We start from the raw sequence: 72,089 nt of genomic DNA, 5'->3' as shown, positions 1-72,089 counted from the left end.
TGCATGTGTGCGTATGTGTTTTTGGGTATGCACTCACGTGTGCATGTTTGAGTCAACGGTTTCTTAGACATACCTGAAAAATGTGCATATACAGTTGTGGCCAAAAGTTTTGAGAATGACACAAGTATTAATTTCCACAAAGTTTGCTGCTTCAGTGTCCTTAGATATTTTTGACAGATGTTACTATGGAATGCTGAAGTATAATACCAACATTTCATAACTGTCAAAGGCTTTTAATTGATAATTACATGAAGATGATGCAAACAGTCAATATTGTTAGTGTTGACCCTTCTTTTTCAAGACCTCTGCAATCCGCCCTGGCATGCTGTCAGTTAACTTCTGGGCCACATCCTCACTGATGGCAGCCCATTCTTGCATAATCAATGCTTGGAGTTTGTCAGAATATGTGGAATTTTGTTTGTTCACCCGCCTCTTGAGGATTGACCACAAGTTCTCAATGGGATTAAGGTCTGGGGAGTTTCCTGGCCATGGACCCAAAATATTGATGTTTTGTTCCCTGAGCCACTTAGTTATCACTTTTGCTTTATGGCAAGGTGTTCCATCATGCTGAAAAAGGCATTATTTGTCACCAAACTGTTCCTGGATGGTTGGGAGAAGTTGGTTGGTACCATTCTTTATTCATGGCTGTGTTCTTAGGCAAAATTATGAGTGAGCCCACTTCCTTGGCTGAGAAGCAACCCCACACATGAATGGACTCAGGAGGCTTTACTTTTAGCATGACACAGGACTGATGGTAGCACTCACCTTGTCTTCTCCGGACAAGCTTTTTTCCTGATGCCCCAAACAATCGGACAGGGGATTCATCAGATAAAATGACTCAGTCCTCAGCAGTCCAATCCTTGTACCTTTTGCAGAATATCAGTCTGTCCCTGATGTTTTTCATGGAGAGAAGTGGCTACTTTGCTGCCCTTCTTGACACCAGGCCATCCTCCAAAAGTCTTCGCCTCACTGTGCGTGCAGATGCACTCACACCTGCCTGCTGCCATTCCTGAGCAAGCTCTGTATTAACTGCTCTCCTTGAAGTTCTTGATGATCCGATAAATGGTTGATTTAGGTGCAATCTTACTGGCAGCAATATCCTTGCCTGTGAAGCCCTTTTTGTTCAAAGCAATGACGACAGCACGTGTTTCCTTGCAGGTAACCATGATTGACAGAGGAAGAACAATGATTCCAAGCACCACCCTCCTTCACACCTGTGTTAACAAGAGAATCACTGACATGATGTCAGCTGGTCCTTTTGTGGCAGGGCTGAAATGCAGTGGAAATGTGTTTTTTAGGGGATTTAGTTCATTTGCATGGCAAAGAGGGACTTTGCAATTAATTGCAATTCGTCTGATCACTCTTCATAACATTTTTTTTTTTTTTTTTATTTTACCTTTATTTAACCAGGCAAGTCAGTTAAGAACAAATTCTTATTTTCAATGACGGCCTGGGAACAGTGGGTTAACTGCCTGTTCAGGGGCAGAACGACAGATTTGTACCTTGTCAGCTCGGGGGTTTGAACTCACAACCTTCCGGTTACTAGTCCAACGCTCTAACCACTAGGCTACCCTGCCGCCCCATTCTGGAGTATATGCAAATTGCCATCATACAAACTGAGGCAGCAGACTTTGTGAAAATTTATATTTGTGTCATTCTCAAAAACTTTTGGCCACGACTATACTATATCTCAGTCGGGGAACAGCACACTTATTTTACTGTAGTGTACTTTAGCCTGTTCCCACTGTATGGCATGACAACTACTAAGGAGTTAGCTACAGCATTTACAGTAGTTATGTCTCTCATAACCTTGCTGATTAAAGGAAAAATTCACCGAAAACCGCTAATTCCTATAATGTGAGAACAATATTTTTTGAGAACAAATGTTTCATTTTGTCATTATATAAAGGTTGGTAGCAATGTGAAAATCTTAGTAGAAATCTGCCGCAGCTCAAGTCGACTACCAACCCCATAGTGCAATGCTCTCTCTATGGGCTGGCTGGCTAGCTAGCTAGGACACTTACCTACACACTATTAGCAAAGTCATTATCAGCATGTGAAATAGCTAGTTAGCTGTAAAATCGCCTAAACAAACTACACTATCAATTTATGAGTCTTTAATCTCACCACGTTCAACCTGCAGATCGATCTCCCTCGCAGAGTGAAGTCAGACATTCTCAATGGTACCATGTAATGAACCCTGGACTGAAGAGGCAGACAAATAGGAGAAGTGCGGTGGACCCTCTGTTATTAAATTACACATTTCTCGAGATAGGTATGTCATACTGGCCGAATTTATGTCTGCTTGAACAGCAATAGCCCAGATACACATGAAAACATAACATGACCTCGGGAATCAATAGAAGATCACTCAGAGATTCACAAAAACAATATAACATTCAAAATGGGTGAATCTTTCCTTTAACTACATAGTTACTGGTGGCACAATAATTTGTGAAGCCACAGCAGACTATAATATAAGGGCACAGCAGACTAGAGCAGCTACCTGGTTAGCCAGATGCCCACTGAGTTGAGAGATGAGAATAGCAGCTGCAGTCCCCTCTCTCCCTCCACAGTGGGCCTCTGCTGCAGTCAGCCAAGCCTCTGATTTAGGCCCTAAATAAGGGGATTTCCACACCGCTCAGTCTCCTGTCACACCCTCTGGTGTCTGTGTCTGTGAGTGTGTGCCTGTGTGTGAGCTTCCTTATAGGGTTACTAACAGCCTGGTTAAAAAATGTCCGCCTCCTCTTTTTTCAATCTCAAAGCAACATAAAATAAGAACATTCCAAGCTTGGAATGCACGGCATGGAAGTTTCGGAGCTGAGGAGAGAATAAATGGAGGAAATTAACAGCATGCATGTTACTGGGTATTGAGCAGTTTCTTACAAAGTGTTATTGTATCAACTTTTCACTTTTGCATGTGACATTGTGGTCATAATCTGAAGTTTACTGCTTTAGCTTTGCATTGAGTACTTTGCATACTGCTAGAAAAAGACACCTCTTTCAGTAACACTGATAGACTTGTGACTTCAAATGTTCTTTCATGTAATCAAAGGCAATTTAAAATGGGGATTTTAAAGATCCTTTATGGGAAGCGCATTGGGTGTTTTATGTTGGCGTGCGAGCAGGCTCTTTTGTAATAGGTCCATATTGCATGTCTGGTCAGACTTGTTTAAGTGCGGCCTTCAGTAGCGTAATCGCCACAGTCTGTACTAGGAGTGCACTTCATACCCACTGGAACCGGGTCTGGAAAGTCCCTGACACTGCACTGCACTGCACTGCTCTACACTGCATACTATCTGCATAGCCTACGTACTGCAGTAGGGCTGCTAACATACAAGTAGGTGCTGTTATAGGCTTTGGGGTTTTACTCAATTTTGTTTTCGATATGGAGGTTGGTTCTGTTTGGGTGTGGCTTGCCCTGATTGGAAGCATCCTTGTTGGTCAGGATGTGTTGCACCTGTCGCCTCATTAGTCAGTCGTTAGTTTCACCTGTGCTGGAACAGGTGATATTTAAGAGTGGCTAGCCCAGTGCCCCCGTTGGTATGAGAGATGTTGGAAGAATGATGCCATTGTTTAGCGCTTCCTCTAAGTTGTGAAAGAAAGCCTTTTAGCTGGTCTCACCTGTTTGTTTAAGCCATGTTTATTTGCACTCCCTTACTTAAGTTGGTGTGAGTTTTCTTTTCCTTTAGTTTGTCTGATATCAAGCAAATCTAGTGGGCATCCATGGTGGGTGTTAAGATCCTACTCAAGTTTTATTGGCCAGCACACAGTCAGTAGGCACCCCCATGTATGCTTTTCAGAAACCATTTTAAAACACCCACCTGTTTTGTTCTAGTTGTTGGTGGGTCATTTGTTAGTTTCCTATTTCTGTTGAATGAAACTTTTTGGTGTCTCATTGGGGAAAGTAACAGTGCCATAGCTGCCCATGCTGACATAATATGCAAGCATACATTCACAAACTATATTGACCTGCAGCTGCTGACATATTCATGGGGCGAATGTCCAATTAAACCTATTATAGAGACCTAACTGACACGGCAGAGAGATGGAATGTGTCCCAAATGGCACCCTATTTCCTATATAAGTGCACTACTTTTAACCAGGATCCATAGGATATCATGAATAGAGTACCATTTGCGATGTACACTGTCTCTGTACAGTGTGTGATGAGAAACCCTACTAAACTATTTCACAGAGCTAGGCCCGAGATGACCGTTAACCTCTAGCACTTTTACTTCCTGATTCGGCCGCTGCAGATCCTCTCTCTGAAATCCCCCAAACTTTCCCTCCACCTTTCATCTTTTATCCGAGCTGGCAGCAGATAATGCGCTTCACAGACTGAAACTGACTCCCATGCACCCGCCCATTGTTCTGAATCTGCAGCCGGGGGCCTGGCTTGAGCTGGTGCTGACTCTGTGTCCAGCTGAAATGATTTTCCAGAACAGTAGCCCTATGGTGTCCAACTCATTCCACAGAGGGCCGAGTGTCTGCAAGTCTTCACTCTTCCCTTGTACTTTATTGATTAGTAAAGAACTCTAAAATTCAGACACTAGACACTAGTCCCTCCATGGAATGAGTTTGATACCCCTGCCTTATAGCATGGAGAAAGAAGAAAGCGAGAGGAGTTGATGGGACTTTTGGGCCAGCTGTGTGTAGTAGGCTAGAAGTAGGGCTGGTACTGGCTCTGTCTATGTCCAGCTAAAGTGACTTTCCAGATTCAGAGCCATTGAGGTATAAATAAGTGGCCCTTTGTTCAGAGTAGAGCAATGGCCAATAGTACTATAGCATGGAGAAGCAAGGGGGGTTATGGGTAGTTCTGGGCCAGCTGTGCGTAGCACAAGGAGACCAGAAGCACATCTGTGATAACTTTGAATAAGGGAAATTCCTCTCTGTGCAGCAACTCAACGCGCGTTGTTTAGTGTAATGACTCCCTGACGAAGTCCAAACAAAGGAAGGCACTCACCTTCCTCAGCTACACATTAACCCCTCTATTTATCCCCCATCCTTCCCCCAATTATATGCATCCCTCCTCGCTTCCCCACAAACAGAAAGAGAGACGGACAGACAGAGGGGCGGACTCTTTCTGGTGGGACGAAGACTCCAGGGAGGGACCAAGGCCTTTGTGAAAGGGCCAGATATAAAAGCACCAGTCAATGTAAATATACTGCATCTGTTTGAGGGAGAGACATAACAAGCTCTCTGCAGCTTCAGAGGTATACAGTGAAGTACCCTAAGGCCTTAACTACACACCTCACCACATGTGTCCAGTCCTTGCTCTAGGGAGGTATTAAAATAATCTTGACGCAGCGCTTGGCCTCATGCAGCTACAAATACAGCAATAAAAATCCTGTAAAATATATATTTTTTATAACAGTTTAGACTTCAATGAGTGTGGTAAGTGGGTTAAATATATCTACCTGGCTAAAAATATATATTGTTTCAGCGCCTCATGTTGTGTGGGTCTGATGAACAAAAACACAACAAAAGCAGGGAATTTCTTCCCATCCCACTCAGGATATTTATAGACCTTTTCATCAGCAGTTTTACACTGGACAAGATGTTCTGATTGCTTTGTAATAAATACAATCCTCAAATTTTAATGACACTGTCTATCTGTACAAAGAAAAGTGTTCATCTCCTCACATTCTTCCATATCCTTAGGGACTCTTATATTCTGTTGGTCTCTGAAATCTCCCTAATCTCTAGAGAAAAAACCCATTGCCACCAGACATACGGAACTATGAAAATTAAGAGATTGAAGGAAAACAGGGCTAATGTAGCCTTCCTTGCCAGGCTCATAGTGATACCATATTAGTGTAGGCCTACTGTCGTGGTGAAGACACAGGAAATGGTGGAAAGATTGGACGGGCGAGGAGACTTGGGTGTTGTGAAAATGTTTGGTGTTCAGGAAGAAGTGGAGGGGGGCTTAGGAAGTTATGGGCAGGGCCAGGAGTTTTTTGTACTCTAAGCCCTAGTTGTGGGTGGGAGGTGGGGAGAAGTGTCACTCTGCATGGCCTTATGGGTGAGGTCAGGCACGGCGTAGAGGAACCAACACTGTGTTCTCTTTGTGTCTCCAGGTAACAGGACTAGACAGACAGCCACCCACTGGTGACCACACTCACACACATTAGCATGCATGTATGCACACACAGACACACACAAAGACCTAGACACACATTCACACGTACACACTAAGGCCTCTAGTATCGCAACCACACCCATTAACACTCAATAGGATGTTTTGCTACCATTTTACTCTAGCCAGCAATTACACAAGTTATCCTCACAACAGGCTCCCTCCCTTAAAAAGTAAATACAAAATCACACAGTCCATTCAGGCTTTCAAAGTAACTTAAAGGCAAAGGCCAAAGTAGTTATTAACACCTTTGATTTGTCCCAAGTGGAAACTTACATAATGTAGCACAGTAGAAATGAACAGGGGTCAGAATCATATGCCTGATGTTATACCTACAGTATATGTATATATAATCTATGTGTAATGCAGTGTGTATAACACAGTAGGCAGGCACATTGTGAACTATTCATGTAGGCCTTCTTTACTCTGCATTCCTCTGCAATCTCTCTTAAGCAGAAAGTGTTCTCTTTAGATAGGTTCTGGGAGCCCGAGATTAGCAGAAAGGTGACTGTCAGTGTTTTTTTTATTAGATAGGCCTAGGATCCAGTCCAAACATTCATAGTGGTGAAGTAGCCTACAGTGGGGTATTACATGTAGATAGGAATTAAAGCTGCTGTATCATTTGGAACTGATTCATCCACATCTAGTAGTGAATGTGACATCTATCATTCAGGGCTTAGATAACAGACATGATGTCTCCTATATATATATCAGTCATTTGAAATCTGCAAAGCTGACTCATACATTCCGTTCCTCTTGTGGATATTTATTCAGCAACTACATCTGATATATGTTGTTCAGTTACATTAAATATCAAGCATATGAGGCATCGATATGAGTTAACATTTATTCTAGTGTCAAAATTGACTACAAAGTGTAAATAGGATCATTTTGGTGCCCACTTTTGCCAAGATCTACGTGTAAATCGCCCCTCAGCCCAATTCACTTCCCTTCATTCAACGGGGCTCCGTTGTTTCATCGCTCGCAACCAACCGTTCAATTACAGATCACAGCGTTTTGAGACAGAAAAGCCCTATACCGATTGACCATGCAATGCATGCTTTCAGCAGCATGCACAGCCAACCACTATGGTTTGCATGCCCTGCCAAAATTCGCAATCATGCGAAATAGGTGCTTGGAGTTTGTTGGTCCCCAGTGGTGGTGCGTATACTAGTAGCTAGACCATAGGCTGCTAGTTATGTATCTGGTTATGTATATTTTGATAATCAATATCACTATCATCGCTAGCATAGCTGACTAGCTGGTTAATGTTAGCCTACCTCAAAACAACTTGGATTTGGCTTGGAAACATGATAACAGTTCAAAGAAGGCAAATTATTAGTAGGAAAACCTTTTATCGTGATGTCACCAGATTGACTTTAGATGCAGTATACCTTTAGCCAGCTAACTAAGATTGAGGGGACCACCATATTTTAGCTAACTATGTATTTTTGACTAACTTTACTGGTAACAGTAATGTCAACATTTCCATCTCTCTAAAGTAAATTTGACGACATCATAATATGGCACAGTTGTTTTCTACCAACTAACCCATGGCCATAACAAAACATGTCACAGTTGCATAGTGTAATGACGTCACCAGCCTGAATCTGATACAATCTGGAGCCAGTCAGTCTACATCTGTAAAGCATGGAATTGGCTTCAAAGCCAGATTTGAATTATTTCTCGAACTATGTTTATAATTGAGAGAGGGTGACAATCGTTGACACTGTTTTTCTTTTAAATAGTGCACAGTTGGGTGCCATACCCTGGTCATAAACGGATGTCGGGATCTACCAGAAGGAGCAAAGGTGGGTGGGTATCTTAGCGTGTCCAGCAATGTGATTGCAATGGTTTAAGGACCTCCAAAAATAATTTAATTCACTGTTCACTTGCTATTTTCACAGCTTGTCAGGCAAGACCTCAGTATAAAATTGTGTAAAGCAACACAAGTACCCTTGTGACACCCCCGTTGTTGTCAGAGTCTCCATTGACTCCTATGAAAAGGACACTGCATCATAAGGCTTCGGATAGTGACTTGAGTTCTGCCCTGATGACACAGATAGCTTCATCAACAACAACAGGTAATGTGTGTTGTGTGAAAAGTTTTTAAAAAAAATATGCAGCTTGATAAAATAGTAGGCTAATTCCCCAGGCAAACAGATACAACTAGAGTAATTTTAGTTGTGAAGTGCATCAGAAAAAATCTTTGTCCTTTCTTTAGGACAAAATGTAATTTACCACTTGGCTGTCTATTATATCAACAGTAAAAAAAATAACTGACACCCTTAACATAGAGCTCTAGTCAGTTTTAGAATGGGTAACTAGCAATAGGCTGGTGCTAAATATCTCAAAAACTAAAAGCAACATTTTTGGGACAAATCACTCGCTCAACCCTAAACCTCATCTGGATCTATCATTGAATAATGTGGATATTGAGCAAGCTGAAGATACTAATCTTCTGGGTGTCACCATAGATAGCAAGCTATCATGGTCAAAACATATAGACTTATGGTTACTAAAATGTGAAAAAAATCATTGCTCTGCTTTCATGATATTTCAGTCAACCAGACAAGTCCTACAGGCCCTTGTTTTGTCGCACGTGGACTACTGCCCAGTTGTGTGGTCAGGTGCAGTAAATGAATGAAATGGGCAAATTACAGTTGATCCAAAACAGACAGCTTGTATTGCACTTAAATGTACACAGAGGGTGAATGGCAATGACATGCAATGTCAATCTCTCCTGGCTCAACGTTGAGAGATTGACTGCATCACTATTGGTCTTTGTGCCACACTAGTCATAGACTGTTCTCTCTGCTACCACACGGCAAGCGGTACCGGAGTGCTGCTGCTCTCTGTTTATTATCTATTTATGCATAGTCACTTTACCTCTACCTACATGTACATATTACCTCAATTACCTCGACTAACCTGTGCCCCCACACATTGACTCTGTACCAGTACCCCCTGTATTTAGCCTTGTTGCTGTTTATTTTATTGTTGCTCTTTAATCATTTGTTCTTTTTCTATTTTTCATATTTTTATTTGCATTTATTTTTTTAATTCAGTTTATTTTAGTAAATATTTTCTTAACACTTATTTTTATTAATACTGCATTGTTGGTTATGGGCTTGTAAGTAAGCATTTCACTTTTAAGGTCTACACCTGTTGTATTCATCGTAGGTGATAAATAAAATAACATTTGATTTGACATGCTAACAGAGGTCTCTTCACAGTCCCCAGGTCCAGAACAGAGGCTGGGAAACACACAGTATTCAATACAGCCATGACCAAACTGACATTAATGAACTTAAAAAAGGTAACAAGTTGCTAATAGAATCCCTACGTGATATGCAGACTAGATCAATGCACAAAAATCTGGTGCTTATCGTAATTAAAGAGGATGAAGGTGAAGATCCAGAGAGTGTGGTGAAAGTATTCATGGTTAAGGTGCTGCAGATCCGAGGTGATACTGTCCACCAAATTAAACTCAAACGCGTACATTATTTCGAACATAGAGGACACCGATACGAACGCCCAATCGCATCTTTTAAAGATACCGTAATGGTTAAAATCCTGGGCTAAAGACTCACCAGCTTTAAAGTAGGCATGAATGATCAGTTCCCAAACGAAATCGCAGAATGACGCAAAGTACTATACCCACTCTTCAAAGGGAATATACTAAAATGAACACGTTTAGCTCTCAAGGTCAACAACCTATACATTGATAACAAACTGTTCCGAGACACAAAGACCACACATCCAACACTAACAATACTAGGGATTGTAATAAAAAAAGTTCATATTAAATACAACAATTAATAAAGAGAATCATTAGATCATTTATTTTGGTACTGTCCATATATAGCTTATTTTTGATCACAGGTTTAGAAATGGCTGAAGAATTGCAACATTTACCAGGAGCCAACTCTGCAAATAGCACAGCTGGGTGATTTAAAAAGACATAGTCAATCAATAAATAATATAATAATACTCTTAGCAAAAATGTTTCTTTAATTTACAATCTGTAGAAACTATGAGAATAGAAAGGTTCAGAACTTTTGTGAAACATCACAGTTGAAAATATATGGTAAATAGAAGTCAAAACTGAACGGTGTTCAGAGGTAGATGGGAGGAGTTGAGTGGAGCTGAAGGGTGGGACAAAAAAGAACAAGATAACTCATGTAAAATATACTGTGTCTGTATATCGTATGTAGAAGCTGGAAGTAGAAACCTAAGTATTGTTGTCCATTAGTTTACTCCAATTAGGGGAGGGGTGGTAGGGTTAGGGGAAAGTAATACAATTATATACAGTACCAGTCAAAAGTTTGGACACACCTATTAGTAGAGTAATAGTGAAGACATCAAAACTATGAAATAACACATATAGTAAAAAAAAGTGTTAAACAAATCTAAATATATTTTGTATTTTATTTTCTTCGAAAAGTAGCCACCCTTTACCTTGATGACAACTTTGCACACTCTTGGCATTCTCTCAACCAACTTCAAATGGAATGTTTTTCCAACAGTCTTGAAGGAGTTCCCACATATGCTGAGCACTTGTTGGCTGCCTTTCCTTCACTCTGCGGTCCAAGTCATTCCAAACCATCTCAACTGGGTTGAGGTCGGGTGATTGTGGAGGCCAGGTCATCTGATGCATCACCATCACTCTCCTCCTTGGTCAAATAGTCCTTACACAGCCTGGAGGTGTGTTGGGTCATTGTCCTGTTGAAAAAGAAATGATAGTCCCACTAAGCACATAGCAGATGGGATGGCTTATCGCTGCAGAATTCTGTGGTGTGCCTTGAATTCTAAATAAATCACAGAGTGCCACCAGCAAAGGACCCCACACCATCACACCACCTCCTCAATGCTTCATGGTGGGAACCACACATGCGGAGATCATCCGTTCACATACTCTGCATCTCACAAAGACACGACGGTTGGAACCAAAAAAAATAAATTTGGAATGATCACTGTGTTCACCATTCTATTTCACTTCACATTTTATGATATCTGAAGTGAAATAGAAAGGTAAATGCAGCGATCAGGTTGGTTCCACCAGATTAATCATAACCACCATTGATAATTTGTGTGTGTGTGTGTGTGTGTCCAGTATCTTTGAGGGGCCAGGAGCTGATCTATTCTGCTATGCCCGGAGAAAAGACCTCACTTCTTGCCTGCTCACCAACAGTCGTCGATGGGGAGAACAGAATTAGGTTGGCTTATTCTGTTCAAACTTCAACATAGTACCTGTTTGTGTGTCATATATTACCTATCCTAACTGGCATTAGTAATAGAATAGTGACTGTGTGTATGTGTTCAATGAAACATGTATAGAGCCAGCGCATAGAGACTTGCAAGATGATATGATGAAGTTCAGACTTACAGACGGGCTTCATACTGATGTATCTGAATGGAGAGAGACCTGGCACACGGCATTCAGATTTTGCTAGACACAACTTTTACGTGTATTTTCTTTTTTATTATTGAATTGGATGGTTCCTTTTGTATTTTACACCAGGATCAGGGTACTTCTGTTGTATACAGGACCACTCTGACATGTTTGCCAAGGTAGCCCCATTACCACCTGACAAAATGCCGATATTATCTGTATCGGCTGAAAATGACAATGAAGCATGATATGTGTACATCGTTATATTAGCAGAACACTTTCTATGGTATTATGTAAAGGGTTGTTTATTTAACATGGATCTGATACTACATTTGAAAGTTGTCAAAACACTTATAGTAGTTTAGAATATCTACATAAATTCAGCTAATGCATTCTTCTCATATTACTTTGTAGGCTACTGAGCTATTCAAAGCTTCCTCTAGCATCTCACCATACATCGGCCTGTTATTGAACTCAACCTGCAGGAGGTTTGTTTGTTGTGATTACGTGGCGGTAAACAGCTGCGGGCAAGTTTCTGACAGATGTCTTGGTGGTGGCAAGGACACACCCAATAAACATCCACATCAAACCATAGGCCCAAGCCAACTCACGTTTGGCTTCTACCAAAGTTCTATCAACTTATTGACTGTAGTACTCGCACTGCTAATACACTCAACCGCTGTTACTCCAACTTCCGGGATGCCTACAAGGCCGTCCCCTGCATCCTTTCTGCAAATCTGACCACAACTCCGTTTTGCTTCTCCCTTCCTATAGGCAGAAACTCAAACAGGAAGTACCCATGCTTAGGACTATTGGTTTGACCAATCAGAATCCACACTTCAGGATTGTTTTGATCACGTGGACTGGGATATATATTCCGGGTAGCTTCCGAGAATAATATTGACGAATATACTGATACAGTGACTGAGTTTATTAGGAAGCGTATCAGAGATGTTGTACCCACTGTGACTTAAAACCTACCCTAACCAGAAACTGTGGATAGATGGCAGCATTCGCACAAAACTGAAAGTGCGAACCACCGCATTTAACTATGGCAAGGTGGCTGGGAATATGGCCGAATACAAACAGTGTAGTTATTCCCTCTGCAAGGCAATCAAACAGGCAGAACGTCAGTATAGAGACAAAGTGGAGTAGCAATTCAACGGCTCAGATACGAGATGTATGTGGCAGGGTCTACAGACAATCACGGACAACAAAAGGAAAATCAGCCACGTTGCGAACACCGACTTCTTGCTTCCGGACAAGCTAAATGGTCCACCCACACAGACAGTGTGGTGAAGAATGCACATCAGCGCCTCTTCAACCTCCGTAGACTGAAGAAATTTGGCTTGGCACCAAAAACCCTCACAAACTTTTACAGATGCACAATTGAGAGCATCCTGTCGGGCTGTATCACCGCTTGGTACTGCAACTGAACCGCCTGCAACGCATCACCGGGGGCAAACTATCTGCCCTCCAGGACACCTAGAGCACCCAATGTCATAGGAATGCCAAAAATATCATCAAGGACAACAACCACCCGAGCCACTGCCTGTTCACCCCGCTACCATCCAGAAGGCAAGGTCAGTACAGGTGCATCAAAGCTGTGATCGAGTGACTGAAAAACAGCTTAGATCTCAAGGCCATCAGACTGTTAAACAGCCATCACTTGCACAGAGAGGCTGCTGCCTACATACAGACTTGAAATCATTGGCCACTTTAATAAATGGAACGCTAGTCACTTTAATAATGCCACTTTAATACTGTTTACATATCTTGCATTACTCATCTCATATGTGTATATACTGTATTCTTTACTACCTATGGCATCTTAGCCTATGCCATTCTGTCATTGCTCATCCATATATTTATATATTCTTATTCCATTCTTATTCCTTTACTTAGATTTGTGTGTATTAGGTATTTGTTGTGGAATTGTTAGATATTACTTGTTGGATATTGCTGTCGGAACTAGAAGCACAAGCATTTCATTACACTCGCAATAACATCTGCTAACCATGTGTATGTGACCAATAAAATTTGATTTGACCTAAACAGACTAAAATAGCCTGTTGCCCACTATACATCTGACTATTTATTCCTTGATGATTATCTCAGTGTATATCCAAATGTGGTGTGAGGGAATGTTTTTCTTTCATTTTGTTGCTGATATAATAATTGAATTAATGAATACATTCGTCTGTGCTAGGGGGGGATTTTTGGGGCGTACAGTACAGTATGTGACTCAGTAACTCCTGTGTACCAATGTGTCCTTTTCCCCATCTCTCATCCACTGTACATCCACATCCCAGCCAACTGCACCCACCACCTGCCAAACAATGGCATTACACCAAATGTTCCTCAAATATTGGTATTACGTATCCACTAGACTAAAGACTAAACTAGATCGTCCTTGGGCGGCCTGTGATGTGATACTTGTCTGTGGGTAGAGAGACGTTGTTTAGCCATAATGGTAAATTTAGCCTCAGGCTTCAGGTGGCTCAAAAACACTGTTCGGTCATAAGACAAATGTAGCTTTAAGTGGGTCACGAGCAAGGCAGACAGATACAGTTTGGTCACTACTGGATTGTAGTACCACAGAGATGGCATTGATGCAGTAGGGAAGTAAGGAAGTTCCCCCTAAATTAATCCCACAGGAGCCTCCGGGCTCCTCTTTCTCCTGCCATTATATTACTGCAGCCACCAGGCACGTGCTCATATTAGATTCAACCTAAAATGGCTACCAAGACATTGAGTATGGCTAAGTCCCAAATGGCACCCTGTTCCCTATATTGTGCACTTCTTTTGACCACGGCCCATAGCCACTGGCGGAACGCCATCTCTCTGGAAAAAAAAGTTTATTGGAAGGTCATCATTTTCTTATGTTAAGCCTAACATTTCACGAGGCTATACACAGTTTCACAATGCTGCCATTTAGACTGCTGGATGGCAGCAATAATGCCATTACTTGTTCAGTAATTAAAGTTGGAGATTCAGACATTGCAGGTTGTAAAATAAATGTTCAATGCAACTGCATAGTAATCGCCTACCAATAGATTTTGTTTAATATTGGTTGTCTTGTATAGCCTACCTGAACATACATGACATGAACCATCCTCGCGCTCTCTCCCAGCTTGGATAGAAAGATGTTTTGCGTAAAACCTATAGTAGCTACAGGTCGCCTTGCATTTTTGTGCGCAAATGTTTTCACCATGGCCTGTAGGTCCAGGTTGCGGCCCAGACTGATTGATGTCATGATGTTGAAACAATGATGTTGATTCAAACATACCATTTTACTATCAACATTAAAACAAGGTCATATTAAATATGTATAATCAAATATGAAATTCAACATCATTTCAACCACTCAATTCGGAAAGTATTCAGACCCCTTTACATTTTCCATATTTTGTTACATTACCGCATTGTTCTAAAATTGATTTAAAAAATAAATAAAAATACTCCTCAATCTACACAGAATATCTCATAATGACAAAGCAAAAACAGTAAAAAAAAATTAAAAAATCAAATCAAATTATTACAAATTAAAAACAAATATTACATTTACACAAGTATTCAAACCCTTAACTCAGTACTTTGTGGAAGCACCTTTGGCAGCGATTACAGCCTAGAGTCTTGGGTATGAAGCTACAAGCTTGGCACACCTGCATTTGGGGAGTGTCTCCTATTCTTCTCTGCAGATCCTCTCAAGATCTGTCTGGTTGGATGGGGAGCATCGCAGCACAGCTATTTTCAAGTCTCTCCAGAGACGTTCGATTTATTTCAAGTCCGGGCTCTGGCTGGGCTACTCAAGGACATTCAGAGACATGTCCTGAAGATACTCCTGTATTGTCTTGGCTGTGTGCTTAGGGTCGTTGTCTTGTTAGAAGGTGAACCCTTGTCGTAGTCTGAGGTCCTGAGCATTCTGGAGCAGATTTTCATCAAGGATCTCTCTATACTTTGCTCTGTTCATCTTTCCCTCAATCCTGACTAGTCTCCAAGTCCCTGCCGCTGAAAAACCTCCCCACAGTATGATGCTGTCACCATGTTTCATCGTATAGATGGTGCCAGGTTTCCTCAGATCATTGTCCTGTTGGAAGGTGAATCTATGCCCCAATCTGAGGTCCTGAGCGCTCTGGGGCAGGTTTTCATCAAGGATCTCTCTGTACTTTGCTCCGTTCATCTCTCCCTCGATCCAAATATGGACAGGTGTGTGCCTTTCCAGATCATGTCCAATCAATTGAATTTACCACAAGTGGACTCCAAGTTGTAGAAACGTCTCAAGGATGATCAATGGAAACAGCATGTAATTATTTGTAATACATTTGCAACCATTTCTAAAAATATTTTCGCGTTGTCATTTTGGGTGCATTGTGTGTAGATTGATGAGGATATTTATTTATGTAATACATTTTAGAATAAGGCTGTAACGTAACAAAATGTGGAAAAAGTGAAGGGGTCTGAATACTTTCTGAATGCACTGTATACATGGTTTCAGTGTACAGTACAGTTACCCAGGTTTCTATGTATGCTATAGATATATATCTTCAGATCTACCCCACTGAACAGACCTGCAATGATATAACAAATGGAAATGCGCTGTCAGAGAATATTTATCTGTCCCAAATGGCACCATATTCCATACATAATGCACTACTAATGCACTATTTGACTTTAGCCTGCATCTTTGATTTATGCTGAGAGAAGGACAGTGTACTGTCTCGCCATACTCCCAAGTACTTGTCTGAGGTGACAACCTCTAGCTTTAAACCCTCAGAGGTAGAAATCACACCTGTGGGGAGAGGGGCATTATTCTTACCAAACCACATGACCTTTGTTTTGGAGGTGTTCAGAACAAGGTTAAGGGCAGAGAAAGCTTATTGGACACTAAGGAAGCTTGGTTGCAGAGCTTTTAACACAAAATCCGGGGAGGAGCCAGCTGCCTGAGCTATATTGTTAACGTAAATTCAGAAGAGCATGGGGCCTAGCATCGAGCCTTGGGGTACTCCCTTGGTGACAGGCAGTGGCTCTGAGACAGCAGATGTTCTGGCTTTATACACTGCACTCGTTGAGAGAGGTAGTTGTCAAACCAGGCCAAAGACCCCTCAGAGACACCAATACTTCTTAGCCTGCCCACAATAATGGAATGGACTACCGTATCAAAATCTTTGGCCAAGTCAATAAAAAAAGCAGCACATTGCTTAGAATCAAGGGCAATGGTGACATCAATGAGGACCTTTAAGTTTGCAGTGACACATCCATAACCTGAGCTGAAACTAGATTGCATACCAGAGAGAATACTACAGACATCAAGAAAGCCAGTCAGTTGATTATTAACAAGTTTTTCCAACACTTTTGATAAACAGGGCAAAATAGAAATAGACCTATAACAGTTAGGATCAGCTTGATCTCCCCCTTTTTATTAAAGGATTAACCTTGGCTGTCTTCCAAGCAATGGAAACCTCCCCAGAGAGGAGAGACAGGTTCAAAAGATCAGAGATAGCCTTGGCAATGATAGGGGCAGATACCTTAAGGTCAATTATATTAATTTATACTAATACAATTGTTCAGAGAAAGATATTTTGTTTAACCTCTCTAGGGTAGGGGGCAGCATTTGAAATTTTGGATGAAAAGCATGCCCAAGTTAAACTACCTGCTACTCAGGCCCAGAAGCTGAGATATGCATATAATAATAATAGAAAGCACTCGAAAGTTTCGAAAACTGTTAAAATAATGTCTGTGAGTATAACAGAACTGATTTGGCAGGCAAAAACCTGAGAATTTTTCTTTTCCTTTAGTGTTCTATTCAATGCCATTACAGTATGCATTGACTTAGGACTCAAATTGAAGTTCCTATGCCTTTCACTAGATGTCAACAGTCTTTAGAGATTGTTTCAGGCTTGTATTCTGAAAAATGAGGGAGTAAGAGCAGTCTGAATGAGTGGACCCTGCCGTGTCACAGAGCTTTTTTCATGCGCACGACCGAGAGAGTACCTTTCTTGTTTACCTTTTATATTGGCAACGTTATTTCCCGGTTGAAATATTATTGAGTATTTAGGCTAAAAACAACCTGAGGAAATCCGGCGCCGACAGAGATGGCCGCCTCGCTTCGCGTTCCTAGGAAACTATGCAGTTTTTTGTTTTTTTACGTGTTATTTCTTACATTAGTACCCCAGGTCATCTTAGGTTTCATTACATACAGTCGAGAAGAACTACTGAATATAAGATCAGCATCAACTCACCATCAGTACGACCAAGAATATGTTTTTCGCGACGCGGATCCTGTGTTCTGCCTTACAAACAGGACAACGGAGTGGATCCTATGCAGCGACCCAAAAAAACGACTCCGAAAGAGAGGGAAACGAGGCGGTCTACTGGTCAGACTCCGGAGACGGGCACAGCGCGCACCACTCCCTAGCATTCTTCTTGCCAATGTCCAGTCTCTTGACAACAAGGTTGATGAAATCCGAGCAAGGGTAGCATTCCAGAGGGACATCAGAGACTGTAACGTTCTTTGCTTCACGGAAACGTGGCTTACTGGAGAGACGCAATCCGAAGCGGTGCAGCCAACAGGTTTCTCCACGCATCGCGCAGACAGGAAAAAACATCTTTCTGGTAAAAAGAGGGGCGGGGGCGTATGCCTTATGACTAACGTGACATGGTGCGATGAAAGAAACATACAGGAACTCAAATCCTTCTGTTCACCTGATTTAGAATTCCTCACAATCAAATGTAGACCGCATTATCTACCAAGAGAATTCTCTTCGATTATAATCACAGCCGTATATATCCCCCCCCAAGCAGACACATCGATGGCTCTGAACGAACTTTATTTAACTCTCTGAAAACTGGAAACAATTTATCCGGAGGCTGCATTCATTGTAGCTGGGGACTTTAACAAGGCTAATCTGAAAACAAGACTCCCCAAATTTTATCAGCATATCGATTGCGCAACCAGGGGAGGAAAGACCTTGGACCATTGTTACTCTAACTTCCGCGACGCATATAAGGCCCTGCCCCGCCCCCCTTTCGGAAAAGCTGACCACGACTCCATTTTGTTGATCCCTGCCTACAGACAGAAACTAAAACAAGAGGCTCCCACGCTGAGGTCTGTCCAACGCTGGTCCGACCAAGCTGACTCCACACTCCAAGACTGCTTCCATCACGTGGACTGGGAGATGTTTCGTATTGCGTCAGATAACAACATTGACGAATACGCTGATTCGGTGTGCGAGTTCATTAGAACGTGCGTTGAAGATGTCGTTCCCATAGCAACGATTAAAACATTCCCTAACCAGAAACCGTGGATTGATGGCAGCATTCGTGTGAAACTGAAAGCGCGAACCACTGCTTTTAATCAGGGCAAGGTGTCTGGTAACATGACCGAATACAAACAGTGCAGCTATTCCCTCCGCAAGGCTATCAAACAAGCTAAGCGCCAGTACAGAGACAAAGTAGAATCTCAATTCAACGGCTCAGACACAAGAGGCATGTGGCAGGGTCTACAGTCAATCACGGACTACAGGAAGAAACCCAGCCCAGTCACGGACCAGGATGTCTTGCTCCCAGGCAGACTAAATAACTTTTTTGCCCGCTTTGAGGACAATACAGTGCCACTGACACGGCCTGCAACGAAAACATGCGGTCTCTCCTTCACTGCAGCCGAGGTGAGTAAGACATTTAAACGTGTTAACCCTCGCAAGGCTGCAGGCCCAGATGGCATCCCCAGCCGCGCCCTCAGAGCATGCGCAGACCAGCTGGCCGGTGTGTTTACGGACATATTCAATCAATCCCTATACCAGTCTGCTGTTCCCACATGCTTCAAGAGGGCCACCATTGTTCCTGTTCCCAAGAAAGCTAAGGTAACTGAGCTAAATGACTACCGCCCCGTAGCACTCACATCCGTCATCATGAAGTGCTTTGAGAGACTAGTCAAGGACCATATCACCTCCACCCTACCTGACACCCTAGACCCACTCCAATTTGCTTACCGCCCAAATAGGTCCACAGACGATGCAATCTCAACCACACTGCACACTGCCCTAACCCATCTGGACAAGAGGAATACCTATGTGAGAATGCTGTTCATCGACTACAGCTCGGCATTCAACACCATAGTACCCTCCAAGCTCGTCATCAAGCTCGAGACCCTGGGTCTCGACCCCGCCCTGTGCAACTGGGTACTGGACTTCCTGACGGGCCGCCCCCAGGTGGTGAGGGTAGGCAACAACATCTCCTCCCCGCTGATCCTCAACACTGGGGCCCCACAAGGTTGCGTTCTGAGCCCTCTCCTGTACTCCCTGTTCACCCACGACTGCGTGGCCACGCACGCCTCCAACTCAATCATCAAGTTTGCGGACGACACAACAGTGGTAGGCTTGATTACCAACAACGATGAGACGGCCTACAGGGAGGAGGTGAGGGCCCTCGGAGTGTGGTGTCAGGAAAACAACCTCACACTCAACGTCAACAAAACTAAGGAGATGATTGTGGACTTCAGGAAACAGCAGAGGGAACACCCCCCTATCCACATCGATGGAACAGTAGTGGAGAGGGTAGCAAGTTTTAAGTTCCTCGGCATACACATCACAGACAAACTGAATTGGTCCACTCACACAGACAGCATCGTGAAGAAGGCGCAGCAGCGCCTCTTCAACCTCAGGAGGCTGAAGAAATTCGGCTTGTCACCAAAAGCACTCACAAACTTCTACAGATGCACAATCGAGAGCATCCTGGCGGGCTGTATCACCGCCTGGTACGGCAACTGCTCCGCCCTCAACCGTAAGGCTCTCCAGAGGGTAGTGAGGTCTGCACAACGCATCACCGGGGGCAAACTACCTGCCCTCCAGGACACCTACACCACCCGATGTCACAGGAAGGCCATAAAGATCATCAAGGACATCAACCACCCGAGCCACTGCCTGTTCACCCCGCTATCATCCAGAAGGCGAGGTCAGTACAGGTGCATCAAAGCTGGGACCGAGAGACTGAAAAACAGCTTCTACCTCAAGGCCATCAGACTGTTAAACAGCCACCACTAACACTGAGTGGCTGCTGCCAACACACTGACACTGACTCAACTCCAGCCACTTTAATAATGGGAATTGATGGGAAATGATGTAAATATATCACTAGCCACTTTAAACAATGCTACCTTATATAAATGTTACTTACCCTACATTATTCATCTCATACGCATACGTATATACTGTACTCTATATCATCGACGGTATCCTTATGTAATACATGTATCACTAGCCACTTTATACTATACTATGCCACTTTGTTTACATACTCATCTCATTTGTACATACTGTACCCGATACCATCTACTGTATCTTGCCTATGCTGCTCTGTACCATCACTCATTCATATATCCTTATGTACATATTCTTTATCCCCTTACACTGTGTACAAGACAGTAGTTTTGGAATTGTTAGTTAGATTACTTGTTGGTTATTACTGCATTGTCGGAACTAGAAGCACAAGCATTTCGCTACACTCGCATTAACATCTGCTAACCATGTGTATGTGACAAATAAAATTTGATTTGATTTGATTTGATTTGATTTGGATTGAATATAAACATCGTTTGACATGTTTCTATGAACTTCACGGATACAATTAGGATTTTTTTTTGTCTGCCTGTTGTGACTGCGTTTGAGCTTGTGGATTACTGAAGAAAACATGCAAACAAAATGGAGTTTTTCGGATATAAAGAGAGACTTTATTAAACAAAAGGAACATTTATTGAATAAATGAATGTCTTCTGAGTGCAAACATATGAAGATCATCAAAGGTAAGTGATTCATTTTATCTCTATTTTTGACTTGTGTAACTCTTCTACTTGGTTGGTTACTGTTTGTAATGATTTGTCTGCTGGGCTATGTTCTCAAATAATCGTAAGGTATGCTTTCACGGTAAAGCATTTTTGAAATCTGACACCATGGTTGGATTCACAAGAAGTTCATCTTTAAACCTATGTAAAATAATTGTATATTTTCTGAATTTTTAATCCGTATTTCTGTATTTGAATTTGGCACTCTGCAATCTCACTGGATGTTGGCCAGGTGGGGCGCTAGCGTCCCACATACCCTAGAGTGGTTTTAACAAGTAATAAAAACAATCTATAAAAGATAGTGGTCAAAATTATTGGGACCCCTGTTTTTAGTACTCCAGGCACCCTACCCTAGCGAGGATAACAAGCCTTTTTCTAAAATGTTTTATGAGATTGGAGAATACACTGGGAGGGATCTTAAACCATTCCTCCATACATCTTCCTAGATCCTTGATATCCTTTGTCTGTGCTTATGGACAGCCGTCTTATTATAATAATAATTATAATACATGTAATTTGTATAGAGCTTTTCATTACAGAGTTATCTCAAAGCCTACTGAGGAAGAAATATATATATATATATATATATATATATATATATATATATATATATATATATATATATATATATATATACAGTACCAGTCAAATTTGGACCCACCTACTCATTCAAGGGCTTTTCTTTATTTTTACTACATTGTAGAATAATAGTGAAGACATCAAAACTATGAAATAACACATATGGAATCATGAAGTAACCAAAAAAGGGTTAAACAAATAAAAAATATATTTTAGATTCTTCAAAGTAGCCACCCTTTGCCTTGATGACAGCTTTGCACACTCTTGGCATTCTCTCAACCAGCTTCACCTGGAATGCTTTTCCAATAGTCTTGAAGGAGTTCTCACTTATGCTGAGCACTTTTTGGCTGGTTTTCCTTCACTCTGTGGTCCGAGTCATCCCAAACAATCTCAACTGGGTTGAGGTCGGGTGATTGTGGAGGCCAGGTCATCTGATGCAGCACTCCATCACTCTCCTTCTTGGTCAAACAGCCTTTACACAGCCTGGAAGTGTGTTGGGTCATTGTCCTGTTGGAAAACAAATGATAGTCCCACTAAGTGCAAACCAGATGGGGATGGCGTATCGCTGCAGAATGCTGTGGTACCCATGCTGGCTGTGTGCCTTGAATTCTAAATAAATCACTGACAGTGTCACCAGCAATGCACCCCCACACCTCCATGCTTCACGGCAGGAACCACACATGCAGAGATCATCCGTTCACCTACTCTGCATCTCACAAAGACAGTGGTTGGAACCAAAAATATAAAATATAACATTTGGACGTACCAGACCAAAGGACAGATTTTAAGGACAGATTTAAAATTTGGACGTACCAGAACAAAGGACAGATGTCCATTGCTCGTGTTTATTGACCTAAGGAAGTCTCTTCTTCTTATTGGTGTCCTTTAATAGTGGTTTCTTTTGAAGCAATTCGACCATGATACCGTTGTATAATGGCGCCGGGGGAGATGGCTGATGTTTTACGTGCTCCTAACCGAATGAGTTTTTTAGCAACTTATTTTTTTACTTATTCTGTACATAATTCTGTACATGTTGTTGCTACCGTCTCTTTTGACTGAAAATAACTTCTGGACATCAGCACAGCGATTACTCACCAATGCTGGCACTAAAACCGCATTCAATGAGCTGTATTCCTACAAACAGGAAAAACTCTCATCTAGAGGTGGCGCTCCTTGTGGCCGGGGACTTTAATGTAGGGAAACTTAAATTTGTTTTACCAAATTTCTATCAGCATGTTAAATGTGCAACCAGAGGGGAAAAAACTCTAGACCACTTTTACTCCACACACATTTTGTCAATCTGACCATAATTCTATCCTCCTGACTCCTGCTTACAAGCAAAAATTAAAGCAGGAAGCACCAGTGACTTGGTCAATAAAATAAGTGCATTGATGACGTCGTCCCCACAGTGACCGTACTTACATACCCCGACCAGAAGCCATGGATTACAGGCAACATCCGCACTAAGCTAAAGGCTAGAGCTGCCGCTTTCAAGGAGCAAGACTCTAACCCGAAAGCTTATACGAAATCCCGCTATGCCGTCCGACAAACCATCAAACAGGCAAAGCGTCAATACAGGACTAAGATCGAATCGTACCACACCGGCTCCGACGCTCGTCGGATGTGGCAGGGCTTGCAAACCATTTCAGACTACAAAGGGAAGCATAGCCGAGAGACAGCCCAGTGACACAAGCCTACCAGATGAGCTAATCTTCTTCTATGCTCGCTTCGAGGCAAATAAAACTGAAACATGCATGAGAACACCAGCTGTTCCGGATGACTGTGTGATCATGCTCTCCACAGCCGATGTGAGTAAGACCTTTAAACAGGTCAACATTCACAAGGCCGCTGGGCCAGACAGATTACCAGGACATGTACTGCGAGTATGCGCTGACAAACTGGCATGTGTCTTCACTGACATTTTCAACCTCTCCCTGTCCGAGTCTGTAATACCAACATGTTTTAAGCAGACCACCATAGTCCCTGTGCTCAAGAACACTAAGGTAACCTCCCTAAATGACTACCGACCCGTAGCACACACGTTAGTAGCCATGAAGTGCTTTGAAAGGCTGGTCATGGCTCACATCAACACCCACTCCAATTTGCATACCGCCCTAAGAGATCCACAGATGATGCAATCACTATTGCACACTGCCCTTTCCCACCTGGGCAAAAGGAACACCTATGTGAGAATGCTGTTCATTGACTACAGCTCAGCATTCAACAACATAGTGCCCTCAAAGCACACCAATAACCTAAGGACCCTGAGACTAAACACCTCCCTCTGCAACTGGATCCTGGACTTCCTGATGGCTGCCTCCAGGTGGTAAGGATAGGTAACAACACATCCTCCACGCTGATCCTCAACACATGGGCCCCTCAGGGGTGCGTGCTCAGTCCCCTCCTGTACTCCCTGTTCACTCATGACTGCACAGCCAGGCACAACTCCAACAGCATCATTCAGTTTGCCAATGACACAACAGTGGTAGGCCTGATAACCAACAACGACTAGACAGCCTGTAGGGAGGATGTCAGAGACCTGGCCATGTGGTGCCAGGACAAGAAGCTCTCCCTCAACGTCCAAAATCAAAGGAGGCGATTCTGAACTACAGGAAAAGGAAGACCGAGCACACCCCAATCTCATCTACGGGGCTGTAGTGGAGCAGGTTGAGAGCTTCAAGTTCCTTGGTGTCCACATCCAACAAACTAACATGGTCCAAGCACACCAAGACAGTCGTGAAGAGGGCACGACAAAACCTATTCCCCCTCAGGAGACTGAAAAGATTTGGCATGGGTCTTCAGATCCTCAAAAAGTTACCGCCACACCATCGAGTGCATCCTGACTGGTTGCATCTCTGCCTGGTATGGCAACTGCTCGGCCTCTGACCACAAGCCACTACAGAGGGTAGTGTGTACGGCCCAGTAAATCACTGGGACCAAGCTTCCTGCCATCCAGGACCTCTATACCAGGCGGTGTCAGAGGAAGGCCCTAAAAATTGTCAAAGACTCCAGCCTCCCTAGTCATAGACTGTTCTCTCCGCTACCGCATGCAAGTAGTACCAAGTCTAGGTCCAATAGGATTCTAAAACAGCTTCTACCCCCAAGTCACAAGACTCCTGAACATCTAATCAAATGGCTACCCAGACTATTTGCATTGCCCACCCCAACCCCTCTTTATGCTGCTGCTACTCTCTGTTTTCTATGCATAGTCACTTTTTTAACTCTACCTACATGTACATATTACCTCGGCGAACCGGTGCAGCCGCACATTGACTCTGTACCAGTACCCCTTGTATATAGTCTCGCTATTGTTATTTTACTGCTGCTCTTTAATGACTTGTTCCTTTTATTTCTTATTCCAATTCATATTTTTTAAACTGCATTGTTGATTAGGGGCTTGTATGTAAGCATTTCACTCTAATGCGTACGTCTACACCTGTTGTATACGGCACTTGTCCCATGGCACTTGTATAATTCTATAACTGCCTTAATTTAGCTGGACCCCAGGAAGAGTGGGGATATTATGGGGATCCATAATACATGCAAATACATGAGCCCACTGCCTAAAAGCCATAGGACTTACCTTTTCTCTATTTGTGGTGAGGTGATAGACAGTTTAACATTGACAGTGTTTTTTTTATTCCTATTTTACCATCCCATTCTTACGCATAAATTAACTTATGTTACTATTGATACAGCATCTCACATTAGCCAAGAAGCTATTGACTGTACCAGCACAAGCACACTCCTTATTTCTGCTGAAATTCAGCCCTAACAGGAAAGGAGACCGAAGACCTGTGTATTTGCTGCAAATACCGAACTGAAACCGAACTGAAACAGCAGAGAATGGGATGGGCGTAACATAATCATCTTACACCTGGCATTAGCTCAGGTCAGGGAACATATGAAACAAAAATATAAGCGTAACATGTAAAGTGTTGATCCCATGTATCATGAGCTGAAATTTAAAGATCCCAGAAATGTTCCATACACACAAAAGGCGTATTTCTCTCAAATGTTGTGCGCTAATGTATTTACATCCCTCTAGTAAGCATTTCTCCTTTGCAAAGACAATCCATCCACCTGACAGGTGTGCCATATCTAGAAGCTGATGAAACAGAACAGTCATTACACAGGTCCACATTGTGCTGGGAACAATAAAAGGCCAGTTCTGGCACACAACACAGTGCCACAGATGTCTCAAGATTTGAGGGAGCGTGCAATAGCAACTGACTGCAGGACTGTCCGCCTGAGCTGTTGCCAGAGAATGTAATGTTCATTTCTCCACCATAAGCTGCCTCCAACTTCATTTTAGAGAATTTGGCAGTAAGTCCAACTGGCCTCTCAACCGCAGACCACGTGTAACCACACCAACCCAGGACCTCCACATCCGGCTTCATCTGCAGGATGGTCTGAGACCAACCACCCGGACAGCTGACTGTCAGGTGACTGGCTTGCACAGAGTCCTGACCTCAACCCCATCAAACACCTTTGGGATGAATTTGAAAGCTGACTGCGAGCCAGGCCTAATCGCGAAACATCAGTGTCCGACCTTACTAATGCTCATGGCTGAATGGAAACAAGTCCCTGCAGCAATGTTCCAACATCTAGTGGAAAGCCTTCCCAGAAGAGTGGAGGCTGTTATAGCAGCAAAGGGGGGACCAATTCCATATTAATGCCCATGATTTTGGAATGAGATGTTAGACGAGCAGCTGTCCACATACTTTTGGTAATGTAGTGTATGTCTGTGTGGCAGGCTTGGCACAGAGCCAAGTCAACCGCCTCAATGCTCCTAATGAAGGTACCTGACCACAGAGAAGAGCTGTGAAGAGACAGGGAGGTCACATCTCTGCTCATTGTGGGTGGTAGTTAGGGGTTTGGATCAAAGGTCACAGAAGGAAAGGTAGCTTCTCTTCAGACACCCACGGAGTAACACTGAGGCAGAGGCAGGCTAACAGGGGGTTTCAGTCAGGCATTGTTGGGCAAACATGGGGTTCTAAACATTTTGTGTTCCGTGGCCCACTGAAACACTTTCAGAAAAGGCAGCCTGGTTGAGAATCACTGAGGTAAACCATCAAAACGGCAACCTTTTTTCACACCTTTTTGATGCATAAAGGCGTGGTGGAATTTACAAAGCACCTGTTTTAGTATTTCACAACCCTTCACAACCATTCCTCCATGTCCCACTAATCAAATACCTCTCAAAGTTTTTTTTCTCTGAATAAATGCTAATATTGAGTGTCAATCTGTTGTTTCGTGATGTGACTAGACGACAACAAACCACAAGCTTTTAGAAAAGGGATTGGCGTACACATGTCCCCAGAAATCAAAAGTAAAAGTAAAAGCACATTGTAAATTCATCTTGCTTATCCACTTATTTTATTCCTTTTTCCTTCAACAAGGCATTTTCAAAAACATTCCGTTTCTAAGAAACTGTGAAATGTACAGCACCAACATTTTATTCTTATCTCAAGAAAGTACAGTACATCAGTACTTTGAGATTTATTCAATAATCTTAATTGCTACTCTCACTGTGATGAATCAAGTATTTATGAAGAACTAATCATAATTTATTATTTTTACATTATTTTCAACTGTATTTCAATCAGGGATATGAGTTTCCTAGAATTGTGTGTTCCATTTGCTTTTCTTACTAAAATCATTATGCGTGGAAAGATAAGTTCACAGACGTCTGGTATATAAATGTGTCAAATGTATGCACTTCAAATGAATGGATCCCACGATTACAAAGGAAGGCAGTGTCATTGAGCATCTCTCACCTATTAACCTTTGGTATGTTTGGAAAATATGAGCAAAACTATGGTGGTTCTGTATGAAAATATGTACTCACTGCCAGTGGAGATCCCCCAGGACCCCATGAGTAGGTCTGTAACTGTCTGTCCCACGCATCGCTATATGAGGAATGGTGGTGGGGGTCTTTCCTCTCAAAAAGGGTAGAAAGGCTATAGACTATATTTAATGACAATACTGCTTCCTTTGATATAGAAAGAACAGAAGTGAGAAATACAGAAGACAGGAAAGGGAAAGACTAATGAGAGGTATCAGGTCTGTTTAATGGGGTCGTGGGATGTCTGTGTACATTGTGAAATATTAAAACAAGGTGGCAGGTGGTGCTTTTCAACAATAATTTTCTATTTCCCCAAAAATATTTTAAAGTCCTTGTTTGATTCAAATGTCAGGTGGCTGAAAAATCAAGTCTGTTTAGACCTGTTTAGAGCTATTGTCTGACATTTGCTCTGACATTTTACAAAAGCAAATTAGTTATACAACTAAACATTGCAAATATGTGCCCTTACCACAATAGACAGTCTGGAGTTGTGAAATCCTATGTGGGCATTTTAGTCCCTGATCTGTTTCACCTGTCCTTGTGATTGTCTCTGCCCCTCCAGGTGTCGCTTGTTTTCCCTGGTGTACTTATCCCTGTGTTTCCTGTCTCTCTGTGTCAGTTCATCTTGTATGTCTTTCAAGTCAACCAGCGTGTTTTCCCCCACTCCTGCTTCTATTCTCTTTTTGCTAGTCCTCCCGGTTTTGACCCTTGCCTGGACTCTGTACCCGCCTGCCTGACCATTCTGCCTGCCCTGACCTCGAGCCTATATGCCACTCTGTACCTCCTGGACTCTAAACTGGTTTTGACCTTTTGCCCGTCCACAACCATTCTCTTGCATACCTCTTTTGGATTGATGAATAAATATCAAAGACTCTGCCTCCTGTGTCTGCATCTGGGTCTCGCCTTGTGCCCTTATAAGTCTTTCCAAACAAAGCCCTATCTCTCAACACTATTGAACCCAAGACAACATTTAGTGACAAGGAGTAACTATGACTATAGGGAAGCAATTTAATCCAGCTTTGAGTCCAAAAGGGAAATACCAGGCCTGCGAAGTACATAATGGTCCAATTCAATCCCATTATAATCCCTGTTCTCAAAGATTACCAGGAACAGAGAAAGATACCCTCTACACAAACAGTCAGGCCTCCCAAGAGCAGCGTAAAGGAAGTACTACTGTATGTTCTGCCACATGGACTGCGGTACTTTTTGTTTATTGGTGATTACACAAGAATTTCATAAGAAAAATGTTTCCCTCCAGCGATAGAGTGCTTTCCTTCCTTCAAATTAACGGTATATTTTTTCTTTGCCTGGTAAAATTCCTGTCAGGAACTCCCCTGCCTCTCTAGAGGAACGCACAGAGGCCAAATAAGGAGTACAAGGAAATGAGGGATCATGACTAGGGCTGTTACAACATTTAGTGACAAGGAGTAACTATGGCTATGACTGCAGTCAAATTTCACGTGACTATTCGTCACGGAAACTAGGCTTCTCCAAGCTCTGATGCTGCTGACGGTCATTAGCCTACCAAACTTGCTAACTGCCTGGTAATCAGCACTCTATTGTCCCTCTAATCACTCTGACGTCAACACAAATGTTTTCGAAAATAAATTTAAAAAACAAATCAATTATCCTAGTAAAAATGCCCTGTCTTAGGTCAGTTAGGATCACCACTTTTAAGAATGGGAAATGTCAGAATAATAGTATAGAGTGATTTATTTCAGCTTTTATTTCTTTCATCACATTCCCAGTGGGTCAGAAGTTTACATACACTCAATTAGTATTTGGTAGCATTGCCTTTAAATTGCTTAAATTGGGTGTAACGAGTCTCCTCGTCATCTGAGGAAGAGTAGTCAAGATCGGACCAATGCGCAGCATGGTAAGTGTCCATGTTAAATTTATTCAATAACTGAACACTGCAACACAAAGTAAACACAAGAACAACCAAAACAGTCCTGTCTGGTAGAGATACAGAAAACAACTACCCACAACTCAAGTGGGAAAAACAGGCTGCCTAAGTATGGTTCTCAATCAGAGACAACAATTGCCAGCTGCCTGATTGGGAACCATACCAGGCCGAACACATAGAAATAGAAAACATAGAACACAAAACATAGAATGCCCACTCCAACTCACGCCCTGACCAAACTAAAATAGAGACATAAAAAAGGAACTAAGGTCAGGACGTGACATTGGGTCAAATGTTTCGGGTAGCCTTCCACAAGCCTCCCACAATAAGTTGGGTGAATTTTGGCCCATTTCATTTGGCCCATTCCTCCTGACAGAGCTGGTGTAACTGGAGTCAGGTTTGCTAGCACACGCTTTTTCAGCTCTGCCCACAAATTTTATATAGGATTGAGATCAAGGCTTTGTGATGGCCACTCCAATACCTTGACTTTGTTGTCATTAAGTCATTTTGCCACAACTTTGGAAGTATGCTTGGGGTCATTGTCCATTTGGAAGACCCATTTGCGACCAAGCTTTAACTTCCTGACTGATGTCTTGAGATGTTGCTTCAATATATCCACATAATTTTCCTCCCTCATGAAGCCATCTATTTTGTGAAGTGCACCAGTCCCTCCTGCAGAAAAGTACCCCCATGATTTTCCCATGATGTCAAGCAAAGAGGCACTGAGTTTGAAGTTAGGTCTTGAAATACATCCACAGAAACACCTCCAATTGACTCAAATGATGTCAATAAGCCTATCAGAAGCTTCTAAGGCCATGACATCATTTTCTGGAATTTTCCAATCTGTTTAAAGGCACAGTCAACTTAGTGTATGAGAAACGTGTCCCCCTGCTTAAGCCAGTACATGTCCAGGCCCGTCTGAAGTTTGCTAGAGAGCATTTGGATGATCCAGAAGAAGATTGGGAGAATGTCATATGGTCAGATGAAACCAAAATATAACTTTTTGGTAAAAACTCATCTCGTCGTGTTTGGAGGACCAAGAATGCTGAGTTGCATCCAAAGAACACCATACCTACTGTGAAGCATGGGGGTGGAAACATCATGCTTTGGGGCTGTTTTTCTGCAAAGGGACCAGGACGACTGATCCGTGTAAAGGAAAAAATGAATGGGGCCTGTATTGTGAGATTTTGAGTGAAAACCTCCTTCCATCAGCAAGGGCATTGAAGATGAAACGTGGTTGGGTCTTTCAGCATGACAATGATCCCAAACACACCGCCCGGGCAACAAAGGAGTGGCTTCGTAAGAAGCATTTCAAGGTCCTGGAGTGGCCTAGCCCGTCTCCAGATCTCAACCCCATAGAAAATCTTTGGAGGGAGTTGAAAGTCCATGTTGCCCAGCAACAGCCCCAAAACATCACTGCTCTAGAGGAGATCTGCATGGAGGAATGGGCCAAAATACCAGCAACAGTGTGTGAAAACCTTGTGAAGACTTACAGAAAACGTTTGAACTCTGTCATTGCCAACAAAGGGTATATAACAAAGTACTGAGAAACTTTTGTTGTTGACCAAATACTTATTTTCCACCATAATTTGCAAATAAATTCATAAAAAATCCTACAATGTGATTTTCTGGATTTTTTTTTCTTCTCATTTTGTCTGTCATAGTTGAAGTGTACCTATGATAAATTACAGGCCTCTCATCTTTTTAAGTGGGAGAACTTGCACAATTGGTGGCTGACTAAATACTTTTTTTCCCCCACTGTAAATTATTTAGTATACAACATTAAATGAAGAACAGACTGATGAGTGACAATATTAGCCTTTCACATGTGAATGATCTATTATCACTTGTGAATGATGCCCAGCGTGGGCAGTAAGGAAAGAATCAGCGCATGCCTTTTTTTGTGACTTTTTCAAATCAATAGTCACACACCGCATGTCAAAGCCCATAGGCCTATATGTTTTGCTAAGGTTTGTATCACAACTAAAGTGGGCAAATAACTTCTTAAAATTAAGTACATTAATCCGCTTTACAACCGTTGTAGAGTTAAACTGGCATACATAGGCGGCGCGTGATGTTCAAGTTTGAGGAAGATAATTTTTAACAATGGAAATTGACCTTAATTAATAATAAAACATTACATGAATAATCGCATTTGCGGTCACTTTTGAGAACAGTGTTTTCCTGCTAATTGCATTTTGTAACATTCGTGTGCGCATTTTTGCTCTTATAATGTGAAGAAATAGCCAAATGGTCGATCAACATTTTAAGCTAAACATCATTGCCCACAACTCTCCTAGAGTATGTTTGGAATATTTATTTATTGCTCAGAAGGACAAGTTGACCAATAGAATAGGTCAACTTTTGTAGATTGACATAGGCTAGTGTTTTAGCTGTTCTTTAGACCTACTCATCTTGTGGGCTGATAAAAAGTAGGCTAAATGTGAACAGTTCTTCTACCATCTTCAATAAGCGCCTCTGAGTTTGATAAGAGGGATGCACCCAGTTTCTTCCCTTATGTGTCTGTCTTCACTTGTAGCCTATTTCTTAGCTGAGATGCCTGTGAGAAGGAACCAATCAGACATTGACAGACATTGGCTAATAAGAATTTAGATATCTGAGAGAGTGAGTCAGAGGTGCTTCGGAGCAAGGCAGCCGGGAGAAGGGAATGTATAATCACTATATTCAGCCCAAGGGCACAACTGCCAATTTGGCCACAAAAGGAATAGATTTTTTAGGGGGCATTACAGCCACAGTGGGTGGATGCCATTGGAAAATTTGAAGCCTGGTGAGAATATTGAAAAATTGTGAATGAGAGACTGATGAAGTGTGTACAGCCCGCACAAGAAACAAATCAGAGCTCATGCCTTTCATGCAACTTTTTTCAAATCATCATTAGAGTTGCATCACGCAGCTTTAGAATGTATAAACAATCTAAACATATAGCCCAACATTTGTATTTCAACTAAAGTTGTATAAATAACTCTAAATTAAGCATATAGGAGGACCTGTTTCTTTGTTAACCGCACAACACAGAATAGCCGCATGTGAGCACTTCCTTGGAAATCGTTTGGAGAAAATACATTTTCTATTTTATTCAGCTATGTATAAAATAAAATAAATGTCATGGAATTCTAAGCTAATCTTGTTTGATAAATTAACTAATGTAGTCCACAGCCATATGGCATTACCATATCAGTGCTTAACATAAGAAAAACTCAGAGTATGCTATTCTGTTCTTCTGAAATAGACTATTTTCTTCATATCATGTTTCATTAGACCTGTCTAAAATAAATAATGGATTTATTGTGATGGTGTAGTCTTTACTAAAATGACTTTTTAAAATACTTTTTAAAATGTAGATGTTCGAAAGGTCTGCATCAGTGGCTTGAAGGCTATGTGTCGAAGACCAAAAAAAGCCAATACCGATTAATCGGACAATTATTTATTTATTTGTAATAATGACAATTACAACAATACTGAATTAACACTTATTTTAATTAACTTAATATAATACATCAATTTAGCCTCAAATAAATAATTTGGTTTAAATAATGCAAAAACAAAGTGTTGGCGAAGAAAGTAAAAGTGCAATATGTGCCATGTAAGAAAGCTAACGTTTAAGTTCCTTGCTCAGAACATGAGAACATGTGAAAGCTGGTGGTTCCTTTTAACATGAGTCTTCAATATTCCCAGGTAAGAAGTTTTAGGTTGTAGTTATTATAGGAATATTTCTCTCTATACCATTTGTATTTCATATACCTTTGACTATTGGATGTTCTTATAGGAACTTTAGTATTGCCAGTGTAACAGTATAGCTTCCGTCCTCTCCTCGCCCCTACCTGGGCTCGAACCAGGAACACATCGACAACAGCCACCCTTGAAGCATCGTTACTCATCACTCCACAAATGCTGCGGCCCTTGCAGAGCAAGGGAAACAACTACTCCAAGTCTCAGCGCGAGTGACGTTTGAAACACTATTAGCGCGCACCCCGCTAACTAGCTAGCCATTTCACATCGGTTATACCAGCCTAATCTCGGGAGTTGATGGGCTTGAAGTCATAAACAGTGCAATGCTTAAAGCATTGCGAAGAGCTGCTGGCAAAACGCACAAAAGTCTATCCTACCCTGAATGAATGCTTACGAGCCTGCTGCTGCCTACCATCGCTCAGTCAGACTGCTCTATCAAATCGTAGACTTAGTTATAGCATAATAACACACAGAAATACGAGCCTTAGGTCATTAATATGGTCGAATCCGGAAACTATCGTTGTTACGGTTTTCTTGTGGTGAAGGAGAGTCGGACCAAAATGCAGCGTGGTATTCTTGATACATGTTTAATGATGATGAAAAATGAACAATACAAAAACAACAAACGTAACGTGAAAACCTATACAGCCTATCTGGTGCAAACAAACACAGAGACAGGAACAATCACCCACAAACACACAGTGAAACCCAGGCTACCTAAGTATGATTCTCAATCAGAGACAACTAATGACACCTGCCTCTGATTGAGAACCATACTAGGCCGAAACATAGAAATACCCAAATCATAGAAAAACAAACAGACTGCCCACCCAACTCACGCCCTGACCATACTAAATAAATACAAAACAAAGGAAATAAAGGTCAGAACGTGACAATCATCTTGAAAACAAGACGTTTATTCTTTTAGTGAAATACGGAACCGTTCCGAAATTTATCTAACGGGTGGCACCCATAAATCTAAATATTCCTGTTACATTGCACAACCTTCAATGTTATGTCATAATTCTGGCAAATTAGGCGGCCCAAACTGTTGCATATACCCTGACTCTGCGTGCAATGAACGCAAGAGAAGTGACACAATTTCACCTGGTTAATATTGCCTGCTAACCTGGATTTATTTTAGCTAAATATGCAGGTTTAAAAATATATACTTCTGTGTATTGATTTTAAGAAAGGCACTGATGTTTATGGTTAGGTACACATTGGAGCAGGGACAGTCCTTTTTCGCGAATACGCACCGCATCGATTGTATGCAACGCAGGACACGCTAGATAAACTAGTAATATCATCAACCATGTGTAGTTAACTAGTGATTATGATTGATTGATTAATCATTTTTTATAAGATAAGTTTAATGCTAGCTAGCAACTTACCTTGGCTTACTGCATTCGCATAACAGGCAGGCTACTCGTGGCGTGCAATGAGAGGCAGGTGGTTAGAGCGTTGGACTAGTTAACTGTAAGGTTGCAAGATTGAATCCCCAAGCTGACAATGTAAAAAATCTGTCGTTCTGCCCCTGAGCAAGGCAGTTAACCCACCATTCCTAGGCCGTCATTGAAAATAAGAATGTGTTCTTAACTGACTTGCCTAGTTAAATAAAGATGAAAAAATAAGTAAAAATACATATCGGCCAAATCGGTGTCCAAAAATACCGATTTCCGATTGTTATGAAAACTTGAAATCGGCCCGAAGTAATCGGCCATTCCAATTAATCGGTCAACCTCTAGTCCGGACATCTGGCAGTCTCTAAGGGGGTGCCACAGGGTTCAATTCTCGGCCGACTCTCTTCTCTGTATTCATCAATGATGTCACTCTTGCTGCTGGTGATTCCCTGATCTACCTCTACACAGACGACACCATTCTGTAATACTTCTGGGCCTTCTTTGGATACTTTGGATAACTAACCTCCAGACAAGCTTTAATGCCATACAACTCTCCTTCCATGGCCTCCAACTTCTCTTAAATGCAAGTAAAACTAAATGCATGCTCTTCAACCGACCGCTGGCCGCACCTGCCTGCCCGTCCAGCATCACTACTCTGGACAGTTCTGACTTAGAATATGTGGACAACTACAAATACCTAGATGTCTGGTTAGACTGTAAACTCTCCTTCCAGACTCACATTAAGCATCTCCAATCCAAAATTAAATCTAGAATCGGCGTCCTATTTCACAACAAATGCTCACTCATGCTGCCAAACATCTCCTTGTAAAACTGACCATCCTACCGATTCTTGACTTCGGCAATGTCATTTACAAAATAGCCTCTAACAATCTACTCAACAAATTGGATGCAGTCTATCACAGTGCCATCCATGTTGTCACCAAAGCCCCATGTACTACCCACCACTGCGACCTGTACGCTCCCGTTGGCTGGCCCTCGCTTCATACTCGTCGCCAAATTCACTGGCTCCAGGTCATCTACAAGTCTTTGCTAGGTAAAGCCCCGCCTTATCTCAGCTCACTGGTCACCATTAGCAGCACCCACCCAGAGCACGTGCTCCATCAGGTATATTTCACTGGTCACCCCCAAAGCCAATTTCTCGTTTGGTTGCCTTTCCTTCCAGTTCTCTGCTGCCAATGACTGGAACGAACTGCAAAAATCACTGAAGCTGGAGATTCATATCTTCCTCACTAACTTTAAGCACTAGCTGTCAGAGAAACTCACAGATCACTGCACCTGTACATAACCCATCTGTAAATAGCCCATCCATCTACCTCATCCCCATACTGTATTTATGTATTTATCTTGCTCCTTTGCACCCCAGTATCTCTACTTGCACATTCATCTTCTGCACATCTACCACTCCATTGTTTAATTGCTATATTGTAATTACTTCGCCACCTTGGCCTATTTATTGCCTTATCTTACCTCGTTTGCACACAATGTATATAGACTTTTTTTCTACTCTAATTTTGGCTGTATGTTTGTTTATTCCATGTGTAACTCTGTTGTATGTGTCGAACTGCTTTGCTTTATCTTGGCCAGGTTACAGTTGTAAATGAGAACTTGTTCTCAACTAGCCTACCTGGTTAAATAAAGGTGGAATATTTTTAAAAAATGGAGCCAGCACGTGGAGACTTGCAAGATGATGCGATGAAGTCCAGACTGACAGACAGGCTTGGTACTGATGACTCTGAATGGCACTAGTCATAACATTTTTACTAGCTACAACTTTTACTTGTATTGTCTTTTTTATTATTGAATTGAATGGTATCAGTCAATTCAGGGAGGCATTGACTGATACCATTCTGTGTGTTCTGCAGCAGTGTCAGGAACTCCTGTTTTATACAGGAAGGAAGGAAGGCATGACCAATCTGACATGTTTGCCAAAATGCACAGTATCTGTATCAGCTGTGAATGACAATGAAATAAAGATGAAAGGTGCACATTGTTATATTAGCAGAACACTGCTTCTAAGGTATTATGTAAAGCACGTGTCAAACTCGTTCCACGGAAGGCCTAGTGTCTGCAGGTTTTTTCTCCTCCCTCGTGCTTGATTGATGAATTAAAGTCACTGATTAGTAACGAACTCCCCTCATCTACTTGTCTTGGTCTTAATTGAAAGGAAAAAACTAAAACCAGCAGACACTAGGCCCTCCATGGAATAAGTTTGACACCCCTGATTGATTGTTCGGATTTTTTATTCTACATGTACCTGTTACTACATTTGAAAGTTATCAAAACACTTTAGAATATCTACATAAATTCAGCAATTGCATTCTCATATTACTCTGTTGGTTACTGACCTATTCAAAGCTCCCTCCAGCATCTCACCATACATCTGTCTGTAGTTACTAAACTGCAGGAGGTTTGTTCGTTGTGATTGAGTGGAGGGAAACAGCTGCGGGCAAGGTTCTGACAGATGGGTGTGTCTTGTTGTTGGCAAGTACCTACCCAAGAATCACTCACATCAAACCACACTCCCTAGCCAACTCACGCCTCACTTCTGTCTTGACCGCCAGCATTTGTTGAGAAGCAAGCCAAAAAACAAGGCTAAATCAGCAGGTGCAGTTCCCCTTTAAGCTGTTTGACCAGAGTAAAAGGCCAGCAACACTAACAGTATTATTTTCAGAGCCCCATGAAATGACACCATATAATGATTCTACAGACTCTACTGAAAACTCCCCACCCAACTGTAACATCTGAACTAAGAATTGTTTTTCCAGTATAGTGCGATATACCATATATATTGTCCATGGCCAGGCACCCCCATTTTAAGGTGTTTTACCACAGTAAAAGGCCTGCAACACTCTGTACTATTCAGAGCCCCATGAAACGACACCATATATAAATTCTACAGACCCTAATGAGTACCCACCCCACTTTTACATCAGCACAAATCGTTTTTTCTCTATAACCCAATATGTAATGCATACATTGTGATATGCATTGGGGGCGTTTATTTGAACAAATATGAATCAATGTTCATGTTTAGAGGATTATTTTTCATACATCATGAATAAATATTGGTTAATGACACCTTACTACCATTACATGGGGGACGTTTATTTCGAACGTTTCCGAAATTCCGTGATCCGGAAGTACTTTTAGTATTGATGAGATGCTGGTTCATTTATGCATGAAGTGAGATTTGTGTTTACAACATATTTTTCACTTCTTAGCTAACCAAATTCCAACCAAGATGTCCCGGGGCTCAAGTGCAGGTTTTGATCGTCACATCACTATCTTCTCTCCAGAGGGTAGACTCTACCAAGTTGGTTAGTACGGTATATTTCCATTTGCATGCACACAATATTGTACCCAGCTTGGTAAATGCTCTGTCATTGTTCCTAGCTAAGTAGCTAACGCTAATAAGTTTAACTAGCTATATTGCATTACGTCTAAAGTCATTTTTTAAATTTAACATATTCAAATTCTGCATGCAGTTTTAAGTTTCGAAATTTAGTTTGACTGCCCCCAAAGACTAATGTAGCTAGCTAACGTTAGATATCCGCAGAATAAGCAGAAAGCTCAGCTTGCTAGGCTAACACCTGATAAGAAACACAATTAAAATAACTAGCTAGCTAGCTACCTATTCACTCAACATGAAATTGTAATTTGTACTAGATAGCGACTGAAAACATGTTGCTTTATTGTGGTAATTGTAGACGTGAGTGCAGCTAGCTAGTTGCTAGTGAGGGAATCTAGCTAACCACAGTATGTTGTTAGCAAGCTAGGAAGTCTCGCGAGGCAATCTTAGTAAATCTCAACGTGAAGGAAGAATGGGTGTCAGATACAATTATGTGTATAATCATTGGTCAGACATAGAGATCCTATTAGATAGATCCTATTAGCATTGTGATTCCTAATTCTATGGTATCAGAGGTGTGCTGTTATCTGAAGTGCTTTTGACCTTTATTTAACTAGGCAAGTCAGTTTTCAATGATGGCCTAGGAACAGTGGGACGACAGATTTGTACCTTGTCAGCTAGTCCAACGCTCTAACCGCTAGGCTACCCTGCCGACCCATGCACTGATTCGATCGTGTTCTGAATAACCCTGTTGTGTTTTACACAGAATATGCTTTCAAGGCCATAAACCAAGGTGGTCTCACATCAGTAGCAGTCAGAGGTAAAGACTGCGCAGTAGTCGTCACACAGAAGAAAGTACCGGTAAGTTTAGCTGTAAAACCATGCCCGTTTACCTCATTGTTTTAGGCTTTTCACAAGTGGAGTACTAACTTACTCCAACAATTTGATTCCTTAAAAAGGATGTTACCTTGTTTTGTCTCTACTAGGACAAGCTGTTGGATGCCTCCACAGTCACTCACCTGTTCAGGATAACGGAGAACATTGGCTGTGTGATGTCAGGAATGACAGGTAGGAGTAGGATACACAATGCCTTAGCAAGACTACTTGGTAAACTGCTACGATGGTCAAAGCCAACTCTTATTAACAACTTCACTTTTACTTGTATCCCAACTCATATAATTAAACTCTTACTAAGAAAATTACTCTTCCCCCTTCCATATGCATAACACTAAGGCCTACATTGAAATTGCCAATTCCCAGTGCTGGCTCTAACTGCTTGACTCTTCTCTCCTCCAGCGGACAGCAAGTCCCAGGTTCAGAGAGCGCGCTACGAGGCAGCCAACTGGAAGTACAAGTATGGTTATGAGATCCCAGTGGACATGCTGTGTAAGAGGATTGCTGACATCTCTCAGGTGTACACACAGAATGCTGAGATGAGGCCGCTGGGATGCTGTAAGTGCATGTTTATTCATGTTCACCATCACTGTGTTGGAACTGAATTTTGAAGCACAAGTTCTACATACTAGGCAGTCAAAAGCATGGAATTGTAATGAGCCGTGTTGTACTCCTCATTTTAATTCAGACAATTATAGAAAGACAATGTCAATGCATCTTTCCCTGATATCGTTTACAACTCTTAGATTATCTTCTGCACAAACAAAATGTTCTCCTTGACCAGTATCCTGTCTTTCCTTTCTTCTGCTTTTCAGGCATGATAGTGATAGGTGTGGATGAGGAGTGTGGTCCCCAGGTGTACAAGTGTGACCCTGCAGGCTACTACTGTGGGTTCAAGGCCACTGCTGCAGGGGTCAAACAGACAGAGGCCACCAGCTTCCTGGAGAAGAAAGTCAAAAAGAAACTCGACTGGACCTTTAAAGAAACTGTTGAGGTAGAAAACCCCTTCCACTCCGCTAACTGTGTATATAGAGTACAAAGTTTAGTGATACAATGAAATTAACTACTAAGTGAAATGTTGTACGGTCAGCATTTGTTTCTCCCCTCTGCAAAAACAGTAGATGTGATTGCAAGTGGTTTAATTGTATCTCTCTCCTTCTGCCTCCCTCTCTTCAGACCGCCATCACCTGTCTGTCAACGGTTCTGTCAATTGATTTCAAGCCCTCTGAGCTGGAGATAGGAGTCATCACAACAGAGGATCCTAAGTTCAGGTGAGGCACCACTCTGCTCTGAACACTCTCACTTAGCATCATTAGGCCCCATATAAAATACAGTAAGACCTTTGTTGTTTAGAAAGTGTGTAAAAGAGGTACACTTTAGGTGTGGGGGTGTTATATTGGTCTGTCCCACTAATGTACTGCCAGAATTGTGTTGTTGCGAAGTTGTGAGGAATTTGAATCTGTGTTTTTTTCTAACTGCAGGATTCTGACCGAGTCTGAGGTGGACATCCACCTGGTGTCCCTAGCGGAGAGAGACTGAGCTCAGAAAGACTACAGAGTCCCAGAGAGAGATGTGTTACTGAATGATGGGATTTGTAGTCCCCCTGTTGAAGAATGGTGTTATCCTTGTATTTTACCCCCTGTTCCATTAAAAATGTTTCTAGTAAATTCTTATATTTTTATTAATTTAATTTATTTTCAGTTAGATCTGTCCTGGCATTTTCTCTCAGGTACTAGTGACAGACTGTGTAGGAGAGTATGACAATATTTTTCTTTTTAAATCAGTGCTCCATGTGTGACCCATAGATTTGACTGAATTCTGTGCACCAGGCCTTCGTTATATGACCTAGTACAAATTTGACTTTTTAACTTGTTTTAAAGGCCTGTTCCAAAGGTTTTGTATATGTTTTCGCTAGTAATTCTGAAAGTAGTACTCATGAGGGTTCAGGAAATGTTGCACAGTTGTGTACTACGTCATCCATTTCGTATGTTACATACAACATATAAATAAATTGCAATTCGTAGGATGTGTTCCGAATTCCAATTCGTACAATGTGTTTCAAATTTGTAAGTGCATTTCTACAATATGTTTAAGTGCTTAAGATCTGATTCTCTCTTTTAAATTAGGTGACCTGACTTGAGACAGATTTAGAAACTGGGAAAGTTTTGAACATTTCTGCAGAGTAGAACATTGTCTTCCTGTTGTGGTTCTGCTCATTTAATCACCTCATACTGCAGAGCTGTGGTAAAGGTTCTTTACTACAGTCAGTCAAAACTGGTTGTGTCCTGTTTAGCTCCTATCATTTCTATGCATTCTCCACTTTCAGAAAGTCAAAAATACATTTGTTTGAAAATGCACCTCAGGCGACAATCACAAGGCAAACCGTTTTGAGAAAAGAGTGCAGTATTTATATGTGATATGAGAGATGTCAGTAAAAGGTGTTTACATACCTGAATGCATAGCGGGTAAAGGTTGAATGGCTTCTCGATAAATGTATTATCAATAAGTGAACTAGATGGGATATTTGCCTATTGGAAAACGTCACATATCGAATGCCGTTTAGATTACAGAAGCAAAAGACTAATCCAAAGCCTCAGGATTAGTGTTTTGTTGACTCGTCATGTTAGTTCTAAGTCCAGGGGGTATGAACAGATCACATGCAGAGGTACTGTTGCGTCCTTGGGTGAGGCTGAGTCAGATTCCTTGGGAAATCCCCTGAGAATCCAGAGGTCTATAGGCCAACTGATGTTTATGACCCACAGCAATTATAGGGTCCATTTTACACTGCCAGTAGTCCAAAGATCATGTATTTTTCTACCACTGACGGACTATAATAGTGTTTTTCAGATGTGCAACTGGGAGCAAGGGTTGCTGAAGGAGAGCTGCGGATTTTAGAATATTCGTATGAAAATATGTCCTCAATTGGAAACCTGGGGTATGTTAAGTCAGCTGAAATTCAGCCTTGTCCTGTGTTATACTTTTAGCTCTCAGGGTTTCCCAGTAGTCATTACTGCTCTCCAGTCTGGTAAATTTCAATAGTTCCCAGATTGGTGAACAGTAGGTTTTCTACAGAATGAGTCGGCTCTTCCTATGCCTACCCAGACTGATTCAGTGGTGCTTCTGAGGTGTAATGTTTTGTATAAAACAGTACAGAGCAGGAGCTCCTCTTACACATCCAATCCGGGAGGGACTTTTAAAAATGTGACTCACAGATCTGATGACCCCACCCCAATCAAGAAACCCCAGACTGGTCCTCTGTAGCTCAGTTGGTAGAGCATGGCATTTGCAACACCAGGATAGTGGGTTCGATTCCCAGGACTAGCCATACGAAAAAAGTGTGCACGCATGACTGGTGCTTTGTATATAAATGGCATATATTATTTATTTATTACAAGTCCTGTGTGTGTTATGTGGGGGAAGGGGAATTCACTTGTCTTGCAAGTGGTGAGAAAAAGTACCATGTTTTCATACTTGAGTAAAAGTAAAGATATCTTAATTGAAAATGACTCAAGTGAAAGTCAACCAGTAAAATACTACTTGAGTAAAAGTTAAAACGTATTTGGTGTTACATATACTTAAGTATCAAAAGTAAATGTAATTGCTAAAACATACTTAAGTATCAAAAGTAAAAGTATAAATCATTTTAAATTCCTTATATTGAGCAAACTAGACGACACCGTGTTCTTGTTTTTTTTAAATGTGTGGATAGCCAGGGTCACATTCCAACACTCACACATAATTTACAAACGAAGCATTTGTGTTTAGTGAGTCCGCCAGATCAGAGGCAGTTGTATTTTGGAATGTTCCTTTGACCCGTTTTCCTGTCCTAAGCATTCAAAATGTAACTAGCACTTTTGGGTGTCAGGGAAAATGTATGTTGTAAAAAGTACATTATTTTCTTTAGTGAAAGTTGTCAAAAATATAAATAAATAGTAAAGTACTGATACACCAAAAAAAAATAACTTTCAAGTATTTCTACATAAGTACTTTACACCACTGGCCTTGTGTGGGATTTTCTTTGTGAGTAATGTTGGCTAAGTGAGGCAGTTTATTGAGATGGTTTGATACTATATATTACTGTGTAAAAATGGCCATGGAGAATTACTAGAGTGTGACAGGAAATTCAGGACTGTACTGTGAGACAGTTGGCTGAAATAATAATCGTGTCACAGGAAATGAACCAAAACCACAGTGTGTACGAGTAGGAAATAAAGCAGTGAAAATCCATTTATAGATGCACATTTTATTCATTATTTTCAATAGTGTTTCACTCACATTTAATAAAAACATTCACAAGTATAAAAATATCTCTGTGTATTTACAATATATTACTGATATATACATGAAAATAGGAGAATTCTCTGAGGTCAGGGGTCATATGTGTTCCGGTGCTTTTGATCTTCACAGAACACCAGACTTCCATCCCGACCGAACGGCATCTTCAGTCTTGTCTCTCTGTCGTCTTTTCTGTCTGCCGGCTCTAGGCGGCTCTCCCGAAGGGTTCTGGGACCTGGAGTTCCCACTGTGCTTTGACTGGACTGGCCCGTAGCAGTTTCATCGACTTGACTTCACATCACCATGTGATGCGACCACTTCAATTCTGCCCGAATGTAATGTCATCGTACATCTGTGTAGAAAAAAGAAACAACGAATCTGTAAACTCAACTCATTTAAATAGAAAAAAAATATGTATTTGTTAGTCAATAGTCAATCCACTTGAGCAGAGAGAGCCTTTCCCCCCTCTCTCTAGTACTGCAGTTTTTAATTAATTTAACCTTCGTTTATATAGAGATCAAATCTCTTTTACAAGTGAGACCAGTGTAGCTGTTGTTAGCTTCTCACCTGTTCATCATCAGACATGCACTCCTCCTCGCTCTCTTCTGATTCGCTCTCAGGCAGCTCTCTGAGCTCCTGGTCTGTCTTCTCATACAGCTGGTGGCAGATCTCAGTGTTCTGACGCCCGTAGGTCAGGTGGTACGGCGTGTAGCCCCCGTATGTCACACTGTTGACGTCTGCCCCCAGGGAGAGGAGCCGGTGGACCAGGGATAGGTTCTGGAGGTCTACAGCCAGGTGGAGTGCCGTACGACCGCTACATTGTTCCTGAGGGGAAACAAAAATACACCAAACGTTAGTTTTTGTTGGTTTGAGAATACATTTAGGTGTTCAATCATCAATGGGGATACTTGATTATTGGCAACAGAATACCTGTGTGATGAACATACCTGTGCATTGATGTCGGCACCAAGCTGAACCAGACTCTCCACCATGGAGAGGTATCCATTAATTGAGGCAAGGTGGAGGCAGTTGTGTCCGCTGTAGTTGGGGAAGGTGAGGATGTAACTGAGGTGGCGGAGGCAGTTTTGGGTGATCACACTGAAGGAGGTGAGAGAGCCCTTCTTACAGGCGATGTGGAGGGCGGTGTTCCCACTGTCGTCTACTAACCGCGGATCACACCCGGCCTTCAGTAGCCTCTCTACAAGATGGGGCTGTTCTGTGATTACTGCCAGGTGGAGCGCAGTCTGAGAGAAGAATTAGGTGGTTAGATATCGTTTTCAGGTGTAAGTACCACCATTTAGATGGCTTGTTTATAACAGTTAATAACTATATGTGTCGTGATGACCACTTGTTCAATAAGACAGTTGTTTATCAACCAATTAATTGTTTTAATTAACAAAGGAAGTATGTTTTTTAATTGATCAATGATCTATTTCCCCATTGGTCATCAATAATTACCTGTCTCTGATTGTTTTGTGCGTCCAGTAACATATTATCATTGTGTGACAGTTTGATCATATGCTCGGCTTGTTCTGTGGCTTCATGAATAATGGCCAGGTGGAGAAACCTGTGTGGAGGAGGGGAAAATAAAAGTTTAAAAAAGGCTGTGATTCAGATATGCATGGCGCATAGGAAGTGGTTGAACAAAGAGCGAACACCAGAGCCTTGCGCAATAAAGGATTTTTTTAGGGTTATTTCCACCAGTTGCGGCTTGACACATCTGATGCATTATCATTCCTGGCATCTCGTCAGGGACTTTCCTAATTGCGCAGAGCTGACTTTAGCACCGCCTAGGCGCAGCTCTGAGGCAAAGTACATACTCATCATACAACTGAGTCCAATAGTCATTTTGTTAACTTGCAAATTATGACTATCAGCTGCTTAATTTTACAGCATCTTGATAATATGAGCATATCTGTAAGTTTTGTATACTTTATGAAAGCATACGATTTTGCATAAAATGCTGTATTCTTATAACATTGCTTTAGATTATAATAGAATATTTCAATTTGCCTTTTTGCACTTGCAGTAGGCCTATAGGCCTACATCCCTTTTAAATGCAACATTACCCAAAGATAAAAGTGAACTTACGTGTCGCCGTCCTCGGTTACTGTTTTCCTCCAGGGTTCATTACTGCAGGGGTTTGCCAAGACTTCGACATTGGCCACTCTCAATTCCTCCAGCTCCTTCACAAGGTTACCATATTCATCCTCTTTTAGAGAATCCAGACCGCTATCAAAACGGTCTTCTTGGCAAGGTACCATTTTCCCGTGCTTCGATTCCATATCATCATAGTTATAATCCATTTGTTTGTGGTTTGAAACTGTAACATCCATAGTGAATAGACTAACTGACTGATAAGTCGACTCACTGCTCTGTTCTCTCTCAAGTTTGGAATTGGAGTGTGTGTTGGAGGGAGGCGCCAGTGGGTTTAATGCTCTACGGGGAGGAGACAAAGAATGGGGGATTTCCACGTTGAGTTATCTCGACACAACTAGCAGGGAAACTCATAGACTGGGCTTTTATGAGAAAACTTCCCCCTCGAATTAGCCCCACAGACTCAGAGTAAGAATGAAAACTTGTAGTTTCCTATTAGACATCAAAATCTACCTGTGATGCAGACAGAAATACCTTCAATGAATGAGATAAATGAATGAGAGACAAAGCCTTTGACAGGTTCTAGAATAAATCCCTTTTCACTTGGGGAATGAATGTGTCATAACGAGGTAATTGAGGGAAATTACATAATTGTTCAGCACATTTTGCACATTTTGACTGTATACAGGACAGACTAGTATTTTGAGAACTATGCATGCAGGTGTTCCATGGAATGTAAATTGAAGGTCAACCAGTGTGTGAAATATCATTATTAGTTTACCCTATTTATTATTGTACTATTACAGTTCTGCACCTCACCTGATCTCATATGCTATCATACATGGATAAAATGCGTATCTGCAAGCATAAACAGATAATACAATGCAAATGTATTCTCCATATGGCCAGGTTTTATCCAGGTTGGGATACCATGTTGGAGGGATGTTTGCAGCCTTCATGTAGGAATACAAGTCCAGTGTGGGGAAAACAAAACCAAAATATTCCCCTCTAGTTGCACGGTTCACATGTCTTTGGTGAATCAGATAGGGTTGGGAGACAGATGATTCCACAGGGACTCTCTGACTGCAGAATAAAAAAAAACAGGGGGCATGGTGTACATAACCCCTTCAATGAAACTGACACTGCTGCATGTTCCTTCATGGGATATAGCCTACTGGAGTTACCCTTGATGTGCTGCAAATACCTAATGTAATATTACATGACATTCCCTTGGAAATCAAAAGGGTTTCCCTAAAACAACACTATTGAAAGCTGTAGGTTATGCAAACATCTTTGGTATTTACATCATGCTTGACGTTTGACCCAGTCTAAGGATGTGAATGTGTGAGGGGGATATTACCACAGAGGGAAACTTCTCACCTTGCATAACATCTCTGCTGGCCTTAACTTGCGTGAGAGCGTTTATAAACTCTATACTGTCTACCTGGGATAGCCGCACCCTGACATATCAACTGAAAACTTCATGTTTGCACAGGGACAGATGATTTTAACAACATAGCAACCGTAACCACTAACAGTAAGCATTCACACATCTGTGGGGCGATACTGGGTGTGATGACACTGTGCACACACACACACACACACCCTGCTGTCTGATGTAAAGTGAGGGTGTGCGTCACACCGTCAGGAGTCATGACAACAGGCAACAGGCACACTGTGTAACAGAACATCTCTCTGACAAGCAAAGTGCCACAATACTGAAACTAGGCTAAGGACATAATATGCTTTTTCTGGAGGGGATTTGAGTCATATTTCATAATGTTATCATGAGTTTTGATTAGATTTTTATAAGGACCCCCCCCCCCCCCCCTGCCAAAAATATAGGAAGTCCTTGCTAATTTGCTACAGTAAAATGTTGTAACATCCTTCCTTCAGCCAATTTGTTCTGTGTTTACTATGGTTTCCATGCGCACCATTTCTATCACCTTAGACGCCTTAATCTCTCTACATCGGTTAAGCCCTCTATCGGTTTGCAGTTGTAACAGCTACTTCCTTGCTTAACTATTACACAAGCATATGCATTGCTCAAGGCACCACATACACTTGTTTGCAAAAAGTGCCCTTATGATGTTTCCACTGACCTAATGATTTTAACATTTAGGCTTACTCCAACGTCTGGATTCAGACTTCAACTATCTATTTATGGGACGTCATTTGTGGGATCACATCTTATATTCAACTGATTTGGTAGTTTCAGTAGTCGTTAATTGTTACATTAGTCACATTCGTTTTTCCAGTCAGTTTTGTGTTACTGCCTCATTTTGCTGTTCAGTCTTATTAAAAAGCCCTAGAGTTGATGTCCGTGCCCCCGTGGAAATCTAATTAGCATAATTAAAAATCCCCATAAAAATCAGTCTATTTAAGCTATCTGTTTGTATGGGTGGCGTCTCAATCCACTGCATCTGCCAATGTCATCCTTCCGCATCTGCGGTGAAAGGTGGGAGAGCTACAGCTGTGTTTGTCAGACCAGGAGACATGCTGAAAATCGGTCTTATCACGAAAGTGTCTGTAGCACCCGAACTATTATCACCCCTCTACGGAAAGACGAGACTCTCTCACGAACATGTAGCTCTGTAGCATGACCACAAGCCTCACAAAACTTGTCTGAAGGTAGCCCGGTACCAGCTAAAAACATTTAAGGAAGTAGTTTAGTGCCTAAAAAAGGGTTTAAATATGAGGGTTCCTAAAATTCTAAATCAAAGCTACATGATCCTTGCTATGACCAATTAAAAACAATTCATATGTTAACTTTGTACAGTAATTTCCTGTTTGATTTCCAATAATACTGCAAGGCAAGTTCCCCTTTCTAGGAACAATTTGATATTCCAGTCTAAAAATAGAATCACACAATGACACAGCATGTATAACTTCCTCCACTGTTCCATATACTGTATGTCAGGGGTCAGGTGTGTGTGTGTGTGTTTGTGAGAATGCATGTGTGTGTGAGTGGACACAGTTACAATACCACGCAGATTGATTTAGTTTAAAATAATGCCTTCTACTTTCTGTTCTAGGACTTTAATCTGTGGACACAGCACCCACCCACAGTTCTTACTGACTTGAGCCAATGTGAAAATGAGAGGGCACTTTAATATGTCAATCGAACACCTTTGGGATGAAATGGAACACCGACTGCGAGCCAGGCCTAATCGCCCAACATCAGTGCCCGACATCATTAATGCTCGTGACTGATAGTTGAAGTCTGAATCCAGACTAAAGTTATAAATTGGAGTAGGACTAAATGCTAAAATCATTAGGTCAGTGGAAACATAAGTGCAAGTCACCACAGCAATGTTCAGTGAAAAACCTTCCCAGAAGAGTGGAGGCTGGTGTAGCAGCAAATTGTCTGTCTTTTTTTTAAACCTTAATTTAGCTAGGCAAGCCAGTTAAGAACATATTCTTATTTACAATGACGGCCTACCCCGGCCAAACCCTAACCAAGATGACGCTGGGCCAATTGTGCGCAGCCCTATGGGACTCCTGATCACGGCCGGTTGTGATACAGCCCGGAGATCGAACTAGGGTCTGCAGTGATGCCTCAAGCACTATGATGCAGTGCGTTAGACCGCTGCACTTTTCGGGAGTCCCCAGAAGGGGGGGGACAACTCCATATTAATGCCCATGATTTTGGAATGATATGTTCAACAAGTAGGTGTCCACATACTTTTGGTAATCTTGTGTATGTTTCTAATAGAAAGGTATGATGAAAGTTTTAGCTGAACCCATTCTTACTACAACAAGAATAATGAAGGTATGTTCGGACAAGAAAATACATTCCTCAAAACAAGCAAAGATTTGGTTACAAATCTTGTTACCTAGAAAAATGTATACCTCCTAAATGAACAGATTGTTCATGTAGAAAGACAATGACCCAAAACACACAATCAATTCTACATAAAAATAGCTAGAAGCAACATATTTGAAGTTTTGAAATGGCCTAGTCAAAGTACAGACCTAATCCCAATTGAGATGTTGTGGCAGGACTTGAAATGTGCAGTTAATGCTTGAAAACCCACAATTGTTGCTGAGTTACAGCAGATATGCATGGAAGAGTGGGCCAAAATTCCTCCACAACTTGAGAGACTGATCAACAACTACAGGAAACGTTTGGTTGGAGTCGTTGCAGCTAAATGTGGCACAACCAGTTGAGTGTAAGGGGAGAATTCGTTTTTCACATAGGGGCATTGGGTGTTGCATAACATTGTTTATGAAATAAATGAAATAAGTATGTAACTGTTGTGATATTTGATCACTAAGGTTCCCTCTATCTAATATTAGGTTTTACTTGAAGATCTGATAACATTCAGTATCAAAAATATGCAAAAGAGGTGAAAATTAGAAAGGGGGCAAATATTTTTTCACGGCGCTGTAGACAAAGGAGCATACAAATCTTTGGAACAACTTCAGCTGTCCTATAATTAGCATGCCATTCTAATATATTTATATGGTCTATTCTAAGGACTTGCCAAATACTTTTTCACGGCACTGTAGATTCACCGAAACTAAAACAAAATCAGCCCTCAGATCATGCCTCTCCCCTCGTCTTTCTCAGGGTTTCATGCTGAGTGTGTGGTGCTCCTGTGTGGTGCACATTTTCGAGGAAACGTGGGTGAATTTCAGAGTAGGGGTAATACCTTTTACACTCAAGCATTCCCATGGTCAGATAATGACAGACCTGAGATCTGGGTGTCATGAGGGCGTTCCTCTCCCTGTCTGATCCACTGCTCCAATGATATGGTTGAATGCATTTAGATGTGCATGTAACTAGGTTCCTTTTTCAGTTTACATATATTTTTTCTGGAGCTTAACTTCTCACATTTTAGGCCTATATCACTTCCAGGCTACCGAATCCCCCAAAGAGTTCAATCACTTAATGGTCAAACTCTGTGAAGTGTCCCATGTCTTCATATCTTATCTTAGCTGTTAAGGGTCTAAGGTGAATATAAGCCCCAAAGGTCTCTATTTCAATGTCAATACTAGCATACCCCCCTTTTATCATTTTTTTTTTACACATACACACATCCAGTGGTGATCCGTCAGTCAGGGCAGGTGGGGCAGAGCCACATTTTTAGCAAAAATAAATTCATAATAATATAAATATACTGTATATTTGTATATGTATCTATATCTCTCTCATATATATATATATATATATATATATATATATATATATATATATATATATATATATTTTTTTTTTTGGGGGGGGGGGGGCATGTTTTGCATGTTATTTTGGTATTAATACATGTCACATATCAGTTTGCAAACAATGTAAAATAAATATAGCATTCAGTTAATTCTTAAGGTATAGGGGGCAGCATTTTCACTTTTGGATAAATAGCGTGCCCAATTTCAACTTCCTGCTACTCATGCCAAGAATATAAGATATGCATATTATTAGTAGATTTGGATAGAAAACACTCTGAAGTTTCTACAACTGTTTGAATCATGTCTGTGAGTATAGCAGAACTTATGTAGCAGGCAAAACCCCGAGGACTAACCGTTCAGAATTGTCTGTTCAGTGACGTCTCATTGGGAAACAATATTTCTTAGGCACTTGTTTTCAGTTCCTACCGCTTCCACTGGATGTCACCAGTCTTTGGAATTTGGTTGAGGTTATTCCTTTGTGCAATGAAGAAGTACGGCCATCTAGGAACTGGGTAACACTGTTGAGAGTTGCGCAAGACTTGAAAAGTAGCGTTGGTTTGTTGTCTTCCTGTATTGAACACAGATTGACCCGTCTTCAATTTGATCGATTATTAACGTTTAAAATTACCTCAAGTTGTATTACAAAAGTAGTTTGAAATGTTTTGGCAAAGTTTATAGGCAACTTTTGAGATATTTTGTAGTGACGTTGCGCAAATTGGAAGCTGTTCTTTTCTGGATCAAATGCGCCAAATAAATTTACATTTTGGATATATATGGACGGAATTAATCAAACAAAAGGACCAATTGTGATGTTTATGGAACGTATTGGAGTGCCAACAAAAGAAGCTCGTCAAAGGTAAGGCATGTTTTATATTTTATTTCTGCGTTTTGTGTAGCGCCTGCAGGGTTGAAATAAGCTAATCTCTTTGTTTACTGTTGTGCTATCATCAGATAATAGCTTCTTATGCTTTCGCCGAAAAGCCTTTTTAAAATCTGACATGTTGGCTGGATTCACAACGAGTGTAGTTTTAATTTAGTATCTTACATGTGTGATTTAATGAAAGTTTGATTTTTATATAATTTTATTTGAATTTGCCGTGCTGCATTTTCCTATACCTTAAAAAGTTTTAATAAATCTGCATACACACATGGTCTCTTTTTTTGAGTAAGGCAGCTCCAAAATGCCTAGCTCAGTGCTTTCTGTGGTGGGGCGAGCCAGCAGAAAATACGGAGTGTTGCGCCATGATTGGCTCAATGTTCTGTCACTCATGCGGACAGTATGTCATCACCAGTTTCTTCCCTTTGGATCCTGCCATAGTTTGTACATCTCAATTATCAGTAGAAACCACATTTGTTTAAGCAAGCCAGGCATATCAGCTATGTTTTTTAAAAGGCAGTAAATGAGGCTGAATGAACTGTTTCTCTGCCAGACAAGGCTCCACTGGTGTAGCAGTGGTAAGGTGTTGGGAATCTGCTGTTTGGGACTCTGCTGTTGGGAGAGCTTTATGTAGGCCCTAACTGTTTGTGGGCACCGTTTGTCACCATTATAGTGCAATTAATGTATTGTGTAGTGTAGTGGCTTTGCTGGCATGCATCCCACTTCTTTTTAAAAATTTTATTCCCCACCAAGATTTACATGATAATATCGCCACTGCACACATCTAATACATTGCTTCATTTTTGGTAATATGCTAGACTAGCAGTGGTTGCTACCCTCAGAAGGTAGATCTGAGAGCAGCAGAACAGTAATCTGAAATGCAGGGGGAAAAGGAAGAACATGAGAATGATAACATTTTATCAAATGACTCTATTTAAATAATCAAGCCAGAAGTCCCTTGATCCTTTGTCCAAGACAATAGTAAGAGCGCCCTCTTGTGTCCTGACTGTAATTGCATCTACTGCATAATGAATGCATGACAGCATAGGAATGAATAGCGTTAGTCTAAGCAACAACAACAAAAAAGGTATCCCCTGAATCTCCTTTACTTTTAGTTCCAACTCAAAGATTTTTGACTCACCACTAATTTTGAAGCCTTTGAGTTGACCTAGAATACATCCCACACAGGATATAATGCTGCTGTGAGCCTGTGATTGTCAGTCTGGTATCTCCAGTATCTTCCTGATCTCACTGTGTGTGTGAACCTGTCACTAGTCTGGCTACTGAGCACAGCCACATACGTACAGTTGAAGTCGGAAGTTTACATACACCTTAGACAAATACATTTAAACTCAGTTTTTCACAATTCCTGACATTTAATCCAAGTAAAAATTCCCTGTTTTAGGGCAGTTAGGATCACCACTTTATTTTAAGAATGTGAAATGTCTGTCACGCCCTGACCATAGAGAGCCCTTGGTTCTCTATGGTGTAGAAGGTCATGGCGTGACTAGGGGGTGGTCTAGTATGTCTATTTTTATGTTTGAGCTAATATGGTTTCCAATTAGAGGCAGCTGTTTATCGTTGCCTCTGATTGGGGATCATATTTAGGTAGCGTTTTCCCCACCTGTATTTTGTAGGATATTGTTTGTATTTAGTTGCCTGCGTGCACGTCATGACTTCACGTTTCGTTGTTTCTTTATTGTGTTTGTTTCACAGAGATTAAAAATATGTGGAACCATACTCACGCTGCGCCTTGGTCCATCTCTCAAAACGATCGTGACAGAATATCCCACCAAACCAGGACCAAGCAGCTTGACCAAAAGGGAAAGGAGTTTTGGACATGGGAAGAAGTGATGGGTGGATGCCAAACCCTTCCTTGGCGGCAGACGGAAGGTAATAATGGAGGACAGCGACAACGCCAGGGTTCGCGACCACAGAAAGCCCAAGGACAACTCCGATATTTTTGGGGAGGAGCAACAAAAGGTGGCCGGTCGAGCCGAGAAGAGTGCCAGAGCCCGCCTGGGAGTCAATGGAACAATGTGAGGAAGGATACTGAAGAGAGGGGTTAGCATAGAGTAGGCTGCAGCGCAGGCGGGCTGAAGAGCGGGTCATCAGTCTGGTGTCATCTGTGACGGCCCCACGCACCAGATCTCCAGTGCGCCTCCCCAGCCCGGTATGTCCTATGCCGGTTCCTCACACTCGCCATGAGGAGCATGTTGTCAGTCCGCTGCCCAAGAAACCCCAAGATTATTTTGGGGGGGGGAACATGGAGCTGGCGGCTGAGCCGCGGGAAGAGCCAGAGACCGTCAGGGAGGCAATGGAGAAGTTGGGAGAGAGAGAGAGTTGAGAGAGTTGTTGTGCAAGTGTGTTCTGCTTAACATTCAACCAGAAAATCTGGTTAGCGGTCTGGTGAAACCTGTGCCGGCTCCACCCATCAGATCTCCAGTGCGCCTCCCCAGCCCGGTACATCATGTGCCGGTTCCCTGCAATCGCCCTGAAGTGCGTGTGACCAGTCCGGTGCCACCTGTACCGGCTCCACGCACTCGGCCTCCAGTGGGCATTCACGGTGACGGTTCACGGTCCGGAGATTCCGGCCATGGTTCACGGTCCAGAGAATCCGGGGACGGTTCACGGTCCGGACCTTCCGGCAACGGTGGCCAGTCCAGGCACGGCGTCCAGTCCAGCTCCAGGGCAGGAGTCTTCCTCTGCGCCGGTGCCCAGTCCAAGCACGGCATCCAGCTCCAGGGCAGGAGCCTTCCTCTGCGCCGGTGCCTAGTCCAAGCACTGTGTCTAGTCCAGCGCCAGGGCAGGAGCCTTCCTCTGCGCCGGTGCCCAGTCCAAGCACTGTGTCTAGTCCAGCGCCAGGGCAGGAGCCTTCCTCTGTGCCGGTGCCCAATCCAGGCACGGCGTCCAACCCAGCTCCATGGCCGTAGCCCTCCTTTGTGCCGAGGCCATGTCCAGGCACAATGTGTTCAGCCCGGCGCAATGGCAGAATCCGGGGTCTGGGCGGGGAGGGCTACGACCTACACCGGAGCCGCCACCGACACTAATCACCCCCCCTACCCTCCCCATTTGGTTTCAGGTTTTGCGGCCGGAGTCCGCACCTTTGGAGGGGGTACTGTCACGCCCTGACCATAGAGAGCCATTTGTTCTCTATGGTGTAGTAGGTCAGGGCGTGACTAGGGGGTGGTCTAGTATGTCTATTTCTATGGCAGTTTATCGTTGCCTCTGATTGGGGATCATATTTAGCATTTTCCCCACCTGTATTTTGTGTGATATTGTTTGTGTTTAGTTGCCTGTGTGCACGTCATGACTTCACGTTTCGTTGTTTTTTTATTGTTTTGTTTGTTTCACGGAGATTAAAAATATGTGGAACTATACTCACGCTGCGCCTTGGTCCGTCTCTCAAAACGATCGTGACAATGTCAGAATAATAGTAGAGAGAATGATTTATTATTTCAGCTTCTTTCATCACCTTCCCAGTGGGTCAGAAGTTTACATACACTCAATTAGTATTTGGTAGCATTGCCTTAAAATTCTTTATCTTAGATCAAATGTTTTGGGAAGCCTTCCACAAGCTTCCCACAATAAGTTGGGTGAATTTTGGCCCATTCCTCCTGACAGAGCTGGTGTAACTGAGTCAGGTTTGTAGGCCTCCTTGCTTGCACACGCTTTTTCAGTTCTGCCCACAAATGTTCTATGGGATTGAGGTCAGGGCATTGTGATGGCCACTCCAATACCTTGACTTTGTTGTCCTTAAGCCATTTTGCCACAACTTTGGAAGTATGCTGGGGTCATTGTCCATTTGGAAGACCCATTTGTGACCCAGCTTTAATTTCCTGACTGATGTCTTGAGATGTTGCTTCAATATATCCACATAATTTTCCTCCCTCATGAAGCCATCTATTTTGTGAAGTGCACCAGTCCCTCCTGCAGCAAAGCACCTCCACAACATGATGCTGCCACCCCCGTGCTTCACGGTTGGGATGGTGTTCTTCGGCTTGCAAATCTCCCCCTTTTTACTCAAAACATAACGACGGTCATTATGGCCAAACAGTTCTATTTTTCTTTCATCAGACCAGAGGACATATCTCCAAAACATGGTGGTTTTGGAGCAGTGACTTCTTCCTTGCTGAGCGGCCTTTCAGGTTATGTACAGTCGTGGCCAAAAGTTTTGAGAATGACACAAATATTAATTTCCACAAAGTTTGCTGTTTCAGTGTCTTTAGATATTTTTGTCAGATGTTACTATGGAATACTGAAGTATAACTACAACAATTTTATAAGTGTCAAAGGCGTTTATTGACAATTACATGAAGTTGATTCAAAGAGTAAATATTTGCAGTGTTGACCCTTCTTTTTCAAGACCTCTGCAATCCACTCTGGCATGCTGTCAATTAACTTCTGGGCCACTGACTGATGGCAGCCCATTCTTGCATAATCAAATCAAATCAAATGTATTTATATAGCCCTTCATACATCAGCTGATATCTCAAAGTGCTGTACTGAAACCCATCCTAAAACCCCAGACAGCAAGCAATGCAGGTGTAGAAGCACGGTGGCTAGAAAAAACTCCCTAGAAAGGCCAAAATCTAGGAAGAAACCTAGAGAGGAACCAGGCTATGTGGGGTGGCCAGTCCTCTTCTGGCTGTGCCGGGTGGAGATTATAACAGAATATGGCCAAGATGTTCAAATGTTCATAAATGACCAGCATGGTAAAATAATAATAATCACAGGCAGAACAGTTGAAACTGGAGCAGCAGCACGGCCAGGTGGACTGGGGACAGCAAGGAGTCATCATGTCAGGTAGTCCTGAGGCATGGTCCTAGGGCTCAGGTCCTCCGAGAGAGAGAAAGAAAGAGAGAATTAGAGAGAGCATACTTAAATTCACACAGGACACCGGATAGGACAGGAGAAGTACTCCAGATATAACAAAATGACCCTAGCCCCCTACACAAACTACTGCAGCATAAATACTGGAGGCTGAGACAGGAGGAGTTTGTCAGAATTTGTGGGGTTTTGTTTGTCCACCTACCTCTTGAGGATTAACCACAAGTGTGATAACGTGCGTCTCGGTGAGAGGTGTAGGAGTCAGGCGCAGGAGAGCAGGGATGTCTGAGAAGCGTGTTTAATAATGTAGTCCACCAATACAAAAAATGGCACAGACGAAAAATTGCTGGACTTTCTTGGGCACCCTGAATCCTTCTTCACAACAATTGAACCTCTGTCCTTGAAGTTCTTGATGATCCGATAAATGGTTGATTTAGGTGCAATGATAGTTTGTTGGTGATGTAGACACCAAGGAACTTGAAACTCTCAACCCGCTCCACTACAGCCCCGTCGATGTGAACGGGGGCGTGTTCAGCCCTCCTTTTCCTGTAGTCCACAATCATCTTATTTGTCTTACTCATGTTATTAAGGGAGAGGTTGTTGTCCTGGCACCACACTGCCAGGTTTCTAACCTCCTTCCTATAGACTGTCTTATCATTGTCGTGATCAGGCCTACCACCATTGTCTTCACCAAACTTAATGATGGTGTTGGAGTCGTGTTCAGCCACGCAGTCGTGGGTGAACAGGGAGCACAGGAGGGGACTAAGCATGCACCCCTGAAGGGGCCCCATGTTGAGGATCAGCGTGGAAGATGTGTTGTTGCCCACCCTTACCACCTGGGGGTGGCCCGTCAGGAAGTCCAGGCACCAGTTGCAGAGGGAGGTGTTTAGTCCCAGGTTCCTTAGCTTACTGACAAGCTTTGTGGGCACAATGGCGTTGAACGCTGAGCTGTAGTCAGTGAACAGCATTCTCACATAGGTGTTCCTTTTGTCCAGGTGGGAAAGGGCAGTGTGGAGTCCTACTGATATTGTGTCATCTGTGGATCAGTTGGAGTGGGTCTAGGATTTACGGGGTGATGGTGTTGATGTGAGCCATGACCAGCCTTTCAAAGCACTTCATGTCTACCGACATGAGTGCTAGGGGGTGGTAGTCATTTAGGCAGGTTACTGGAGTAACCTTACAGGGGTCACCTCTTCACTGTTGATGTTGAGACTAGTGTTTTGCGGGTACTATTTAATGAAGTTGCCAGTTGAACACTTGTGAGACGTCTGTTTCTCAAACTAGATACTTGTCGTCTTGCTCAGTTGTGCACCGGGGCCTCCCACTCTTCTTTCTATTCAGGTCAGAGCCAGTTTGTGCTGTTATTTGAAGGGAGTAGTACACAGCGTTGTACCAGATCTTCAGTTTCTTGGCAATTTCTCGCATGGAATAGTCTTCATTTCTCAGAACAAGAATAGACTGACGAGTTTCAGAAGAAAGTGCTTTGTTTCTGGCCATTTTGAGCCTGTAATCAAACCCACAAATGCTGATGCTCCAGATACCCAACTAGTCTAAAGAAGACCAGTTTTATTGCTTCTTTAATCAGAACAACAGTTTTCAGCTGTGCTAACATAATTGCAAAAGGGTTTTCTAATGATCACTTAGCCTTTTAAAATGCTAAACTTGGATTAGCTAACACAACGTGCCATTGGAACACAGGACTGATGGTAGCTGATAATGGACCTCTGTACGCCTAACAAAATAGTCATTTACAACATTAACAATGTCTACACTGCATTTCTGATCAATTGTATGTTTTTTAATGGACAAAAAAATTGTTTTTCTTTAAAAAAACAAGGACATTTCTAAGTGACCCCAAACTTTTGAACGTTTGTGTAGGTATTACAGAATCGGTCAGGGAGAGGTTGAAAATGTTGTATCGGCACTTGCCATCATGCTCTGAGTGCACATCCTGGTAATCCATCTGGCCCCGCGGCCTTGTGAATGTTGACCTGTTTAAAGTTCTTGCTCACATCGGCTATGGAGAGCGTCATCCCACAGTCGTCTGGAACAGTTGGTGCTCTCATGCATGCTTGCCTAAAGCGAGCCTAAAAAGGCATTTAGCCCGTCTGGTAGGCTTACGTCACTGGGCAGCTCACAGCTGGGTTTCCCTTTGTAGTCTGCAATAGTTTGCAAGCCCTACCATATCCGATGAGCGTCAGAGCCGGTGCAGTAGGATTCAATCTTAGTCCTGTAGTGACGCTTTGCCTGTTTGATGGTTTGTCTGGGGGCATAGCAGGATTTCTTAGAAGCGTCCAAATTAGAGTCCTGCTCCTTGAAAGCGGCAGCTCTAGCCTTTAGCTCGGTGCGGATGTAGTCCTTGGATTTGGTTTGGGATATGGGTGAAGCCGGTGACTGAGGTGGTATACTCCTCAAAGCCATTGGATGAATCCCTGAACATATTCCAGTCTGTGCTAGCAAAACAGTAATGTAGCGTAGCATCCAAGTCATCTGACCACTTCTGTATTGAGCGAATTCTGGTTCTTCCTGCTTTAGTTCTTGCTTGTAAGCAGGAATCAGGAGGATAGAGTTATGGTCAGATTTGCCAAATAGAGGGTTTGCATCTCTGTCTGTGGCGTAAAGTGTAGAGTGTTTTTCCCTCTGGTTGCACATACTGGTAGAAATGAGGTAAAACTGATTTAAGTTTGCCTGCATTAAAGTCCCCGGCCACTAGGAGTGCATTTTCTTTTTGCTTTTTCTTTTAAAAAAAATTTACCCCGTTTTCTCCACCAATTTCATGGTATCTAATTGTTTTTAGTAGCTACTATCTTGTCTCATCACTACAACTCCCATACGGGCTCGGGAGAGACGAAGGTTGAAAGTCATGCGTCCTCCGATACACAACCCAACCAAGCCGCACTGCTTCTTAACACAGCGCGCATCCAACCAATGAGTCGGAGGAAACACTGTGCCCCTGGCAACCTTGGTTAGAGCGCACTGCGCCCAGCCTGCCACAGGAGTCGCTGGTGCGCAATGAGACATGGATATCCCTACCAGCCAACCCCTCCCTAACCCGGACGACGCTAGGCCAATTGTGCGTCGCCCCACGGACCTCCCGGTCTCGGCCGGTTACGACAGAGTCTGGGAGCGAACCCAGAGTCTCTGGTGGCGCTGGCGCTGCAGTACAGCGCCCTTAACCACTGCACCACCCGGGAGGCCTGGATGTGCATTCTCTTGTTTGCTTATGGCCTTATACAGCTCGTTGAGTGTAGTCTTACTGCCAGCGTCGGTTTGAGGTGGTAAATAGACGTCTACGAAAAATATAGATGAAAACTCTCTATGTAGATAGTGTGGTCAACAGAGTACTTCATGATAAGCTACCTCAGGTGAGCAATACCTTGAGATATCATTCACCAGTTGTTATTAACAAATAGACACACGCCCGCACCCGTCATCTTACCAGGCGTAGCTGTTCTGTACTGCCGATGCACGGAAAACCCAGCTAACTGTATATTATCCCTGTTGTCGTTCAGCCACAACTCGGTGAAGCATACAGTGCATTCGGAAAGTATTCAGACCCCTTGAATTTTTCCACATTTTGTTTCGTTACAGCCTTATTCTAAAATGGATTTTAAAAAAAATATCTTCATCAGTCTTTACACAATACCCCATAATTACAAGGCAAATACTGTTTTATTTTACTTTTAGCAAATGTATTAAAATAACAAAACAGAAATACCTTATTTACATAAGTATTCAGACCCTTGCAATGCGAATCGAAATTAATCTCATGCGCATCCTGTTTCCATTGATCACCCTTCAGATGTCTCTACAACATCATTGAGTCAAGCTGTGGTAAATCCAATTGATTGGACATGATTTGGAAAGGCACACACCTGTCTACACATAAGGTCCCACTTGACAGCGCATGTCAGAGCAAATACCATGCCATGAGATCGAAGGATTTGTCCGTAGAGTGCAGAGACAGGATTGTGTCAAGACTAAGATCTGGGGAAGGGTACCAAAACAATTCTGCAGCATTGAGGTTCCCCAAGAACACTTTGACCTTTTTGTCTTTGTCTTTTTTTCGTAATGGAAGAAGTTTGGAACCACCAAGGCTCCTCCTTGAGCTGGCTGCCTGGCCAAACTGAGCAATCGGGGTAGAAGGACCTTGGTCAGGAAGGTTACCAAGGAGCCAATGGCCACTTTAAAAGAGCTCCAGAGTTCCTCTGTGGAGATGGGAGAACCTTCTAGAAGGACAACCATCTCTGCAGCATTCCACCAATCAAGCCTTTATGGTAGAGTGGCCAGATGGAAGCTACCCCTCAGTAAAAGGCACATGACAGTCCACTTGTAGTTTGCCAAAAGGCACCTAAAGTACACTCAGACCATAAGAAACAAGACTCTCTGGTCTGATGAAACCAAGATGGAACTACTTTAGCCTGAATGCCAAGCATCACATCTGTAGGAAACATGGCATCATCCCTATGGTAAAGCATGATGCTGGCAGCATCATTCTGTGGGGATGTTTTTCAGCGGCAGGGACCGGGAGCCTAATCAGGATCAAGGGAAATAATGAACGGAGCAAAGTACAGAGAGATCCTTTATGAAAACCTGCTCCAGAGCACTCGGGACCTCAGACTGGGGTGAAGGTTCACCTTGCAACAAGACAACAACCCTAAGCACACAGCCAAGACAACACAGGAGTGGCTTCGGGACAAGTCTTTGAATGTCCTTGAGTGGCCCAGCCAGAGCCCGGATTGAACCTGATCAAACATCTGTTGAGAGATCTGAAAACAGCTGTGAAGCAACACTCCTCACCCAACCTGAAAGAGCTGGAGAGGATCTGGAGAGAAAAATACAGGTTTGCCAAACTTGTAGCGTCATACCCAAGAAGACTCTAGGGTGTAAACGCTGCCAAAGGTGCTACAGCAAAGTACTGAGTAAAGGGTCTGAATACTTATGTAAAAATGTGATATTTCAGTTTTGGATTTTAATGAAGTTGCATGCATTTCTAAAAACCTATTTTTGCTTTGTCATCATGGGCTATTGTGTGTAGATAGTTGAAGAAAAAAAAAGAAAAAAATTATACCATCTATTGCATCTTGTCTATGCCGCTTGGTCATTGTTCATTCTTATTCCATTCCTTTACTTAGATTTGTGTGTATTATGTAGTTGTTGAGAATTGTTAGAATACTTATTAGATATTGCAGCACTGTCGGAACTAGAAGCACAACAATAACGTCATTGAATGTGCTATAGTATCATTTGTTTAATTGATGAATTAAATTGTAAATGGGGATAGGTAGGCTACTTCATTCAGTGAATACGGAATGTCTTGCCATCTCTGGGTTGTATGTTAATATGGGATTTTCAGCTGTTGAACTATGGCAATGTTGAACTAAATTCTAAATCTATCTTTCTTTTAGTCAAGAAGTGATGAGCCAGAGCACAGTGTTACTGCTCTCCATTCACAAGCAACCACATCCTCTTCTCCTATTCAACTAATTTGCCTCCACACTGAAAAGGACTGTACATACATATCCCTGTGCCAATCTCACATGATCAGTCCAAGGTCTCAGCTGGAAGCTTAAATTGTGAGAAATGTAAACAAGATGCTACAGTAGTGTGTATGTGGATGGATGGAGTTCCAAGAAAAGACATGTGCCCCTCTGTGTCAATGTTGAAATGCCATAAATGGAAGATGGCAAAAGAGATAGTGATGAGAGTGAGAGCATACAGTATGAAAATAAAGACACCTTGGGATCTAAAATGAGTGTGGGGTGTCTCCTTTTTGTCAGTTTGAGGATACTACAGTCACCTCTGGTGGAGGTTCTTTGAACACTGCTATTTAAGTCTGAGCTTAAAAGTTGTGTGTTATCTTGAATACCAGGCAGAAGTTTGAGTACAGAATTAAATGGTGTAAACTTAAAAGGTTGGTGAGATAATAACTTGAGAAACGGTGCAAGTCAGACACGTTATCTTTTGTTTGCATGTGAGCATGTCTTTTTCTGTCGGTCCTGTCAATGTTGAGTGATCACACATGCCTCAGCACGCATAGGTTACTTTGCCTGCTTTCACATGTGTGGTAAAGGTGGAGATGTTTTATAGTATTTCTGATTAACGCTAGCGTCCCACCTCGACAACAGCCAGTGAAATTGCAGGGCGCCAAATTCAAAACAACAGAAATCCCATAATTAAAATTCCTCAAACATACAACTATTATGCACCATTTTAAAGATACACTTCTTGTAAATCCAACCACAGTGTCCGATTTCAAATAGGCTTTACAGCGAAAGCACACCAAACGATTATGTTAGGTCAGCGCCTAGTCACAGAAAACCATACAGCCATTTTCCAGCCAAGGAGAGGGCTCACAAAAGTCAGAAATAGCGATTAAATTAATCACTAACCTTTGATGATCTTCATCAGATGGCACTCAGAGGACTTCATGTTACACAATAAATGTGTGTTCTGTTTGATAAAGTTAATCTTTATGTCCAAAAACCTAATTTGAAATTGGTGTGTTATGTTCAGAAATGCATTGTCTCAAACAAATATATTGTGAAAGTGCAGAGAACCTCAACAAATAACTTTGATAAAAGATACAAGTGTTAAACGTATGAATAAAGATAAAGTTCTCCTCAATGCAACCGCTGTGTCAGATTTCAAAAAGGCTTTATGACGAAAGCACACTTTGCGATTATGTTAGGTCAGCGCCTAGCCACAGAAACCAATACAGCCATTTTCCAAACAAGGAGAGGTGTCACAAAAGTCAGAAATAGCATTAAATTAATCACTTACCTTTGATGATCTTCATCTGGTGGCACTCCCAGGTCTCCATGTTAGACAATAAATGTTTGTTTTGTTCGATAATGTCCCTCTTTATGACCAAAAACCTCATTTTTGTTTGCGTGTTTTGTCCAGTAATCCGAAGGCACTAAGTCCAGATGAAAAGTTTTTAAAAAGTACAATAAAAGTTTGTAGAAACATGCCAAACGATGTTTAACATCCATCCTCCAGTTGTTTTGTCATAAATAATCAGTAATATTTCAACTGGACAAAAGCTTTGTCAATAGAAAAGGAGAAACAAGAAAGGCGCATTCCCAATCAGGCGCATGGCTGATGTCTGGACATTTCCACTGTCCACTGATTGAAAGTGGTGTATCTCACTCATTTTTCAGAGTAAAAGCCTGAAACAATGCCTAAAGACTGGCCACATGTAGAGGAAGCCATAGACGTGGAGGAGGCCGTAGGAGGGCAACAACCCAGCAGCAGGACCGCTACCTCCGCCTTTGTGCAAGGAGGAGCAGGAGGAGCACTGCCAGAGCCCTGCAAAATGACCTCCAGCAGGCCACAAATGTGCATGTGTCTGCTCAAACGGTCAGAAACAGACTCCATGAGGGTGGTATGAGGGCCCGACGTCCACAGGTGGGGGTTGGGCTTACAGCCCAACACCGTGCAGGACGTTTGGCATTTGCCAGAGAACACCAATATTGGCAAATTCGCCACTGGCGCCCTGTGCTCTTCACAGATGAAAGCAGGTTCACACTGAGCACATGTGACAGAGCCTGCAACATCCTCCAGCATGACCGGTTTGGCGGTGGGTCAGTCATGGTGTGGGGTGGCATTTCTTTGGGGGGCCGCACAGCCCTCCATGTGCTCGCCAGAGGTAGCCTGACTGCCATTGGGTACCGAGATGATATCCTTAGACCCCTTGTGAGACCATATGCTGGTGCAGTTGGCCCTGGATTCCTCCTAATGCAAGACAATGCTAGACCTCATGTGGCTGGAGTGTGTCAGCAGTTCCTGCAAGAGGAAGGCATTGATGCTATGGACTAGCCCACCCGTTCCCCAGACCTGAATCCAATTGAGCACATCTGGGACATCATGTCTCGCTCCATCCACCAACGCCACATTGCAAGATGCTTTAGTCCAGGTCTGGGAGGAGATCCCTCAGGAGACCATCCGCCACCTCATCAGGAGCATGCCCAGGCATTGTAGGGAGGTCATACAGGCATGTGGAGGCCACACACACTACTGAGCCTCATTTTGACTAGTTTTAAGGACATTACATCAAAGTTGGATCAGCCTGTAGTGTGGTTTTCCACTTTAATTTTGAGTGTGACTCCAAATCCAGACCTCCATGGGTTGATAAATTTGATTACCATTGACAATTTTTTGTGTGATTTTGTTGTCAGCACATTCAACTATGTAAAGAAAAAAGTATTTAATAAGAATATTTCATTCATTCAGATCTAGGATGTGTTATTTTAGTGTTCCCTTTATTTCTTTGAGCAGTGTATATTAACGACCACGCTATGAATGCTTGTCTATAAAAAGCAGATCATTTTGCAGCAATCTTATCAATGTTATAGTTACAAAGTAACATATAATTGAGGCCACCTAAACAGGAGAAGATATAATGAAGTTGGATTCTTTAAAAAATGTTTAGCTCAATTTATCTTAAAATTATTATTCAAATTAGGAAAATCTAAAAAATTGAGACCACCATATTCATATGAGTTCATAATGACAGATTTTCTAATATAATGTGTACGATTTTTCCAGATGAAGTTGAAAAGCACCTAATCAACTGCTTTATCTATTTTGTTGTCAAGATATAGGGACTAGGCTGCATAAGTAAGTCTGGTGATACCTTCAGCTTTAGAAAGCAATACTCAACCTTTGAAGGATAAATCCCTCTATAACCAATGGTTCAACTTCTTTTTGTTTTGTCAATAGTAGTTATAAAATGTAATGAGCATCTTTCCTGATGATCCTTAGATATGGTAATCCCAAGGTAGGTTACTTTTTCCTTGACTGGAATATTGCATATAGAGGGTATCACACAGTCTTTAACAGCAAACAATCCACACTTATTAAGGTTAAGGCAAAGACCAGATGCTTTGGAAAATACCTTTATCAAATCAACTGCTCTAGCAATCTGGTCAGCATCTTTCAAAAAGAGGGTTGTGTCATCTGCAAGTTGACTGATGATAATATCTCTGTCAGCAATAGAGATCCCTTTTATATTGCTGGATTTAACAGAACTTGTAAGAAGTTGGGTTGCAAGCAGGAAGAGGTAAGGAGAAATTGGGCAACCTTGTCTAATTCCTCTTTTCAAATCAAATCTAGGAGAAGTGCCATGCTTTAATTTAATTGAACTGTTCCCATTCACATAAAGAGTTTTAGTACTACAAAATAATTCCCCAAAACCAAATTTCTCAAGGTAGGTAGCCTATGTTGACCACCAGGCACAGTCTATGACAGTTCTCAAGGAGGAAGGTTGATTTCGGATCCGTTGATGAAAGCACGCCGCTTTCCCTTCTTTTTCGTGCTTTTTCCACAGCTGGCCACATTTTCTCTCTGGCCACATTCCCCAAAACCAAATTTCTCAAGGTAGGTAGCCTATGTTGACCACCAGGCACAGTCTATGACAGTTCTCAAGGAGGAAGGTTGATTTCGGATCCGTTGATGAAGTACGCCGCTTTCCCTTCTTTTTCGTGCTTTTTCCACAGCTGGCCACATTTTCTCTCTCCTTTCTCTGTCATTTAATGTATGTACATGATTACTGCCACTAGGAGAGCTGTGACATCAATGGAGTGCATTAGTGATATCGTGAGGTCTTGGAGAATGACTACTACTGAAAATGAACATTTCTCCATCTCATCATTTCCCCCTATTAATTCAGATATGTAATGTGCAAAAGTGCAATATGACTCTCAAAATATTGTGGCAACATGGTTAACTACATAGTCCATGAGTTTGGTGATGTTTGAAGGCAACTGAAGAGCGTTTTAAACAAAGTAAAAAACTGGTTGGTATTTTTCCCATTGTAAGTAATGGAGGTTGGCTAGGTTGCATGTAAGAGAAGGGATTACTTTTTTTCTACAATGTTTTAAATCCTATTTGTTTTATTTTCTATGAACAAAGGCTCAGTTTAGTTCAGGTAATATGATAAAATGTGTTTAAGTGTTTGTACAATAATAGCGTTTAATAGTTTCCTAGCTTGATGCTAACCAAATTTAGCGTGGTCAAGCACTAGCTAGCTCTAGGCTAGTTGGTTTCAGTAAATGTGAGCTTACATGTTAGTGGTTAATAATGTAATGGTTGTAGCATTGTTTCACATAGGCCTCCAGTCATTTATAGCTTTTTAGAAATTGACGCTGATAGTACAGTGAGTTATATATAATGTGAATGTATAGATGTATGGTGACTAAAGGTTTGGATGAACGGACCAACCAGACCCTCAAGATTGACATGGGCAAGTCCCTTGATGGGTACCAGGAATGGTGGGTGGACAACCTGAAGGTAATTCTCTTTGCACATAACAACAGCGTTCAGGCCTCTAGTGTACTCACCCTATCGCCTGCTGTACGGACGGGAGCCGCAGCCGTTTACTGAGGTAAACAATGCAATTGTATATAATATTGTAGTAAACATTTCTGATTGACTTAGTGTTTGTCTATTGCTACTTTTGTATAACGTACTTAACATACTCCCTCCTAGCTGGGGTACTGGTGAATATGGTGAATATGAAAATCTCAGATGATAACTATTTGCATTTGCTTCCTCGTTGTGGGGGCGGCATCGCCATGCTGTCAGCAGTACCAACACTGACCCAGGGGTTTCTTCAAATAGTACATCTCAAGGCTAACCATTGGGTCACGTTAAGTAACCTCCGCTTCCAGGTAGATACTGTTAAGGTGTATCACTACTGGGGTCATGACACCACCCTGGAGATTCTCTCACAACTCACCTCTCTTATCTTTTTCAGGGACCATCCCTTACCTCCCTCATCAACCCCACTGACATAGAAAATAAAGGATACCTGTCAATTTCTATGTCTGCCATTAACATTATTGCATGTCTAACCAACATTTAAATTGAATAACTGTATTTTTGCATACCTGATCAAACTATAGCCTGTGTGTTTGCTTGTTTACATCTCTGGCTCATACCCTGTTCCCTTTACTCTGCTCCTGTTCTCCAGGTCCTAGGGGTTTTGCCTAGCACCCAGAAATGGATCCACCCGATGTCCTCCATTACATCAGCTACTGTTATTGTCATGTTGTCATTATCTGCTAAGAATGTTTTCTTGCTCTATCATACTGGGCACATAATGTGAGATACATAGATTAGCAAAAAAAACTACCACTGCAAACACTCCGAACAAAGAGAGCAGCAGTGCCTGGACACTCTTCCTCTTCGAGTCCCCCTTCCGAGACTGACTGCCTGTTAAGAACAAGAGACAGACCAAACCTCCTACCCACACAGCATCCACCTCCTCTCTATTCCACACACCAGAATTCAGTATTTCAGTCTATGATTACCATGTGAGTGTATAAAAAAAATCTGTGAAAGTAAATTGACACACATGTACCAAAAAAAAATAAAAGTTTATATATTTAAATATTAAATATTGCAAGGTTGGTTTTCACAGCTGTTTCACAATGTGTTCATTATTGTAAATTGTAACGTATCCCTTAATGGTATTTGTTAGTTCAACATTATTCATTGTTGTATCCTAGGACCTACAATAGATATATATTCCACCATAAGGGCTATGAGTGTAGATAACGAAAGGCGAACTTAAATTGAAAACATGCCAGCCAGACAACTCAGTGTATGAATCAAATGTATTTTGTTAGTGTTTAAATACTGGAGAGTTGAGACCAAATCACGGACGCTGGACAGAGTGGATTTCAGTTGTAACAAAAGACAGTTTTAATGAGTCAGATATCTTGTCCCGCAGTTTTACGTGCACGGACCTAGTTCACATAACTCGGCAAGGAGCCAGGTGAAAAAGAGGCCTTATACTACGGTTACATTCATTTTATACATAGAATAAAGTAGGTGGAGTCTTGTCGTTTCGGTCTTCTTGACTGGTCGGAGGGTTGGAGGCGGGCCTTGCTCTAGCCAGAGCGGGCCCCATTGGTGCACAGCAAAAGTCCTTTGCTCTTGAGACCGGCCAGTAGAGGGAGATGAGATGTGTGTTTCTACAAGGAAGAGGGGGTCAGTCTTATGGCTGGGTGTATGTGTTCTTACGACGGAATGTCTTTGTTTATATGAGCTATGTGTATGAATATTTATATAACAAATCCCCCTCTTCACATCTATTAGACGTGAAAACTATAGTGCAATGGTGGTGGTTGCATTCGTGGTGCTTCTAACCTTGTCTGGTGTGTATGGTGGGTCTGTAGGTGTAGTGCTACGTTTGGGACGGGAGTGATTGGAGGGAGTGATATCAGGAAAAGAGTTAGGGACATGTGTAGGGGTTGGTGTACGTGATGTGGCAGGGTGAAATAGTTGTTCAATTAACCATGTGAAAGTCCTAGGGTTACTCCAAATATCAGTAGGAATATCACAAATAAGGGACCAGATATCCCCAGCCTCACCCAGAGAGGGAGAAATGTCCCTCTAACTGGGCGAGGTTCCCTTCTCAGGGGAGGCGGAGTTTGATGCCGCATCACCTGAGGAAGGAGTGTCTTCATTTGGAATCGAATTTAGGCCGCTCAAATCAGCTCTGACTTCAGTCAGTGTTCTAGAAGGAATTGGGGCTGGGGTGCAATGTGTAAGGTGGTGCCAAGGTGCGCCTGATTTACCTTTGACCTGGACTGAGTGTGAAGTAACCTCCTTCACTTCGTACGGTCCAGTCCACCTGGGTTCCAGCCACTTTCTCTTGTGGACTTTAACCCTCACCCAGTCACCAACCTTTACCTTCAGTAGTGGCGTGTCCCCCGGCAGCTCCCCCCTGGACCTTGTGAACCTGGGTAGAGAGTGCTGCAGAGAGAACCGTCAGTTTTTTCACATAATTAGACATTACAATTTGTTGTACATCAAGGGCGGGCATATGACCTCCCTCCCTTGGTGGACCATGCATGACTCTACCAGTCATTATCCCATGAGGCACATACTTTAACTATCTTAGCTTTTGCTTTTGGTTTGACGTTCCACCAGATTTTGGGATTGGGGCCTGTACACAGATCCAAATCTGTGGGTTATGCCAAATCTTTCTTCCACCTGTCTCAGGTGTTTGTTAAATGTGAGCCATTTGTCAAATTTGATTTGTCTTGGGATGCCATACCTGGGTATTAGTTTGGTTTGTAGCCACTCAAAGACTGACCTAGCATCCTCCCATTTTGTTAGTATTGCCTCTACCCATTTGGAGAACCTATCTACTATGACTAGGAGATAGAGTTTGCCTTTAGATAAATTTTCGGGGCCCATGTCGGTGTAGTCTATACTAATATCCTGAAAACATGCATTAGGTATTAAGTATGAGCCCATTGGTGTTCGATATGGTTTCTTTGGGTTGTGTCTGTCACAACCATTGCATTCGTCACAAAATAAATCATCGTCATAAAATAAGTCAGTCATATTTTTTATGTGAGGGTGCCACCAGATGTGCGAGGCCTTTTTGGAGGGTCTTTAGTTTGCCTTCGTGTGTGGGGCCATGTGTTTCTCATAAAAGTTCTGGGTCCATCAGTGTGGCCTGCTTCATGGGCATGGGCTGAGTCTGTATAGATATTCAGTCTTTCCTTTTCCTCTGATGAGGACCTGCGTCAATCCGATGATTTCAGCTAATTTGGCCGATGCTGGTTGAGGGATGATGGCTGATTGAAGGGTGACATCACGAGGTGAGCTGTTTTTTCAATAGCTTTTGCTACTGCAGCAACGTATCTGGAGCATGTTGACTGTCCTACCTCAATGTGGTCAAGTTTGAAGAGTAGTACATCAAGACCCTTCTCTCCCCCTCTTGTTTCTGGAATAGGACGGATGAGGTGAATCCTTCCCTTTCAGAAACATCCAAATGGAACTTGTTCTTGTAGTCAGGTGCAGTCAGAGCTGCTGCCGCTGATAGATCTGTTTTCAGGAGTGCTATGGCTGTTGATGCTTCAGCCGTCCAGGCCAGGGGTGCATGGAGGTTCCTTGATCGTAGGATGACCGGTGCTGCCACCCCCTCTGGGCCACACCCAATGGTACAACACCTGATAGGTGGGGTCAGGTGCATCATGTCTTCGTCCCAGTCTGCAGTGTAGAGGCAGTCATCAGTTTCTGTTGCATTGAGTGTGCAATGGATCTCAGCTTGGGGAGTCTTATATGGGTGCAGAGTGTAGATTTGAGCTTTCAGTTGGTTGAACTTAAACTGGATGTGAGGGGTGGCAGGCCCTGTGGGTAGGCATTTTAGCCAGTACACTTCTTGGGCTTCAGACAGTGTGGTCATCGGCAGGAGTGGCATCCTCATCATTCTTACTGGGCGATCAGGTGTTGAAGTGGGAGGGTTGGTTGTAATCTTGCTGCTCCTGCTGCATGTGTCTAGGAGAGGGTCCTCTTCATCTTCCTCTTCCTGGTGCCCCTCCACGTCCTCTTTCTCTTTCTCTCCATTGCTGTTGCTGCTGGGAGAGTGGTTTCGTGCAATATCTGGCATAGTGACCGGGAATTCCGCAGTTATACCACTGGTAGTTTCCCCCTCTGTATGGTCCAGTGTAGGGGCCTCGTTGAGCCCGTTGCCGTTGCAGGATATACCGCTGTGGGGGAGGGTAATGGGGTGGTGGGGCTGCCTGCTGTTGGATCATCTGAGAGACAGTCTGTGCCACGATCTGAGTGTTATCTGGCTGCTCCCCTTGGTCTTGAGTTTCTACTGCAATCATTTGTTTGGGCGTGATGGCTGCAGACATTTTATCTAAGTCGTCTGATAATGTGTATAATGCGTTATTTAGGTATATTCAATCCTTACTATGTGGTGTTTATTTCTATCGTTGTATGCTTAGCCCGTCCCTGGTCGAGACCAGGGATGTACTGCTGTACTGGCTATGGCTTATCTCTTCCACCCCCACCCTCGCATACAAAGGGGGTTATCAGTATGTGACGCCCGCCACGTGTGTGTTTCTCCGGTATTTTATTTGAATTTGTTCAGCGATTCGTTTAGGTATTTTCTAGAAATGATTCGGCGATTTCCTTTTGGAACAATATATCAGTGAATATATGCGGTTCTATAACAATTTTCAGAGTAATTCTAGCTCTGTAGGAAATATAGATAGAATTTCTAGACAACTAAGAGTTGTTCAGTGAATTATTTAAATACTTTCTGTAAACAATTCAGTAACTTCCTTTATGAACTTATATCAGTAAATTTGAGCGATTCTATAGCAATTGTCAGAATAATTCTATATCTTTAGGAAATATGGATAGAATAGAAAAACCCAAAAATCAGTGTGTAGCTTTTAGCGTCTGTCAAACAAAGTCTGTACTAAGCTCGGCGGCTTATTTAAATACTTTCTAGAAACAATTCAGTAAGTTCCTTTATGAACTTATATCAGTAAATTCCAGCGATTCTATAGCAATTGTCAGAATAATTTTAAACTTTAGGCAATATCAACAGGAATGAAAAAAAGCGAAAATCAGTATTCCAGCCCGGCTGCTGTCAATCAAAGTTGCACGGCCATTCGATACTAAGGTGGCTTTGTCTATCAGCACGTGTGCCTAATAGCCCAGTTACGTATCCCAACCTACTCCGCGACAAACGTTTCTTTCAATTTAATTTCCCCCATCTCCAAATCATGGAATGTCAACTCTGATTCATATTATGTTTATTGTTTGATGTGCAATAGCCACATCATTCCCGATCTCTGTCTTGTGGAACGCCAAACTTACATATCCTGTATCTACTCGACTACACCTCTTACATAACCTATTAAATAATACACAGCTTTTTTAATAGGGCATTTTTCATG

At 42.2% G+C, this 72,089-nt stretch overlaps 2 protein-coding genes across 2 annotated transcripts; one reads left to right on the top strand and one right to left on the bottom strand.

Annotated features, from left to right (window-relative positions):
• Positions 1–37,987: 37,987 nt before the first annotated feature.
• LOC139406987 (proteasome subunit alpha type-6) lies at positions 37,988–41,146 on the top strand. Its single transcript, XM_071150206.1, has 7 exons — positions 37,988–38,196; positions 38,995–39,089; positions 39,215–39,296; positions 39,525–39,680; positions 39,938–40,116; positions 40,299–40,393; positions 40,604–41,146. The coding sequence occupies exons 1-7, from the start codon at positions 38,121–38,123 to the stop codon at positions 40,659–40,661; spliced, it is 741 nt and encodes a 246-aa protein (XP_071006307.1). The 5' UTR covers positions 37,988–38,120; the 3' UTR covers positions 40,662–41,146.
• Positions 41,147–43,349: 2,203 nt separating this feature from the next.
• On the bottom strand, positions 43,350–46,336 carry LOC139406986 (NF-kappa-B inhibitor alpha-like). The gene is made up of 6 exons (XM_071150205.1): positions 46,314–46,336; positions 45,489–45,836; positions 44,856–44,964; positions 44,345–44,641; positions 43,965–44,222; positions 43,350–43,749 (listed from the first exon to the last, which is right to left on the bottom strand). The coding sequence occupies exons 1-6, from the start codon at positions 46,331–46,333 to the stop codon at positions 43,717–43,719; spliced, it is 1,065 nt and encodes a 354-aa protein (XP_071006306.1). The 5' UTR covers positions 46,334–46,336; the 3' UTR covers positions 43,350–43,716.
• Positions 46,337–72,089: the final 25,753 nt, after the last annotated feature.

This window comes from Oncorhynchus clarkii, chromosome 4 (genome assembly GCF_045791955.1).
Source record: "Oncorhynchus clarkii lewisi isolate Uvic-CL-2024 chromosome 4, UVic_Ocla_1.0, whole genome shotgun sequence".
In the NCBI taxonomy this organism is placed as follows: Eukaryota; Metazoa; Chordata; class Actinopteri; order Salmoniformes; family Salmonidae; genus Oncorhynchus; species Oncorhynchus clarkii.
This window is presented reverse-complemented; position numbering and strand designations above follow the sequence as displayed.

What these genes read in the sequence shown, in the direction of transcription:
- LOC139406986 (XM_071150205.1), bottom strand. Translation starts at nt 46,333, where the DNA reads ATGATAGCATATGAGATCAG. An exon ending in CACAAAACAATCAGAGACAG is followed by an intron (nt 44,642 to 44,855) that starts GTAATTATTGAT and finishes TTCTTCTCTCAG; the next exon opens with ACTGCGCTCCACCTGGCAGT. An exon ending in GTGCCGACATCAATGCACAG is followed by an intron (nt 44,223 to 44,344) that starts GTATGTTCATCA and finishes GTTTCCCCTCAG; the next exon opens with GAACAATGTAGCGGTCGTAC.
- LOC139406987 (XM_071150206.1), top strand. Translation starts at nt 38,121, where the DNA reads ATGTCCCGGGGCTCAAGTGCAGGTTTTGATCGTCACATCACTATCTTC. An exon ending in GGGTAGACTCTACCAAGTTG is followed by an intron (nt 38,197 to 38,994) that starts GTTAGTACGGTA and finishes TGTTTTACACAG; the next exon opens with AATATGCTTTCAAGGCCATA. An exon ending in GATGAGGCCGCTGGGATGCT is followed by an intron (nt 39,681 to 39,937) that starts GTAAGTGCATGT and finishes TCTGCTTTTCAG; the next exon opens with GCATGATAGTGATAGGTGTG.